Below are 72,089 nucleotides of genomic sequence, written 5' to 3' on the forward strand. Positions count from 1 at the left end.
TTTAAAATTTGCTGAATGGGGGAGGGGTATCAAGAGAGACACTATGTTTTTAAAAAAAATTCTAGTTTCTAGAAAAATAAAAATAATATATTTTTTAAAAAATATACAGAAGGGGGGCCAAGATGGTGGCATAGATGGGAAATTCCAGTAATTCTGAAACAACTTTTAATGAAACCTCTGAATAGATCTTAAAGCAACAGAACCCATAAAAAACCAAGTTCTCAACTTAAGATATCGTGGAGGAGATTCAGAAAAAAATCATCTCATGTGGTTAAAAAGAGGATATCGCAGCATAGTCAATAGAGCTGGGAAGCAAGCAGGAAGGTCTTAGCCACAGTGCAGCTCAGAACCTGCCTCAGGAGGATGACTGGTAGAACAGGCCAGAAGTGAGGATTCCAACCCCACCTCCGAGGGCAAAGCTCATGCTCAGAAATGCTAGTGAAGCAGATGGGACAGGGTTAGGCAACCCTAATGCAAAGAACAAACCCTGAATACCTGAGATGCCATAATGGAAAGCCTGGGACCAGACACTGTGTCCCAGGATCAGAGCTCAATGTTCAAAATGAGCAAAGAAATACAAAGATCACTAACCATAGATTTTATGTTTTTTCATTCATTTCATGGTTTGTCTCCACTTTGTTCTAATTCCTTTTCACAGAATGACTAATATGGAAATAAGTTAAACTTGATTGTACATGTGCAACTTTTCCAGATTGTTCACTCCCATGGGGAAGGAAGAGGGAAGGTGGTAGAAAAATAAGAAACTCATAAACTGGCAAATGGATGAATGCTGAAAGTTTTCTATGTAACTGGGAAAAAATGAAGTAAGTTACAGTGCTAAAAAGAAAAAGAAAAATGTATGAGCAGACAGAATGCTTTAGGGAATTTAAGCTTTAAAAGAAGTAAAGATTATTTGTCAAACAAAGGTTTTACCCAATGATTCCCTCTTATTTTAGAATCAGTTGCAAAGTTCTCTAATTTCTAAAGCCCTTTATAATCTGTCCCCAGGCCACCTTTCTAGGTTTATTGCATGGACTCTTTCATTCACTTGCCATTCCAATCAAACTGACCTCACCTATTCTCTTTATTTGCCATCCCATTCCCCAGCTATGAACAAGTCACTTATTCCTGTTCTCTACTCCTTCACAGCCCTCTCAGAGAATCCCTCTTTTTCTTCAACATCACCTTCTACATGAAGTCATTCCAGATTCCCCCCAACTTCTGGTGCCCTCCAACTCAGTTACTTTGTATTTAATGACTTTGGTTTTATTTGAAATTATCCTCTTTAAATCTACTCTAAAAATATTAATATATGCACTTGTCTCTCATATTAGGATGTAAATTTTTGAAAGAAGGAACTAATTCATCTTTTTTCTGTTTTCCTGTCCCTAACACCTTGTCTGGCACATAGTAGGTGCTTAATAAAATTCATTGATTAATTCTAATTATTGAATGTTAAATTCAAAGTGTACCAAGTAGGGGCAACTAGGTGGCACAGTGGATAGAGCACTGGATCTGGAATCAGTAGGATCTAAGTTCAAATTTGGTCTCAGACACGTAATAACTGCTTGGTTGTGAGACTTTGGGTAAGTCACTTAACCTCATTGCCTTGCAAAAACAAAAAAAACTAAAAACTAAGTCTATCAAGCTGATGCTATATACTAAACATTATAACAGGATGGAGAAGAGAGATCCAAAATTATAAACTTTAGTCCCTGCCCTAAAGGGAATTCCATATAACTTCACATATGTTGAAAGAACCGCTCTGCTTGATTTCTTGTAAATTTAAATAATAGGCAATAAAACCCATTTAAAAACTCTAAAATAAAGGTTTTTCCTCATAAGCACATAGAATATCAGTTTTTTAGAGAAACATTCAAGGTCAAAGTCTCACCTATTCCTTGGGAAAGGGAGTAAGAGAGAAGAACATTTATCATTGTTAAAAATAGACAAATATAGCTGAAATTTGAGGTTGTTGCCATCAACATAAACTAGACACGCCCCTTTTGTTTAATTAGTAATTTTGAAAAGTCCCACTGGACTGAACCATTCACTCTAAGAACAGAGGGGTTGTTTCTCCTTACCTACTTTAAAAAGGGATTTTGTGGGACATCTACTTACCTTATTATATGACAAGACTTTTTACACATATGTTCATAAATTAACACATAGTACCAAATGAGCAATAAATCATTTTAGAGCCCAGGAAGCAAAGTTTCTTATAATATACCCTTGCACTCCCTCGAAGTAAGAGGAGCCTGCCTCCCTTTAAAAGGCATGTCAGGATGCTCAACCTTATCACCCATTTCATCATTTCAGTTCCAGCATCTATTTCTGCAAAGCAGCCACTACCAAAATCATGTTTGGAGGCTTAAGTGAGGCTAAACCTGCAACTCCAGAAATCCAGAAGATTGTTGATGAGGTGAGATGGTGCATTCTATGAAAGGAAATAATGAAAAGAAAGAAAATAATGGGTTCTGATAGTTTGATTCTCAATCTTTCTCTCTCTCTCTTTCTCTGTCAATTATGTTAGTCTTTTCAAAGTTTTTTTCAAGCTTTTAAGTTTGTCTCTCATCTCTATGATGTTCTCATCATCATTTATCCACCACAGGATTTTCTGTGGAATCAAGGAACTGGAAACAAAGTCAGATGGTCATTGATTTGGGGAATAGCTAAACAAATATAATTCATAAATGAAATAGAACATTCATATGCCATAAGAAATAATGAGTATGAAGAATTTAGAGAAGCATAGAAAGATTCATAGGAGATGGCAAAGTAAGCAGAAACTGGAAAAAGAGCATACAGGTTGGTTATAAAATTGTGAATCTGGTACAATGATAAGAGCACTGAATTAGAAGTCAGAGAAAGTGGGTTCAAATCCTACTATCTGAATCTTACTATCAACTTGGGAGGGCAGCTAGGTGGCATAGTGAATAGAGCACTGGCCTTGGAGTCAGGAGGATGGGAGTTTGAATCCAACCTCAGACACTTGCCACTTATTAGCAGTGTGATCTTGGACAAGTCACCTAACCCTGATTGCCTTGCATCCAGGGACATCTCCAGTCATCCTGATTCATATCTGTCCATTGGACCTAGATGGCTCTGGAGGAGAATATAAGGCTGATGACTTATCCCAGCCCCTGTCACTCAAATCATGTGCTTGTCATGACATCACCTCCCTGATGTCTTGCTCTTCTTTGAAAATGAAGGACAAAACATCAGTTTGATTTTTTTACTCACTTAATCCCCTTGGATCTCAGTTTTCCTTAAATATAAAATAAGGGGATTGTAGGAGGTGGTCTCTGATACATTTTCCAACTCTAAATTTATGATTCAATAAGTTGAAAAGGAAAGGACAAAAAAACTGAATACTGTGTAATTATTATAACCAAGCCTGGTCTCAGTAAAGAGTAGAGAAGATACTTCCTTCTCTTCTTTGCAGAGTTGATGGACTATAGGTGTAGAATGTATCCTAGACTGTCAAATATGATGGTTGATTTTTGTTGAGCTGCTTTCCCCCCTCTACTTTTTTAAGAAAAAATCTCTTGCACAGAATGCCTCACTGGGGGGAAGAGAGAGAAAAGATGATCTGGGTGAAAAAAATGTAAAACCAAAAGACATCAATTTAAAAGATAAAATATGTGTTTCTCTGGGTATTTAAGGCAACCTGCAGAATGGATATATCTAGCAATCACAAATTTTAGAAAATATGGAAAATTCCACCTATCAGCAGAGAATTAATTTATATAGTGTTCTGTATTTTATGAAATAAATAGAAACAGATAATTTGGTTTAGTTCATGGATAAAAAGCTGACTGGCAAAATGAGAGTTTGTTCTATTTTAAATCATTAATAATCCTTTTGGTTGTCAATTAATTTAAACCACTTAAAAGATTTAAGTATACATATGATACCCCTAAGAAGTCACTGATTTGTCAGACTAAAAATATACAAAGAAAAAAAGGAAAAAATGGTTTTATGATATGGGAAATATAAATGCTATAGAATGAAACAAGTCATTACTTCTACTCAGATCTTTTTAATCATGTGATGTTTAATATTTTAGAACCAGCATCTAATCCCAGTTCTGTTGTTGAATCTATAAAATGGAGAGGTTAGATAGAATAGGAATCTCTAAGGGCCCTTCTAGTTCTTTGGGTCTTTTATTATTACCTAAGTTTCTGAGGACATTTTTCTAATTTTATTTGGTAAAATCAATGCATAAATAAATTGTAGAATTATTAACAATTTGATTAATATCATTTTGAAATCACTAGAATAACCTTATTTGTTTTTTTTAAGGTCAAAATGATATACCAAAAAAAGCCAAGTTGCAAAAGAGATTAATGATCTCTGACTAAAAAGTCAACATATAAAGACTTTCCAAGCAATAAAATAGATTCTGGTATTGATAATTTTAACCTTTCTGACAAGATGATAAACAGTTTGTATTTCTAAGTTGTCACCTACAGATAGAAGTTTACTATAAATACAGGCAGAAGGAAATAATATAGGAAGGGAATGTTTCATTTCATTAGTTATGACTAAATAACCAGGCAGGGGGTAGGCCTATGTAATTTTTCTGTCTTTGTGACCTCACAGCAAAACTCTTAAGCCCACTGGGCCTCAATTTTCTACACTTTAAAAATAAAAAGGTTGAGGGTGGCCAGGTGGCACAGCAGTGGATTAGCCATGGAGTCAGGAATACCTGAGTTCAAATCTGGCCTCAGACACTTAATAATTGCTTAGCTGGGTGACCTTGGGGTAGTGACTTAACCCCATTGCCTTGCAAAACAAAAAACAAAAAAAAAAATGAGAAGGTTGAACTAGGTGACCTCTCAGGTCCTTTCTTCATTTGGATGCTGACTTTGACTGAAGTGATGTTAAGGGAGTTCCTGGACTAACACCTTGGGTGAATGTGGACTCATTGATTTTCAATCACATCTATGTCATTTCCAATCAAATGTATAATTGGACTTAATATGCTAAAGGGGAAAGAGCACTAAACTGAGAATCCAGAGATATGGGTTTTAGACTCAACTGGGCCATCTACTATCTTTGACCTCGAGTTTGAACTCAATTAGTCCTCAGTATCCTCATACGTCTACATGGGATGTCTAGATGCAACTTCTGAATTGTCATGGATACATAGGATCTGAGGCCTTTTGTGAAAAAAGGCTGTGCCTACTTTTCTCTGGAAAATCTCTAAGGTGGGGAGCTCTTATCTCCTCAAGAGATACTAGAATAGAATTAGACCCAGCTACTTACTTTCCTTAAATATCTCTGGTTTATATGTAGAAATCTGAGTTCAGAAAGAATGGGGAGAGGCTAGGTGGTGCAGTGGATAAAGCACCGGCCCTGGAGTCAAGAGTACTTGGGTTCAAATCCGATCTAAGACACTTAATAATTACCTAACTGTGTGGCCTTGGGCAAGCCACTTAACTCCATTTGCCTTGCAAAAACCTTAAAAAAAAAAAAAGAAGAAGAATGTCACTTCCCTGGTCACACTTAAGGGCAAAGCTTAAGACCCTTAGCTTAAACTCTCCAACTTAGTGCTGGCCCACTACATATTGGTTACACAAAAGATTATCATATTAGTAAATAGCAAGTAAATCCATTTATCTAAGGAAGACATCAAATGAAATTTTGAAAAGTTTTATAGATCAGAATATACCAAAAATACACATATGAATGAACTTCATCTGACAGCAAAGATATCTCAGCTCAAATATATGAGATTGAGAGAGAGAGAGAGAGAGAGAGCATGAAAATGATTTCATTCAAGCAGGAAGTCTTCTTCCCCATATCTCTAGGACATTACAAACTGCCCCAAAGTTAAATGGAAGCCACCTTTCAGGAAAATGAGAAATATAATACATATGCTATGAATTTCAAGGTCCTTGTGAGAATAAAATGAGATAATACCTAGTAAGCCTTTTATGACCATAAATTGTGGATCAAACATAAGCTATTATTACTATCCTCACATTTTATTGAGTACAGTGAATGAAATTCTCCAGGGAACATGCAACAAAACAATTAGTGCAGAGACCCTACAAACAGACAGCTTACTTCAAATTATGATCCAGTTTCATGCTGGAAGCATGTTTGTAGAGAGAGAGCCTGGAGTCTGAGGCAGGATTTGAATGCAGTCTTCCTGAGTTCAAGTCCTGAGTGCTATCCACCATGGCAAGTTGCTTTTCAAGTGCTTTGAAAGGGGATGTTGACAGTATTTTCAATATTTTAAGTTGTAATTATGAAATTCGAGTGGAAATATCCTTTGCTGCCAGAGTCAGAGATGAATTCCCAGTCTAGTGGGTCTGTAAGTCCAGCTAAGTGTACCCATGGTTATAGTACAACAACAGCAACAGTGTACGTGGAGCAGATCTGAATGTTTCTAAGATTGTTCAATCAGTCTCACCCTGAACAATTGCAGATTCGTGATAGCCAGAGATTGTTTCATTTGCTCAGCATTAAGAGTCTTCTTTATATATGCAAAGCACTGTGCTAGTTATGGAGAAACATTAAGTACTTGCCCTCCCAAAAGGTAAAGAGACCATTTTAGATGAGAAATTAACCTGAAAATATTTTTAAAGTCTAATTTTTCATTTAAGCAAAAGAAGTACTTGGCCAAATGTCCCTGTGGAGGCTCCTAAATTTGCCTTTATGAGTTCAGGGAACAGAAATAAATTATGAGACATTCATTGAAAGACCTTGCACATTTTATATTCTGTAATGTGACTTACATAATAATAATAATGATAATAAACTTTAATGTTGACTTGAGTTAACAGCTGCCAATACAATATGCCATTATCATGAAAGATGTTCAGTTAGAAATGGGATTATCTAAAGATGGTAAGACCTTCCAGGTACTCCTGTTGCAATGCAGATTGCATCAAACCCTGGAATATTTGCAGTCTTAGAAATCCATAATCACAAGAAAAAACACAAGCAAATGAAGATTGTCCAATGAATAGACTATAATAGATAGTTAAATGGATAGGTGGACTATAGAGTTGGTCTATCAGTATATCCATCTCTAACAGGCATTGGAGATGGATGATGAACCAGGTCCAGAATAGAAGAGGGGGAGAAAAAAGAGAGTAGGCTTGAATTTTGGAAATTACACAATATTTAAATAAGCCCAATTAGTTTCCTGAATTAGTGATCATTCTCTTAACACTTCTATTCTAATGATACACATAACTATGCATTATAGAATATATAATGCACATAATTCAAAATAATTAAACCTAAAGGTCACTAAGGAAGAATAGAAAAGTATTTCGTGGGAGTGGGTAGGCATTCACCATTTGGTACATTACCAATGAAAAATTACAGAGAAGGGATACGAAGGGTATGTTTGACAAAAGAAATAGTTGATCATGAGAAGGAAGTGGGCCAATGTGGTCCAAAAAGACTCTTTGGGGGGGCCACAAAAGTTACATGGTGCAGAAAGGCTGCCTCTGCTCTAGACATACCCTCATCCTCCTTCCTCGCACCTCTGTCCTATTTCTTTTCTGGATATTCTATATGAGAAAGGATATGTTAGAATCTTTCATGCTGAGAATATGCACACCACATTTTTGCGAGTGGAAGACGGGAAAACATTCCTTGATTTTATCTCAGCATCTCCTTAATCTCTAACACTTAGGATGCATTTTCTGTTGTAAATTCGGCATCCATCCCCTTCCATTGCCCTTCAGTCATTTTAAATGATTAATTTATTCTGTAGTAAGTATTTCTGGTTCAGAAGTCAGAACTGGGAGATCCCTATACCTTGGGAAAATGGCAGCTGATTGTAGTATGAATGTGCCAGTTTCAGAAAGCAGCCTTTCTCAGAATTCTCAACTCCTTCCTTACTGTCATAGCCTGATGGTCATCATTCTAGGTCCAGCGACCCTACTCTGGACAATCAGTCCTGGTTGTATCTTTGAACCTCCAGGGACTTAGACAATGATATATTCTCTCCTCTGTAACCATCTACTCTTGATTCCCTCTCCTCTCCTCATGTCACCTGGTTATCTCAAGTCTACTTCAAGTCTTACTTTGTTTGAGGTAGGTATCAAAATACTTGTAATATAAAAATCAACCACTTTAAGCATTCTTGTTCAATATTTCCTCTTCTAGGAGAGCCTCTAATTCCCAAAATAGACTACAACAGTCACTCTTGTAGGAAAAGTGAAGGGTAACTGATGGATGGTCTGCATGTTTAGTTGTTTTTTAAACCATGCAGAAATCAAGAATGAGTACTTCATCTGTGAATATGGATAGACAGGAATGGACAAAGATGAATGTTTGGTTTTGATCTGCACTTTTGGAGAGAATGCCCACAGAGATTCATAAATTATCAAAACAAAATTGAATCTTAAACAGTTTCAATCTTAAGATGTTAAAGACCATTCATATATTTCTTTGTCTAAGGAACTTAGTAATCTCTTGTCTTCTATTCATCTAGGTCCTCTGTTGGGAATTTTATATCTTTAGGTACTCACACTAATTGCAGATGAATTTAAATATTGGCACGCACTGAATTTTTACATAGCATCTAAAATTTATATATAGGAACTTAGAATCCCGCAAAAGAAATAAGACATATGCAGAAGTAACTGGAAAATGAGAGACTGATGATGATGATGATGATGATGATGATGATGATGATGATGATGATGACAATATATTGAATTAAATTTCCTTTTGGGGGAAAAGGAAGCCTGTTTTGTATTCCCAGAACTTAACACAGGGTCATGCATATAGCAAGTGTAAAATAGACACTTATTGCCTGAACTGTAGGCAAATCATTTATACTCTCTGGACCTCAATTTCCTAACCTGTAAAAAGAGAATGTTAGACTAGATGACTTGCAAGATGAAATTCTATGATTCTAAGAAATCCATAAACAGCAATGGAAAAAAAACAAAGAAAAAGAAAAAAGATAGGAAAGAATAAAGCAAGTTTGATTGCTTTGCTTCCTCTTCTCCAATGAGAACAGACAGTCACATGGCTCATCAGGGAGGCTGCCCTCACTAATTGCCCTGACTAAAGAGCACTTAAATGTGGTGAAGCAAATATCCATTTGACTTTCAACATGATCAAGGCCAGTGTAGTTCCGGTCTAATCCTGTAAATTTAGTCTAGATCAGACTAGTGTGGGGACATATGTTCTTTCAGTGGTAGCCTTGAGGTGTTTGACTCAATGATAAGCCAGTGGGTACTGAATACTCTTGCAAGACTGTAACTTGGATAGTCAATCCTCTGAAACAGATTGCAACCTCTCTAACCATACAGTTTTTGTTTAAAAAAAAATCACCTGTCACAACCTTTGCCAGTATAATGACTATAGGTACACTGGTCCTTAATTAGGACCTTCTCTGGAGGTACTATTTCCCCCTATATAGGATTCTAGATTCAGAGCTTAAAAACACCTGAGAATCACTTAATCCAAACTTTTCATATTAGGAAACTGAGCGCCAAAAAGGTGAAATCACTTGCTCAGAGTCGCACAGGTTATAATTGTCCAAGTCATGTTTCAAAGCTAGTTTGTGCAAGGTTTGCTGAATTCTAAATCCAACCCTCCCCTTACAGTGTTGCAGTTCCTCTGCATTCACAAGTAATCTTAGAAGATTGGTGCCAAACTTTATACCCAGATTCACCCCAGTATTAAGAAGGGACTAGAATCCTTTCTGTCTTCTTGGGACCCTCAGAAACAAAGATAATCTATGTCCAACTTCTCTATCCACCCACCAGTGATGTAGATATAATAACATTCTTAAGTTAACATAAACATGTGACTAAAGATGTATCCCCATGATACCCAAACAAAAATAGTGAAAAACCTGATTAGAAAATATTCCTGAATGGAAAAAAAATGGATGTTCAATGAATGGCCAGACTTTAAAAATTTTGTTGCAAAAGGACCCGAATTTAGGGTATTTGACATATAAGATCCAAGAAAAATACAAGGTAAACATCAAAGACTAATTGCAATGATAAATAATTACAATAAGGACAAGTTGTTACCTTCTTATATAGTTGAAAAGTAAACCATATATATATATATATATATATATATGTATATATATATATACATATATATATATATATATATATGGAAAAAAGAGTAATTATCTCATACAAATGAGATAAGAAAACAGATACAGAGGAATTAGATGGGGAAGAGGACTGGTAGTTCTGGAATCTGTTAAAGAGGGTACTACATATATGCATATATACTTATATATAGTATACTGCATAAAGTATATTAAGTCTTCTAAATTCAGAAAGAATTAAGAGGGTAATTAAGAGCATAAGGAGATAGAGAGTGGGGAGAAGATGAAAGTGGGATTCTTGAAAGAGGATAGGTTAATGAATAGGAGGACAAGGTAAGGGGTAGAAGTGAAGCAGAGGAATCAGGAGGGATAGGAATAGCGTAAAGGCAATTAAAAAAACAGGAAGGAGAAAATAAACAACTGATTATAATTTAGAATGTGAAATAGCTGGTTTCACCCATAAAATGGAAATAATAGATTAAAATTCTGAACTCAATAATATGTAGCTTTTTGGAAATGTATAAAAATGAGAGATACATACAATGATAAAATAAAGATCAGGAGTAGAATGTATTATGTAAAGAATTAGGAGTAGTAATCATGATCTCAGACAAAGTTAAAACTAAAATGGATTTAACCAAAAAAGAAAAATATGGAAATTACGTCCTTCTGTCAGGAATATTAAAAATATTGTTTTGGACTACTAAAAGTACTTAAACAATATAAGGTTGGAATATTGCTGTAGTAGAGGAAATGATAAGCTAGGGAATTTAGAAGAATATGAAGTCTTGGGTTTAGGAAGGAAGATGCATCTTTAGAGAAGCAAAGGGTAAGTAGAAATAAAAATATTAAGGCAATAATTGTTTTTTCTTTAACCACAGCAACGTTTAAAACAGAAATGCAATGTGAAAGACATTTCAGAAACTAAGTACAAGTCAGCCCATGTCTGTCAGGTTTACCTGAGAAATATCACACATTTTGGTTTTGTTCAACTAATGAACCTCAGCACACCAGACCTCTCTATCCTCCACTATCTCTTGAACTATGTCCAAGCTCATGTGCATTGCTGCTATGATATCATTCATCTCATCCTCTGTCCTTTTCTTCTCCTTTTACTTTAATTCTTTCCCAACATCTGGTTCTTTTCCAATGAGTCCCATTATGTAGCCAGAGTACTTCAGTTTCAGTTTCAGGATTCTACTGAATGTCGATATGCTGTGTAAAATCAATAATAATGAGAGTTCCTATTTTATTAATAATAACGTTCATTAAATATGAATTGCCTAAAAAGACTGCCACCTGATGAGCCATTAGGAAGCTGTGAGAATTAACTAAAGATTACAGCACAGGTTGGACCTACAGTTGGGTAATCCCCTAGTTCGATTACTAAAGTGTAGCAGTTGTTCCTAGTACCCTGTGATTCTCTCATGATCATCTATGGTCTCTTTCATGAAGTCAAGTCTACAGAGCACTGAGTGAAGCAGATAGTAGATAGTTGGTTGACAGATGAATATGACCAAGACAAAGAACCAATATGGGTCAGTTTCAACTAAACAAGCTCTTCATTTTTTAATAGCAAAGGTCTGAGTGCTAAATTATTCAATATATTTCACAGTTTACACTTGACCCCTGAATAACATATGGCAGTACATGAGAAAGCATGGCAATTCTGGAGTTGGGAGATGTGGTTCAAATCCTACCTCTGACACTAGCTACCTATGTCTTTAGTCAAAGTCTTTAACTCCCTCTGCTTAAAATTCCCATTTATATAAAAGAAGAGGTTAGAATGCTTGACCTCTCTCTGAGGTTTCTTCCAGCTCTAGACATATGACCCTACCAGCAAAGCATGTGTACCTACTTCAACATCATGCAAATAACTGGCACAGCCTAGCAGGACCCACCCTGGACTTCCTCATCCCTGGATATTGATCCACCCTTCAGATCTCAAAGAAGATCCTTCCCCTTTTGGATTTCAGCTTCTTTCCCTGTCACCTCATCCATTCTTCCATACCTGCTGAACCTGCTTTTCACCCACAATAGGACCTCCAAGCACTCAACCTCTCCCATTTCATTAATTCATTATTGCCCTACCCACTCCAGACTCTGTGATCAGTCACGTTTAATACTGACTTCACTATTCTAGGCTACCAAGACTTTTTGCCATTCTAATCTTCAAGTCAGGATTGGTCCTCCTTCTCTTTAACCTCTATACATTATTAGACAAATAATCACCCCTCTTTTAAAATCTGGTGTGTTTTGTCATTTCCATCAAATTTATTTCCCTTTTACTCCTTTCCTCTATAAAAAAGAATAAAAAAGAAAAAATCTAATCAATACATCAAGTCCATGCAGATCTTCACCACGTGGCAACCATAAATTCACACCTCTTAAAAAAAATAGAGTGGGATCATTTCCTCTCAAGCAAAATTCTCTCTACTTGGCTCTGTTGCACTACATTCTCTGGTTCTCCTATCTGATCCTCTTTGTTTTTCTTCCCTCTTTTTTCTGAACCTTAATTTTACAGTATTCTCCAAGCCTCAGACTTCAACTATTTTCTCTTTACTTCCAGATCAACTCATTCTCTGTATTTTACCTATTGAACATTGATCTCATCCTGGAGCAATCTCTTATCATAAGGCCCACCCTACTGAATAGTGATTCCCTAGTCTGGACCACCATTTTGTGAGGTCCCAGCCATCCTCTCCTGGCTCCATCCATTCCCTATACTTCTCTTCCACTCTCCGTCCATCTTGCAGCCAATTGAATGATCTTTCTCCCTCCCTCTACTTCCACTTTTCAGCATTTATGCATTGTCTTTTCTGTCTTATTTGCTCATATTTGTACCCCCAGCACTTACCACAGTTTCTGATTTATGGGAAATGCTTTATTTGTATATCTAATATTCTCTTCCTCTACCATGCTTCCAATTATTACCTCTATGCTGATTGACTTCCAAATTCTGAGTCTAGTTCTTTCTCCCCAATAAAAATCGAATTCCTCAGTTTTAGCTACCTAAGAATCATTTCCAATCAGACATGATACTGTCAAATCAGACTCACCAAGGAAAAAAGTGAACTCATAAGCCTTCCGTAAATTAACTCTCCTTTTCCAGTGGATCCCTGTCAGAGGCATCAATAATACTCTCACCTGGAACTAACACCTGACTCTTATCTTTATTCATCCTCTTTTCTCATCTATATCCAACTCATAAAGGGGGACAGGAAATGTTTCCATCAATATGTCTCCCTCCATTCCTCCCTAGTTACCTTCTTCTTCCCTCTAGGCCCTTAACGTCCCTCTCTTGAATCACTCCACTAGTTGGCCTGTGTGACTCAAGGCTCTCTTCTATTAAATCTATACTCAATGGAAACTTTCCTTAAATATTTCTGTAAAACAATTCATCATTCGACTGCTCACGTCTTTGCCTCACTGTTCTACCCTAACCCCTCTCCACCACAGCCCCCATGATCCTGCCCCTGTCTCATTTCCTCCCTCAACCCAGTGAAATCCTGACCCATTCTTAAAAGACCCACAAAGAGCAGTATTTGAACTAAAGATTGCTGCAGAGATTAGAGAGAGATTATGATGGCAGGTAGGATTGGTTAAAGGGAGAAGAAAGAGCCTCTTCAAGGAGAAAAGAGCCCTAGCAGCAAATCAGCCAGAGCTTGATCCAGGTGTCTGCTAAGAAAGTACCCAGAATTTTGACAGGGCCCTAGGTTTCAGACAAGTTGGTTTCACATTCCACAAGAATCTTCCCCCCCAAAAAAAACAGTTCCAGGAAGCTAGGTGGCTCAGTGGATAGAGCACCAAGGTGAAGTGAGGAGGACATGAGTTCAAACACAGTCTCAGACACTTAATTGTCTAGCTGGGTGATCTTGGATAAATCACTTAACCCCTTTGCCATAAATAAAAACAAATAGAAATTTTAAAAAACAGTAATGCAATGACATATGTTGTAGTGTAGGAAATGTTATCTTCTTCAGAATGTCCAAACTGGTATCCTCAAATTCATTATCTATTTCCCAAAGTCCTTTTCCAAACTTGCCCATTTCTAGTGAAGGTACCACTGCTCTACCAGTCTCTCAGGTTTGAAACCTCAGCATTACCCCCATCTTTTCACCCTTCCTCAGGCCATTTATTGAATCATTCACTAAATCTTGCTATTTTTAACTCTATAACAATCCTTATAGCCTACTCCTTCTTACTACTCATAGAACTACCACCAAGGTTGAGGTTCACATCATCTTTTTCCCAGATTATTACAACAGTCTCCTAATTGGTCTTCCTCTCTCTCTGCTCTCACCATTCTAGTCTGTCCTTCATACTGTTGCCAAAGCAATTTTCCAATTAAGATCCTGAATGCCACTCCTCAATTGGCTTTAGCGGCTCCTTATTACTTCAAGGATAAAATTTTAAGTCTATTTAAAGCTTTAAAACCCTATTACCCATCTTTCCAGTTTTATTCCCTATTACTCATCATTCTACATTCTGCAATCCAATGAGCCTGGCCTTCTTTCTATTACTCATATAACACTCCATCTTCAATCTTTGACTTCGCTCTACCCAATGCCTGGAATGCTTTCACTCCTCATGGAATCACTCTCTTCTGTTAACTCAAGCAATACCTTCCATAGTTATTCCTGCCACATCATAGGGGTTAGGAGAACAATACTCCCATAGTTCAGAAAATCCATGTAAAATTCTTTGACCATGTCTTCATACCAGAGAAGTAGTCTGATTTTTTTTCCTTTTCTTTTATAGGGTTAAGTATTTGGTCATAGTCTCTGTGTTATCTGACAGCCATCATGTGTCATTTGTAGACTTCCACAAAACTCCTCAAAACTTCCTATTTGATTTCTTATACTGACTCACAAGATATCAAAACTTGATGTGGATGAGGAAACCTTCAGAATTCTCCAATTACCAATACTCTCCTCTTCTCAAACTACCTCATATCTAATATAGCTATACTTAAATATGTATTAGTATACTTCATTAGAATATATGTTCCTTGTGTATAAGGATTGTTTCATTCACATTATTTGCACCTCTAACACTTCATAAGGTGCCTAGATATTATAGAGTCTTAGTACATATTCACGGAGTGAAAGATTGTAAATCCACATTCATACACACACATTTGTATATAAATGAATATCTATATGATTTTTTAAAAATCTGGACTGTGGTTTCATTAGTGTGAGAAAATAATGAAAACTCCTTCCATCCATACAGGTCAGCAACTCATGCATAATATTTTAGAAATTTATGGGGCACTGAAAGATACAGTGATTTGGCCATGGTAGCTACAATATACCAGAGGCAAGATTTAAACTCAGATCTTCTTGACTCCCAAGCAGTCTTCTTTACACTGGTTCACACTGCTTCTCATGTCTGTATATCTGTTTGTGCATATGGGTGCTAATGTGTCTGTAAGTGTATCTTCAAAGGCAGCAGGGGGCCTATTATAATTGCATCCATACTTCCATTCAATCTAATCTATTAGTTGCCATGTACATGTTTATTATTCTTTTATTAGTCAAGAGCAAAGACTGAGGTGAATATGGATGTGTTATTTCTCTGAGCATCAATTTCCTTGTGAAAAAACATAGGAGCTAGATTTAATGATTTCCAAGCCTGCTTCTAGTTCTAACACTTTAAGAGTCCATTATTAGCTCTACTCAGAGAATGTTAAAGGACTTTCAGGTTATCTAGTCCAAATACCTGGAAACTGAGGCCCAAAGGAGTGAAGCAAGCAGGCAAGCATTCATTGTCAATATTTTAACAAGGAAACTGACAATTACAGATATAGTATATACAAGCAAATATACTAAAAAAAAAAAGTTAACATCAGATAGAAAAGCACTAACAACTGTGAGCACTAGAAACAGAACTCATGCAAAAGATAACATTTATGTTAAGTATTGAAGGAAACTAGGGAGTCCAAAAGACAGAGGCCATGGAAAGTATTTCAGGATATGCAATGACTTAACTCAGGGTCATACAGTAACTATTGCTCAGAAAGTATTTATTAAGATCTGGGAACATAAAGACAAAAAATGAAATTCTCTGCCCCCAAGGAGCTTACATTCTTTTAGGAAAGAAAAGCTGCATATGAATGAATTTATACAAAGTAAGTACACTGTCAATTGAAGTGAAAGTACTCTAAGCAGTTGGCAAGACTTCACATAGAAGCTGCTACTTAAATACATGTGTGAATACATTTATATGTGTGTTATATATTTTATATTTTTATGGTAATATTTCTAGTGGCAAAAAGACCTGTGGGCTGATAGACTCAGCAGCTTTCCTTATTTGGAAGAGTGACAGGCAGTCAGATGATAAGTAATATTGACAGGCAGTCAAGTGATAAGAGGAAGAATGTGTTAACTCTAGTTTGGAAATTGTTATCCTTACTGTCTGAGTTGCCAAATGTCAGATTTGTTCTGGTGGAAATAGTTTCTCTGTAGTTAATCCCAACAGAATATTCTGGTGAGCATTAAGATGGTGGAGATTTTTTTCTAGATAGGCTCATCCTGATACTGAATAAAATACAAACTGAGGATCTTTTTTCACAACCCTGAAGCTCCATTTCTTTGACCTCTAAGGATACTAGATAGGTTGATGGATATATATGTGTATGTAAATATATAGACATATATGTTTGGGAGTATATATGTATATAAAAACTTCTTCAAAATACATGTGTGTATCTTCTTCCATCCTACACATTGCTAGCCACTTGGCAAATGCCCATCATTGTTGTTAGCCATTTCAGATATATCTGATTCTTCAATTGTGGCTTTCTTGGCAAAGATACTGGAGTGGTTTGCCATTTCCTTCTCCAGTTTATTTTACAGATGAGGAAACTGAGATAAACATGGTTAAGTGACTTAACTAGGGTCATAAATCTAGCAACTGTCTGAGACAGAAACTGAGTCTTCCTGATTCCAAGCTTTATCCACTGTGTCATACAAGTGTCCAGTTACTTATCAGTTGATGCTAATTAATTTTTTAAAATATTTTCCAGCCATGCCTCTTGATTTATTGAATTCTGAGTTGAAGACAATGTCAAATGAATTAATATAAATAAAGAGCTTTGCAAATTTAGAGCAGTTAAATAGGTGACTCAGTAGGAAGAGCACTGGATCTGGAGTAAGGAAAACTCATTTTTTTGAGTTCAAATCTGGCCTCAGAAACTAGCCATGTGACCTTCGGCAAGTCACTGATCTGTTTGCCTCAGTTTCATCATCTGTAAAATGAGCTGGAGAAGGAAATGGCAAACCACTTCAGTATATTTGGCAAAAACAAAACAAAAACTCTGAATGGTGTCATGAAGAGTTAATCACCACTGAAATGACTGAATAAAAAGAAAAGGATGACAATGATCAGGTAACTTGCACCTGAAATTTGGGTGCTAAAATGAATCTTTTTCTTCTGCAGGTTAAACAGGGATTATTTCATGTTTTTGTCTTTGCACCCCCAGTACCTAGCACAGGTGTTCAATAAATGCTGACTGGTTGATTAGCATCGAGAAGAGAAGACTCACTAGAACCATAAAAGATGTCTTCAGGTACTTTAAAGGATAGAGAGGGATGTGATTTGATCTGTTTGACCCCAGAAGACAGAACCAATAGCAATGGGTAAAGTTGAAAAAAATGGCAAATTTAAGCTTGAAATAAACTATCTAGAAGTAGAATGAAAAGGTCATAGTATCATATATCTGGAGTTGGAAAAGATCTCAGAGATCATTTAGTCCAACATCCTCATTTTACATATAAGGAAACTGAGGTCTTGGGTGAGTAGTAAAAGATCACACATAGTAAGGATCAGAGGGAGGATAGGAATCACTCTAAAGGTAATATTCTTTACCCTGCCACTGTCCCTCCTTATTGGAATTCTTTAAACAAAAAGCTAGAGAAACATGGGATCATAAATTTTAAAGCTGGAAGAGAACTTAGCAGTCTAATCAAACTCCCTTATTTTATGGAAAAGAAAACTAAGGTTCAAAGAAATAAAGCAATTTGTCCAAGGTCACAGAGGTAGTGACGACAGAGCCAAGATTTGAATCTAGGTTCAATGGCTACAAATCCAGCACTCTATCTACTGTACCACACTTCCCTTCAACTCATTAGATATGTCATATACTGGGGGTTGTTTTTCTGTCATGGGCAGGAGTAAGTATAGCTTAATCCCTAAGGTATTTTCCAGATAAGATTCTGAAATTCTATGTTAGGATTCTTAGCAACTCAGAGATTTATAGAATCCTGACCAGAAAATGTGCATTGCAGCCCGTAAGGAAACATTAACCACCCATCATGTGGTCAATTCATCTATCAATCAATCATTTATTCCAAGTTTAGAAGAAATAATTTCTGTTGCAACCGATTCCTTCCTTTTGAAATTTTTTTATGTATTTGCTAATTTGGACAAATACTGTGTTGCTCCCAATGGAATATAAATTCTTTGAGATTAGAGGCTGGTTGTGGGTTTTTGGGTTATTGTTTTGTTTTTTAATTTTTTTTATTCTCAGCACCAAGAACAATGAATTAGACACATTGAGCAAAAATTTATTTTTTTAATCATTTATTAATTGTTTAATGAATTGGGGTGAAAAGAGGGATTTGACTAAAGGTTCCATTGTTGCTAGTATTGCATTGACCACTGAGTAGATCAAAATAATATTACTTTCAGATAACCACTAAATTCCTTACTTTCCTTTCATTTCCTAAGGTAAAACCAAAGTTTGAGGAAAAGATCAATGGAAAATGTGAGATGTTTAAAGCTGTAAGTTTCAAAAGTCAAGTGGTTGCCGGGTTCATGTATTATGTAAAGGTCAGTATTCAACATGTCATTTAACTCTAAAATACACTACTCAATTGTTGTTGGACTTTTTTTTCTATTTGAATATATGTGTATATATATATATATATATATACACACACACACACACACACACACACACACACACACACACACACATATATATGTGTGTATATATAAATATATATATGTATATATATATGTATATATATATATATATATATTTATATATATATATATAAAGTTTTGGGATAGTTTTTCCCCTGCCCATTTGAAAAATTGGAGGAAATGGTGTCTGTCTCAGGGGAAATATAATGATGTCATGGAAACCAAGATAAAGGGAAGAAGACAGAAAGGAGGAAGAGTCTTGGGAAGAGATTCATATCAACATGGGGAGAAAAGGAGAATTAACCTGATAGGTATTGTACTTATATTGAACCGGAGATGTGGTAACCAAAGAATGAATAGTGAATTGAGGAGGAATGAGAGAGGAAGAAAATAAGAGAATGATAAAGACTCTCACTAGCCCATCACTTTGAATAGCCAGGCAACAGGAGAGAAATATAGCCAAGACAAGATTCACAGAAATGAGTTTCCATCAGGGAAAGCCCTCATGTTTAAGACTGTGACTCTGAGAATTTGCATAAATACTTAATATACTCATAATTATTCCTTTGGGGAATTCCATTTGAGTTTACAATTCCTCTAATAAAATGTTAGCCCATAAGATTGTGATTTGCATGCTTGCAGGTAGAGAGTAAGTCTTGGGTATCAATACTTTGTCCCAGGTTTTCCTGTATTGAAACGATAAGATAAAAGTGAGAAAATTCCCAAGGTACTGAGTCTTTCATGACACGAAAGTCTCCAAAATAAGGTTGCTAAGGTTATGTCCTGAATCCAACAACTAGATTATATGTTTTTGGAGAGTAAGCATTCTGCTTATATCAGAGCCTCAAAAATGTGAGAATCAGGTCACCATGAACCGTAAGCAATTTCATTGGCACCCAGAATTTCAAATATCACCTTATCAAAGATCACTGATGTATATTTTTCTTTTTCCAAATCCTATACATATTTGGGGAATTTTATCTGAATTCATGATGGATTTTTATTATAGTAGTATATTCTGGGTCTATGAACCCTCTCTACTAGCACAAATCTAAACTCATCTATTGATTTTGTTGAGTACTCAGAGGAGTTGCTTGGAGCCTCAGCTGGTTAAGTGACTTACCTTGGATCATACAACTGGTAAATTTAAGAGGTTATGAACCCTCTCCAGATACAAACTCAGCACTCTCTATACTACAGCATAATTTAAAGAGAAATTTATGACCATAGAGACTCTCAATAGAGTCAGCAGTGGACAGACGCACAACTGGGAACAACTTGGTCATTTTGAGGATTGTGGTTAGAGATACCTATAAAATATAAATAAGATGGATCCAAGTATTTCTATATTTAAGGTACAGCAGTAGACCTATGTCAGTTGAGTTAAAGAGGCTGTATTAAGGTGCTATAAAGGACATGTCAGCCAGGTAGGAGCATCTGCTGCAGCATAGGAAGAAAGGAAGAATTAAAAGGACAACTATGTGCTGCTAAGAGCTTCATAAATATTCTCTCATTTTGATCCTTACAACTGAGATAAGAGACATTTCCTACTTGAGAGATTAAGTGATTTTACCAACACAGACTGGAACCCAATTATTGATTTTGTTGTTGGTCTTAGGGAGTTACTTGGGGACTACAGTGGTTATGTGATTTACCAATCCAAACCACTACCTAGCCTTAGCCTTTATGTTGGTTTCATTTACTCTCTTTTGCTAAAGGTTAGATTTGTGTGGAAAGGATGGGAAATAAAATACAACAATAAAATACAACATATCAATAGAGTAAGAAAATAGGGCTATCTATCCCTCAAGGAACTCAACTTTGGAAGGAAGCCATAACATATGCAAGGGCCACAATGCTTGGGTTAAAATAAAGAAGGGGGAATATATATTTTTGTATGGCACATGATCTTTTTTTCTGCACATTTCAGAAAATAAAATCCTTAAAAATAAATCAAACTTTAGGACAGAGACAAAATTCAAATTCAAAACAGTACTTGACTCTGTTATTAAAAGTTGTTTAGATATTCAAAAATCCAGGTCCTTAACAACTGGAGTCAGCTGTGGTCTAATGAAAACAACCCTGGATTTGGGATGTAACAAACAAGTATCGATTAAAAGAATTACTCTTTGCCAGGCACCAGGTTAAATTCTTTGTAAATGTTATGTTATTTAATCCTGACAACTATCCTTGGGGATTAAAGAAATCAGGAGAGGAAACTGAGGCAGACAGGAAATGTCCTATCTCCAAGCCCATCATTCTATCTATTGCATCTTATAAGTAGTTTATAAATACTGGATAAGTGACTAACCCACTGAACCTTACCACAAAATCAATAGATTGGACTAAAGGCTCTTCCAGCTTTATATATAAGATCTTACAAACTAAATTGTACTGGTGCCTGTCTGAATATTACTGTAGTTCTTTAGACTTTTGTGAATCCCAAGTCCCTTAGCTTTAAAAATAAAACTAAGTGATCTCTCTGTTACTTCCTGCTAGAATATTTTTTCAGAGCATGAATAGACTCAATAGGTTAGAATAAAAATAAAAAATTCACATCAGAGGTCATCTAGTCAAAACTCATACCTAAAACAGAAATGGTATACAATGACTCTTGAGAAGTTAAGAGGTGGTGGGAATCCATGTGATTAATTCCCTACTTCTCTTTATTTGCAGGTATTTATGGGAAATGATCAATATGCACACTTGAAAATAGTAGAACCAATCCCTCAAAAAAACGAGCCAATAAAGCTGTTGGACTTCCAGACTGGCAAAACTAAGGATGATGAAGTGACTTACTTTTAGAAGCATAATCCAGAATGCTTTTGATGCTTTCTTGAATATCCTGTATCAATAAGCCCAATTAAAATTAAATATGAATCTTCTAAAAGTTGATTTTTTGACTTGGATGATTTATTGATTAGTTTAATCTTCCCTCTTTTACTTCTTATTATTTATTATTATAAGGTAAGGCTCACTGGATAGAGAAAAGGGGAAAGAAAATGTTCAGAAATAGAGTGATATAAAAACAAAAGATATCAATTAAAAATTTTTAATCGATTCTGAAATTATTTGCTTTAAATCATTTTACATCTCAGCTCATCCTATAGCAGATACTGGTTTTCAAATAGTCAAGGAACATTAGGTTACCCTAAAGAATTGCCAAGCAAAAAATTGTAAGTAAATTCATATGGAGAAATAAAAAGTCAAGAATTTCCAGGAATTTAATAAAAAAAAGTGCAAAAGAAGGGGGCTAAGCCCTACCTGATCTAAAATTATATTATAAAGCATCAGTCATCAAAACTGTTTGGTATTGGCTAAGAAATAGAGTGTTGGACCAGTGGAATAGACTAGGTGCAAAAGCAGGAGATGATTATAGTAATCTGCTGTTTGATAAACCCAAAGAGTCCAGCCATTGGGATAAAAACTCCCTCTTTAATAAAAACTGCTGGGAAATTGGAAGTTAGTATGGAAGAAACTTAGATAAGACCAACACCTAACACCCTTTACCAAGATAAGATCCAAATGGTTGCAGGATTTAGATATAAAAAACAATACTATAAGCAAATTAGAAGATCAAGGACTAGTTTACCTGTCAGATCTATGGAAAGGGGAGCAGTTTATGACTAAGGAAGAGTTGGAGAACATCACCAAAAACCAACTAGATGATTTCAATTACATTAAATTAAAAAGCTTTTGCAGATATAAAACCACTGTAACCAAGATGAAAAGAAATGTAGTAAATTGGGAAACAATCTTTACAAATAATGAATCTGTCAAAGCACTCATTTCTAAAATATACAGAGAACTGAGTCATAGTTTTAAAAAAAAAGTCATTCCTGTGACAGCTAGGTGGTCTAGTGGTTAAAGCACCAGCCTTGGTGTCAGGAGTACCTGGGTTCAAATCCGGTCTCAGACACTTAATAATTATCTAGCTGTGTGGCCATTCCCCAATTGACAAATGGTCAAAGGATATGCAAAGGCAATTTACAGATGAGGAGGTCCAAGCATTCCATAGCCAAATGAGAAATTGCTCTAAATCATTAATTATTAGAGAAATGCAAATTAAAGCTTCTCTGAGGTACCACCTCACACCTCTCAGACTAGCCAATATGACCAAAAAGGATAATGATCATTGTTGGACAGGTTGTGGAAATCTGGGACATTATTACACTGTTGGCGGAGCTGTGAACTCATTCAAACTTTCTGGAGAGCTATTTGGAACTAAGCCCAAAGGGCAACAAAAATCAGCATTCCCTTTCACCCAGCAATACCACTACTGGGTCTATACCCTGAAGAGATTATGAAAAAGGGTAAAAACATCACTTGTACAAAATATTTATAGCATCCCTGTTTGTGGTGGCAAAGAATTGGAAATCAAGTAAATTCCCTTTAATTTAGGAAAAAAAACAGATAATTTATTGTCAGATCTTGTTTTTTCTTAGACTTTTTGGCTCTTCCTTAAGGATATGATTTCTCTCTCATCACACTCAGTTTGGATCAAGGTACAACATGGAAACAAGGTAAAGACTGACAGATTGCTTTCTTTTTTTAAATTTATTTTTATTAAAGATGTTATTTGAGTTTTATAATTTCCTTCCAATCTTACTTCCCTCTCCCCCAAGGAAAGAAATCTGTCAGTCTTTACTTTGTTTCCATGTTGTACCTTAATCCAAACTGAGTGTGATGAGAGAGAAATCATATCCTTAAGGAAGAGACAAAAAGGGGTGGCTAGGCCGTGCAGTAGATGAAGCACCGGCCCTGGAGTCAGGAGTGCCTGGGTTCAGATCCAGTCTCAGACACTTAATAATTGTCTGGCTGTGTGGCCTTTGACAAGCCACTTAACCCCATTTGCCTTGCAAAAAAAAAAAAAACCTAAAAAAAAAAAGAAGAGACAAGAAGTCTAAGAGGTAACAAGATCATACAATAAGATATCTGGGTTTTTTCCTAAATTAAAGGGAATAGTCCTTGCACTTTGTTCAAACTCTACAACTCCTTATCTGGATACAGATGGTACTCTCCTTTGCAGACAGCCCAAAATTGTTCCTGATTATTTCACTGATGGAATGAGCGAGTCCTTCAAGGTTGATCATCATTCCCATGTTGCTGTTAGGGTATACAGTGTTTTTCTGGTTCTGCTCATCTCATTCAGCATCAGTTCATGCAAATCCCTCCAGGCTTCCCTGAAATCCTGTCCCTCCTGGTTTCTAATAGAACAATAGTGTTCCATGACATACATATACCACAGTTTGCTAAGGCATTCCCCAATTGAAGGACATTTACTTGATTTCCAATTCTTTGCCACCACAAACAGAGCTGCTATAAATATTTTTGTACAAGTGATGTTGTTACCCTTTTTCATCATCTCTTCAGGATATATACCCAGTAGTGGTATTGCTGGGTCAAAGGGTATGCACATTTTTGTTGCCCTTTGGGCATAGTTCCAAATTGCTTTTCAGAAAGATTGGATGAGTTCACAGCTCCACCAATAGTGTAATAGTGTCCCAGATTTCCCACAACCCTTCCAACAATGATCATTATCCTTTCTAGTCATGTTGGCCAATCTGAGAGGTGTGAGGTAGTACCTCAGAGAAGCTTTAATTTGCATTTCTCTAATAATTAATGATTTAGAGCAATTTTTCATATGGCTATGGATTGCTTTGATCTCCTCATCTGTTAATTGCCTTTGCATATCCTTTGACCATTTGTCAAATGGGGAATGGCTTTTTGTTTTAAAAATATGACTCAGTTCTCTGTATATTTTAGAAATGAGTGCTTTGACAGAATCATTATTTGTAAAGATTGTTTCCCAATTCACTACATTTCTTTTGATCTTGGTTTACAGTGGTTTTATATCTCCAAAAGCTTTTTAATTTAATGTAATTGAAATCATCTAATTGGTTTTTCGTGATGTTCTCCAACTCTTCCTTAGTCATAAACTGCTCCCCTTTCCATAGATCTGACAGGTAAACTAGTCCTTGATCTTCTAATTTGCTTATAGTATTGTTTTTTTTATGTCTAAGTCCTGTAACCATGTGGATCTTATCTTGGGAAAGGATGTTAGGTGTTGGTCTAATCCAACTTTCTTCCATACTAACTTCCAATTATCCCAGCAGTTTTTTTTTTTATCAAAGAGGGAGTTTTTATCCCAATGGCTGGACTCTTTGGATTTATCAAACAGCACCTTACTATAATCATCTCCTGCTTTTACACCTGGTCTATTCCACTAGTCCACCACTCTATTTCTTAGCCAATACCAAACAGTTTTGATGACTGATGCTTTATAATATAATTTTAGATCAGGTAGGGGTAAGCCACCGTCTTTTGCACTTTTTTTCATTAAGCTCCTGGCAATTCTTGACTTTTTATTTCTCCATATGAATTTATTTACAATTTTTTCTAACTCATTAGAGTAATTTTTTGGAATTTTGATTCGTAGGGCACTAAACAGATAGTTTAGTTTTGGTAGAATTGTCATTTTTATTATATTAGCTCTACTTATCCATGAGCAGTTGATATTGGCCCAGTTATTTAAATCTGATTTAAATTGTGTGAAAAGTGTTTTATAATTGTTTTCAATAAGATTCTGAGTCTAGGGGCAGCTAGGTGGCATAGTGGATGAAGCACCAGCCTTGGAGTCAGGAGTACCTGGGTTCAAATCCGATCTCAGACACTTATTAATTACCTAGCTGTGTGGCCTTGGGCAAGCCACTTAACCCCATTTGCCCTGCAAAAAAAAAAAAACCTAAAAAAAAAAAAGATGCTGAGTCTGTCTTGGCAAACAGACTCCCAAGTATTTTATATTGTCTGAAGTAACTTTGAATGGGATTTCTCTTTCTAGCTCCTCCTGCTGTATCTTGCTAGACATTTATAGAAAAGTTGAGGATTTATGAAGGTTTATTTTATAACCTGCAACTTTGCTAAAATTGCTAATTGTTTCCAGTAGTTTTTCTGGATGATTTCTTGGGATTCTCTAAGTAGACAATTGTGTCATCTGCAGAGACTGAGAGTTTTGTCTCTTCCTTCCAAATTCTAATTCCTTCAGTTTCTTTTTCTTCTCTAATTGCTAAAGCTAATATTTCTAATACAATAATGAATAGTAGTGGTGATAACTGGTACCCTTGTTTCACCCCGATCTTATTGGGAATGCCTCTACCCTCTCCCCATTGAATATAATGCTTGTTGATGGTTTCAGATAGATACTGCTAATTATTCTAAGGAACAGTCCATTTATTCCTACACTCTCTAGTGTTTTTAGTAGGAATGGATGCTGTATTTTGTCAAAAGCTTTTTTCAGCATCTATTGATATGATCATATGATTTCTGATAGGTTTGTTGTTGATATAACTGAGTATACTAACAGTTTTCCTAATATTGAAGAACCCTGCATTGCTGGAATAAATCCTACTTGATGATAATGTATTATCCTAGTGATAACTTGTTGTAATCATTTTGCTAAGACTTTGTTTAAGATTTTTGCATCTATATTCATCAGGGAGATAGGTCTATAATTTTCTTTCTCTGTTTTAACACTTCCTGGTTTAGGTAACAGCACCATATTGGTTTCATAGAAAGAGTTAGACAGAGTTCCATCTTTCCCTATTTTTCCAAAGAGTTTATATAGAATTGGAACCAATTGTTCCTTAAATGTTTGGTAGAATTCACTTGTGAATCCATCAGGCCCTGGAGATTTTTTCTTAGGGAGTTAAATGATGGCTTGTTGAATTTCTTTTTTCTGAGATAGGGTTGCTTAGGTATTTAATCTCCTCTTTATTTAACCTGGGCAATTTATATTTATGTAAATATTCATTCATTTCACTTATATTATCAAATTTATTGGCATAGAGTAGGGCAAAATAATTTCAAATTATTACTTTAATTTCCTCCTCATTGGTGGTGAGTTCAGCTTTCTCTTTTCTTTTTTCTTTTTTTTATACAGTCAATGATAGAATTTTATTTATTTGTTCTTTTTTTAATTTACATTTATTTTTTTATTCTCATTTTGTACAAATGTTTTTTTACATTAATAAAATATTCTTGTTTACAAGTAAACAAAATACCCCTCCCCCCATGAATATAGATAGACTTGTTTGGGCGAAAAAGGTAAAGGGGAGAGAAAAAAAATTAAAATTAAAAAAAAATAATAATAATTTTAGGTATGGCCAGGTGGCACAATGGACAAAGCACCAGCACTGGAGCCATGAGCACCCGAGCCCATATCCAGCCCCGTAGACCCAACAATCACCCAGCCATGTGACATGCAAGCCACCCGATCCCCACTGCCCTGCAAAAACCAAAAAGAAGAAAAAAAAAGACCCAAAATAAAATAAAATAGTAATAATAGTAGGGGTGGCTGGGTGGCAGACAGAGCATTGGCCCTTGAGCCAGGAGCACCTGGGTCCAAATCTGCCCCAGACACCCAAAGATCACCCGGCTTTGTGGCCCCAGGCAGGCCACCCAGCCCCACTTGCCCTGCACCCTCCCCCAAATAATAATAACAAAAAATGTGCTTTAGTCTTTGTTCCAACACCAACAACTCTGTCGTGGGTGGATCACATTCTTTGTGGTAAGTCCATCACAAAAGTTACTTCCATATTTTTCCAACATTGCCATTGCTGATTGCAACTCCCTCCTTTCTTATTTCTCCACTACCATGTACTATATTTTCTCTCTCCTTTCACTATGACTCTGCTGTAGGGTTGCTGAGTGGCGCAGCAGACAGATCCCTTGGTCCTGGGACCAAGAAGCCCTGAGCCCCCATACCACCCCTTAGGCCCAGAATCCACCTGGCCCTATTGTCCTGGGCAGGCCTTCCAATCCCAGCCCCTTGCAAGAAGTAAAAAAGAAAATGTGTTATATCTGATCACTCTCCCCCCCATGGTCCATCCTCTCCTCCTTTATTCACATCCCCACCCCTTCCCCCTGCTCCCCCCTCCTTCTTACTCTAGATGTCTATACCCCATTGAGTATATTTGCTGTTTCCTCTCCTAGCCATCAAAGGTTCCCTCATTCCCCTTTGCCTCCTCCCTTCCATATCATTGCAATAACTCATTGTAATAAAAAAATCTTATTATGTGAAATATCTTGGACTATTCCCCCTTTCCTTTTTCTTTCTCCCATTCCATTTCCCTTTTTTCTATTGACTCCATTTTTACACCATATTTTTTCTTCAAATTCAGCTTTCTACTGTGCTTCAACTATAAAAGCTCCCTCTACCTGCTCTATTAACTGAGAAGGTTCATATGAATATTATCAGTATCATTTTTCTCAGTTCATCCTCATTAAGTCCCTCATATATTTTCCTCTCCTCCAATCTCTATGCTTCACCTGAGTCCTGTATCTGAAGATCAAACCTTCTGTTCAGCTCTGGCCATTCCAAAAGGAACCTTTGAAATTCCCCTGGTTCATTGAAAGTCCATCTTTTTCCCTGGAAGAAGACATTCAGACTTGCTGGGTAGTTCATTCTTGGCTGCATTCTAAGCTCTTTTGCCTTCCAGTATATTGTATTCCAAGCCCTATGATCTTCCAATGTAGTTGCTGCTAAGTTCTGTGTTATCCTGACTAGCAGCTCCACAATATTTGAACTGCGTCCTTCTGGCTGCTTGTAATATTTTCTCTTTGACTTGGGAGTTCTGGAACTTGGCTATAATATACCTAGGGGTTGGTTTTTTGGGGTCTTTTTCTTGGGCAGATCGGTGGATTCTCTCCATTTCAATTTTGCCCTCTGCTTCTAGAATATCAGGGCAATTTTCCTGTAGTAATTCCTTGAAAATGATGTCAAGGCTCTTTTCCTGATCATGACTTTCAGGTATTCCAATAATTTTCAAATTATCTTTCCTAAGTCTGTTTTCCATATCAGTTGTTTTTTTCAATGAGATATTTCACATTTTCTTCTAATTTTTCATTTTTTTGGTTTTGAAGTATTGATTCCTGATTTCTGGTAAATTCATCAATCTCCCTGAATTCTATTCTTTGTCTGAAGGATTTGTTCTCCTCAGAGAGTTTTCTTATCTCTTTTTCCATCTGGCCAATTTTGCTTTTTAAAGCATTCTTCTCCTCAATAACTTTTTGAACTGTTTTATCCATTTGACCTAAGCTGGTTTTTAGCATGCTATTTTCTTTAGCATTTTTTTGGATTTCCTTGACTAAGCTGCTGACTTCATTTTCATGTTTTTCCTGCATCTCTCTCCTTTCTTTTCCCAGTTTTTCTTCCAACTCCCTCATTTGATTTTCAAAGTCTTTTTTTGAGCTCTGTCATAGCCTGAGCCCAATTTCTGTTTTTCTTGGAGTCTTTAGATGCAGGAGCTTGTGCTTCCTCATCTTCAGACTGAGTATTTTGATCCTTCTTGGGCTCATTTGCAAAATATTTCTCAATAGTCTTCCTCTTATTTCTCTGCTTGCTCATTTTCCCAGCCTGGGCCTGGTTTTGGGGTGCTTCCTGAGCTTTTGGGATACTCCCACAAGGGTCTCAGTGTGTGAGGCTCTGTCCTCCCTCCTGGTCTGTGAATGACCATAAGCGCACCCCCTCTGCCACGGGGCCAAGGTGGGGGGGGCCTGTTGTTCTACTGGGGGGCCTAGACTGGGATCAGGATCTGAATGTGGTCAGAGCCCCAGAGTCCTGTTCCAGGGGCAAACGACAGAGCTCGGCAGTCTCTCTCTCTTCACTCCCCTCCCTCAGCTCAATGGGCTCATGCCCTGGGGGCTCCTGCTTACAGGCTCCGACTGCTTCTGTTTCCAGGTCTGGGCTGCCAAAAGACCAAGCTGCTCGCTGTGTGCCCTGAGGGCTGGGCTCCACGTGCTTGCTTTGGCAGAGGTCCCCTGATGTTCCCCCACTTTGTGCCCAGTGCTCCCCGGGGTGCAACTCAGGAGACTCCCCTGCTGCTGTGAGCTGCGGCTCCCAGCACCCTGGGGCTGCCTCTGGGAGGCTGAAGTTATTTTGCTCTGGCAGGCCATCCCTCCGACCCCAGGGAGCAGAGCTTTTCTGCTTTTTTCCAGGTTACCTTGAGTAGGAGAACTGCCTCACTGGGTCCCTTTGGGTGTTCTGTCTCTCAAAAGTTTAGTTAGAGTCCTTAGCTTATGAGTTTTATCAGAGAGCTCCTAAGACTCGATTCCTTCTTGTAGTCTGAGTTCACCTTTTTCATTTATGATACTAGCAATTTGGTCTTCTTTCTTTTTTTTTATCAATTTGACCAGAGGTTTATCAATTTTATTTTTTTTATAACACCAACTTTTGATTTTTGTTTATTAATTCAATAGTTTTTTTGGTTTCAATTTTGTTAATTTCTCCTTTAATTTTTAGAATTTCTAATTTGGTATTTAATTGGGGGTTTTCGAATTGTTCTTTCTCTAATTTTTTTAGTTGCACATTTAATTCATTGATTTCCTCTTTCTCCAATTTATTCATGTAAGCATTTAAAGCTAAAATATATCCCCTGAGAGTCACTTTGAATGAATCCCATATATTTTGGTATGTTGTTTCATTATTATCGTTATCTAGGATAAAATGGTAAATTCTTTCTATAATTTGTTTTTTGGTCGACTCATTTTTTAAAATGAGGTTATTAAGTTTCCAATTTGTTCCAGCTTTAGATCTCCTTGGCCCAATATTGCATATGACTTTTATTGCATTGTGATATGAGTAAGATTTATTTCTATTTCTACTTCTATTTCTGCCTTTCTGCAGTTGATCATTAGGTTTTTATGTCCTAGTACATGGCCAATTTTTGTATAAGTTCCATGTACTGCAGAGAAAAAGGTATATTCTTTCCTATCCCCATTCAGTTTCCTCCATAAGTCTACCATATCTAGTTTTTCTAACAATCTATTTAACACCTTAACTTCTTTCTTGTTTATTTTGTGATTCGATTTATCTAGATCTGAGAGAGGGAGGTTGAGGTCTCCCACTAGTAGAGTTTTGTTGTCTATGTCTTCCTGCAGTTCTTTCAGCTTCTCCTCTAAGAATTTGGATGCTATCCCACTGGGTGCATATATATATATATATATATATATGTGTGTGTGTGTGTGTGTGTGTGTGTGTGTGTGTCTGTGTGTGTGTGTATTCAGTATTGAAATAACTTTATTGTCTGTGGTACCTTTTAGGAGGATAAAGTTTCCTTCCTTATCTCTTTTAATGCTATCTATTTTTGCTGCTGCTTTGTCTGAGATAAGGATTGCTACCCCTGCTTTTTGTACTTCAGCTGAAGCAAAATATATTTTGATCCAACCTTTTACCTTTACTCTATATGTATCTTTCTGCTTCAAATTAGTTTCTTGTAAGCAGCATATTGTAGGATTCTGGTTTTTAATCCACTCTGCTATTTGCTTATATTTTAAGGAAGAGTTCATCCCATTCACATTCAAACTTATGATTACTAATTCTTTATTGCCCTCCGTGTTATCTTCCCTCTGTTTGTATTTTCCCCCTTTCCCCCTTTTATCCATATTCCCCAGTATTTAGTTTCTGAATACCACCCCCTCCAGTGTGTTTGCCCTCCTGTATCACCCCTCCCCTTTCTTTCCCTTTTCCCTTTTCCCTTCCCTTCCTTTTGTTGGTTCCCCTTTTCCCCCCCACTCCCCTTCCCTTTCTCCATCCCCCCTCCCCTTTTCCCCTTTTAATACTTGAAAGGTTAGATGTTTTATAAGTTAACTGAGTATGTGTAGGTTGATTTTAAGCCAAGTCTGATGAGAAGAAGATTCAAATGTTTCTCATCTGCTCCCTTCTTCCCCTCTATTACCATAGGTATTTTGTACCTCTTAGTGTAATGAGATTTACCCCATTCAATCCCCTCCCTCCTCCCGACTCTTTCCTGTCCTCCTTTTTAAGGAGGAAGTGTTTTTTTAGATCATTCTGAGTCATAGAAAATTCTGAGTATCTGTCACTTCTAGTTAAGTATATTCTATCTAATAGAGTTAAAATTCTTGAGAGTTATTAGAGTCTTTCTCCCAAGTGGGGTTAAAGCCAGTTACATCCCATTAGATTGCAGTCTCATGGATATATCATGAATGTCCTTCATTTCTGGCTGGGTATACTCTCTCTGTTAGAGTTACAGTTCTCAAGATTTATGAGAATCTTTTTCCCCATGCTGGGGATATAGCCCATTTCAACTTACTGGTTAGCAGTTTTTTTCCTTTTACTGCCCCCGCCTTTTTTTTTTACCTTTTTATGTGTCTCTTGAACCTCCTGTTTGATGTCCAAATTTTCTATTTAGCTATGGTCTTTTCATCAGGAATTTTTGGAATTCTTCCATTTCATTAAATGTCCATCTTTTTTCCCTGGAAGAGAAGGCTAAGCTTTGCAGGATAGTAGATTCTTGGCTGCATTCCAAGCTCCCTTGCTCTTCAAAATATCTCATTCCAGGCCCTTCAATCCCTTAATGTTAATGCAGCCAGGTCCTGAATGATCCTTACTGTGGCTCCTTGATATTTAAATTGTTTCTTTCTGGCTGCTTGTAGGATTTTTTCTTTTATCTGATAGCTCTGGAATTTGGCCACAACATTCCTTGGTGTTTTCATTTTAGGGTCTTTTTCTGGAGGGGATCGATGTATCCTTTCAATAACTACTTTGCCCTCCGGTTTCATGATATCAGGGCAGTTTTCCATCACTAGATCCTGTAATATTAAGTCCAGGCTTTTTTTTTTCTCTTCAATGTTTTCAGGAAGTCCCTATAATTCTCAGATTGCCCCTACTTGATCTATTCTCAAAATCAGTGGTTTTGTTGATGAGGTATTTTACATTTTCTTCTATTTTTTCTATTTTTTTGATTTTGTTTAACTGGCTCTTGCTGTCTCATGGAGTCATTAGTTTCTGCAGACTCCATTTTTTTTAGGGAGGAGTTTTCTTCATTCACCTTTTGCAACTCCTTTTCCAATGGGTCAATTCTACTTTTGAAAGAGCTTTCCATTTGACCCATTGAGGTTTTGAGAGAATTATTTTCTTTTTGCATTTTCCCAATTGAGGATCTGAGAGAATTATTCTCATTTTGTATTTGTCCAATTGACGATCTGAGAGATTTATTCTCCTTTTGTATTTGTGCAATTGTATTTTATAAGGATTTGTTTTCTTGTTGCAAGGTATTAATTGTCTCTCCCAAATTTTGCAGTTGATTTTTAAGCTCCTTCCTTATTTCTTCAAGGAATTCTTTCTGTGCTGAAGACCAGATCGTATTCTCCTCAGAGATTCTAGGTCTTTCTGAGTTAGGGTCTTTCTCTTCTAAGTATTTTTCTATGGATCCACCTTTCAGCTGACCCTTCTTCATTTTGCTAAGACCTTGAGTTGGGGAGGGGCTGGTTCACAGGGGCTTGAGATCGCTAAAGGCTTTACTCACTGAATGCAATTTCTCTGACTGGCCAGTAGGAGGTGCTGGTTGCTTTCTCTGGAGTGTCTGTGACCTTGATTGAGGCCTTCTCCCTTTGCTTGAAGGGAGGAGTTGAGCTATTGAATTCTTTTGCCTTCAGTCAATGGTGTGCTTTATTCTAGCCTGAGGTCATTCACTCTTGATTGTCCGCTGGGCTGATTCTTCTGCTCACATACCTGGGCCTGAGGCAGAAGTGGTCTGCAATTGTTTGTTCTGGGAAGAGGCCTCAGCTGTAATGGAGGTGTGGACTCAGACTTCCTCAGACCAGAGGAGCCCAGGGATGGTGTCCGCAGCTTTCCTGCACTGGAACTCTCCTCCCCACCCCTGTCCCTGTCAGCAAGCTCCAGAGAGACAGCACCAACACCAGTGTCTCTGCTCCCTAGTTGACTCAAGCCCCTGCCGTCTAGCCCCACCACTGATCTAGCAGCTCTCGGGCCCTCAGACTCCTGGCTACACTTCAGCTGCTAATCTGGCTGATCCGGGGCTGAACCACCCTCTGAGCCCAGACTCACCCGCCTAAATCCGGCCAACGCTGCTGCTGGAGACAAATCCGGAGATAGATGTTCTTTCTCCTGGCTTTTCTTTCTGAGTTTTGTGGGTCAGATTTCTGTTAAGAGGTTTTTTTTTCATATGATAGATGGGGAAAGATCAGGAGACTTTAGAACTGTGCCTGTCTTCTCTCCACCATCTTGGTGGCAAGTCTCCGATAGATTGCTTTCAGTGGGGGGGGGGAGGGAAAGTAAGATGGGGGGGAAATTGTAAAACTCAAATAATATCTTTAATAAAAATAAATTAAAAAAAAAAAGAATTGCCAAGCAAATTTGTGTAGCACCCTTTCTGAAATCCTTTCCAAACTTGCAGTATGGTTTGGGTTCCCAGATTTTAAAGGCTGCTGTCCCAGGTTTTGGAGCAACCCTATGGAACTGCATCCCTAACATTATATCTCCAGTCCCCATTAACCATCATTCAGCAGAAACAATTAGAAGACATTTACTCAGATGGCATAGCAAGAATATTAGTTGCCAAATATTTCCCCTTTCCCCCCAACGCATATCCTGCCATAAATAATCTGGGTTTTGCTCTCCCACAAATATAGTGATAATGGGAAAAGTGAACTCAAAATTAGCGTAGTAGATTTTTCTCATCATAAAAAGTTGCATATCCCTGCCTTTTCAGGAACTGTTTTAAATGGCTTGTGACTACTTAGTCCAGAATGATTAAAATGTTTTTTTTTATTAATACAAAGGCACACCTCTCTCAGAGGGAGAGAGGCCCCCAAAACCCAAAATGCAAGATGTTATATGCACTTTCAAAGGCTTTGTTCCTGTCCCTTTGAGCTAATCATCGTGTGGTGTCACAAACCTAATAAATTCGCCTGCATACTTTTTCCCCACCCTGCTCATTATACTAATGAGCAAGAACAGCTACCTTCTCCTGGGTAAAGGACAATAGCACAGACTCCCAATCAACTTATGCAAAGTTATGTAACCTTTTCCTTTTGTCTTAACTCTCTCCTTCCAGAAAACAGTTTGGCATTTCTTGAGTTGTCACAAAGACCAGACATTCTGGTTTTTGTAATATATCTTCACAGACATCTGTGAGATTCTGCTAATACCCTTTCTCACACTTGTGAAAGTAAAGAATCTCTTTTGAAGTTGTTCCTTATTGAAACATTGTCTTTCCCCCAGTACTTGCCACAGTTATTTCTCTGTATAGTTGGTGCATAAAGATTAGTAATAGAAGCAACTTCCTCACCTCAGTTTGTAAACACCTAACTGAGAGAGAACTAAAAGGTTTTTTTTTGTCTTCTAGCTCCTAAGTTAATGAATCAAGGGAAAATGGAAAAGATGGTGTTTTTTTTTTTCTTATCTTCTTTTCACTGAGAGAAATTTTGAACTCTTAAAATGTCTTTTATAGCACCACTACCTACTCAGTGTCCTCCCTGTATCCACACAACTGCAAATGACACTTTAATATCCTGGAACTACTTTGAACTAGCTGGTGTTCCCAGCTTCTGTTCCAGGCTCCTCTTCTTCCTGTCGTTTCCTTAGACACTTTTCCCCAGGATGAGCTACAAAGATTACGAAACTTTCTCGTACTATGGGAACAATTCCTTTCTATACTCATTCTGATTTGCCTCCTGCAAAGTTTTAGTTGCCTTTGTAGGATATTCAGGAAATCAACTTTTGAAGAGTTGCCCAAGGCTTCATTAAAATTTAAGCTACTCCTGTGGATCCACATTATTAAAACTATACTTCATGAATCCCCATCAATGTTTTTACCTTTAACAATCATTCATTTGACAGTATTAATTCAAAGAAAAGGCATTTGAAATGGTATTGTAGGAATCATAGCTATAAAATGTTCCTCCTATAAACCAGAAGCATACTCTCCCACAAAAACTCACATCACTGATGTTCTTCTCTTGATGTCTTCACAACGGATGCAATATTTTTTGCTGGGCAAGTCTCATTTCCTCTCAGAATCTGCTTTCTATTTGTGAGAAGTACTCTGCTAGGCAAGTAGTTACACTGCCACACATCATGATTGATAGGGGAGAGAGAAGAGAGAAAAAAACATCTCCCTTTTATCCTCAAAAGAATAAGGAATTTTTTCTCTCAAGAATTGAGTGGTTGTTCCATAGCTCCTCCAGAGAACAAACTCCTCAGAGACATCTCCTGCATTGACTTTAGCCTGGAGAATGTCTTGCCTTTTCAAAGGCCATCACAGGTATGGAGAGCTTTCCCTTAGTCAATGATTCAATAATGCCATCATGCTTGACTAAAGAATTTCTTCACATCTGATAGTGGAAACAAAAAAAGTCATTTCTTTGCCCTTTGTTTTAAACCCTTATTACTTTATCATCTCTTAACTGTCCCTTGATCTCTTATGATTTCAATTAGACTCCATTCTCATATTACCTTGTATATATGCTGCATTCTTCCAGTAGAATATAATCTTCTTAAGAACAGGGATTAATTTCTTGTCTTTATTATATACTTAGTCTATTAATAAGCATTTGTTAACTAAATTTATCAGTTGTTTTCCCCTTGTATTTCAAGATCTAACATCAGGGAATCAATTTCCTCATGTGTCCTTTCTTAAGTACTATCTATTATATTGGCCATATAAATTGCACTCCAAATTTATTTTACTATATGCTTTGATGATCTCTATTAATGGTCACTGGATGTTAGCATTTTGGAAGGGGAGAAAATCCCCTACAAATGTTTTGGAGATGTCTCAGCAAAATTCACAATGCTTTGTGGCAGTCTTAGCATAATTGATAAGACACAGAGATCCTAGATTTTGGAGGAGCCATTACTCCTGAAAAGTTGTCCAAGATTTATCTCCTAGGGGGTGCATCTGATATTCAGCTCCATCCAAGCTGAGGGTTGCTTCCTTGATGGATAAAGCCAGAAGTAGCTTTTAGATCCCACCTTGATGTGAAATTGTACAAAAGTCTCTTTTCAAAGCTCCATTTTTGGGAATCTGGTCATATAATGACCCTCCCCCCAATATGCCTGTGTAATCAGAGAACTTAGAGAGATATTGAGTAGAATATTCCCAATAAAACCATTTCAGTTAAGTCCTAGTGAAGTCCTCTCAGGGTTAAGAAATAATAAAGAATGAACTATTGTTCATAAACTATTTCTAAAAAAAAGCCTCTTGTATTCCAAACAGGTGGTTCACTCTCCTACCTTTTGCTAAGACCACTTTTACTATTAGAAGGATAGTAAACTTTTTCCCATGAGAAAAACCTTGTATTCCAAAGATGCTCATAAGTCTCATTTGATAAGACTATTTTTACTGACTAGGATAGAAGACCTTGCATACTTAGACATTATTTCATTTAGATAGACATAGAAGGTCACTAAAGTCTTTGATGTTCTCATCATCTGGATGGTGAGGTAATATTTTATGAAAGCGTTTCATTCTTTTCTTTGTTGCTGGGGTAGATTTTCATGAGTGAAATATAACTCTGAAGACTAACCAATGAGTTGACAGAGAGGGAAGGAAGATAAGGAGGAGGAGGGGATTGTGTTAGGCTTATTTGATTGTCAATTGTCAATTCAGGGCAGCTCCTTGATCTTCGCTACCTTTGGGAGTTTTGGAGCGTGCCCTTTCCTCAAGAAAAGCCAAAATAATTTTTTTTTCTTTTTTGCTCAGAGGAGTTTCTCAATATTTTAAGTATTTTATTCACACAATATTAATAAACATGTATGCTAACCTAATTCTATTTTGCTCTTTCTTGAGGCCAAACCTTGGAAGTTGACATTTGTCTTTAATTAGAACTCTGAAAATTAACACATTTAATTATTATTTTTAAGGTTAAACTCAGAGGTATTCACCTTAAACACCCTGAAAATATTAGAAGCAAAGTAGAAGCATTTTCACATTTTTCTAAAAAGTTGAGATCATGTGGAGAGATCTAGATTATCAGGAATGTAAGAAGTATAATCTAGTACAGCATTTCTCAAACTTTTTGGTCATAGGATCCTTTTATATTCTTAAAAATTGAAAACCTCAAAGAGCTTTAAATTCTTAAAACCCCAGGCGGCTAGGTGGCGCAGTGGATAAAGCACTGGCCCTGGAGTCAGAAGTACCTGGGTTCAAATTCTGTCTCAGACACTTAATAATTACCTAGCTGTGTGGCCTTGGGCAAGCCATTTAACCCCATTTGCCTTGCAATGCAAAAAAAAAAATTCCTAAAACCTCAAAGAGTTTTTGTTTATTTGGGTTATTTGTATCAATATTATGACTCCAGATTTATTAGAATATTATATTATAAATGAACTGTTCTCAAAAGAAAAAATGTAAGTAATCAGCAACCATATATGGAAAAATGCTCCAAATTATACTATTCATAATCATAAGTCATACAAATCAATGTCACTCTCAGGTTCCACTTCTTACCCATTAGCTTGGCAAAGATGGCAAAAATGAACATAACAATTATTAGAGAGACAAGACCTCTACATCTCTTTTTATAATGGGGAGAACTATGAAAGAGAGAAAATAGATTTTTTTATTAATTGAAAATTAGTAATTTAATTTTCAAAAAGATATGGAATGATTTAAAATTATCAAGGAACTTGTAGGTCCTTCTAATTCCTAATTTTTTAAAATTGATCCAGGGCAATTTATTGAACTATCTACCAATCAACTTAATTTTTTTTAACATTTTTATTTTATTTTGCCCCAGTTACCTGCAAAAAGTTTTAACATTATTTCTTTAAACTCTGAATCCTAAATTCTCTCTCCTTTTCAACCCACTTCCCCTCACTGAGAAAGCAAGTTGATTTAGATTAAAAATGTGTAGTCATGAAAAACATTACCATAATAATCATGTTGTAAAAGTAAACATAATTACTCCCCCCCCAAAGAGAAATAAAATTTAAAATTTAAAAAAGAAAAATAAAATTTAAAAAAGTGTGCTTCAATGTTAGGCGCCATCAGCTCTGTCTTTGAGGATAGATGGTATTTTTTTTATCATAAATCCATCAAAGTTGTCTTGGGTCACAGCATTGCTGAGAAAAAGTAAGATCTATAGTCCAAAAGAGTTGAAAAAGAAGGAAAGGTCCTCGATGTATAAGGATATTTACAGCAGCTCTTTTCTGGTCGCAAGGAATTGGAAATTGAGGGGATGCCTATCATTTGGGAAATGACAAAACAAATTGTGTTATGTGGTTATGATGAAAGAAGTGATGAACAGGATGCTCTCAGTAAAATCTGGAAAGACTTACATGAGCAGATGCAATGGGAAATGTACTCTACATAAAATAACAGCAATATTGCAGGATCTGTTGTGAATGATTTAATTCCTGTTGATTTTTAAAGAAACTTTATCCACAAAAAAAAAAATACAGGCAATCACATAGACAGAAAAAAGGGACAAAAGAGCACTGTAGAAATCCATGAGAACTTCCCTATTGACAGGGATATGAAAGTTGAGAGAATCTGAGGATGGCAGTAATCATGAGACCTGAACTGAATCTTAGATCCTAAACAGAGATCAGACCTGAGTCAAAGGAATAAAAAAACAGAGCAAGGAGAGATGGGAATTATGCTTGTAGGATATTCAGTTCAGTCCACAGCCCTCTTAGCACTCTCTTTGCCCCATTCTGTGAACTCAACCTGGGAAATACAATTATTCATTCTGTTTACTTATATTTATCCCATCCACTCAACCTCCCTCCCCTATGCTAAGAGCAATAACCTATCCAACTGAGACTAGGCTAAATTTCTTTGAAGGGTATTGATATTAGCCTTAAATTTAATTGCACTAGGCCTTAATAGAACTGATGGCCTGAATTAAAAAATCTAATGCAAGTTAACAGCTCCCTCAGGCTTCTAGCCAGTGGACAAATATGACCAGAATAGACAAGGAATATCTCTCCCTCACAATAGCTAAGTAAGTCTGCTACAAAGACTATCAGTATCCCATTTTATTTCATTTCTGAACCTGAAGCATCAGACTGGCTCTAGTGTTGGATATTTCATGTAGTTGGCAGGATTGAATTAGAAAGGCTTCAGAGAAGCTGAGGTCAAAGGACAGTGAGTACCAAGTGACCTCTCTACTTCTGGCATTGCTAGTCACTTAATCATGAGGCGGCAGCAGGAGATTGTTGAGTCTGTGGGTACTTAGCAACTAAACAAATGTGAAATGTATTTTGTCTTTACATGCTATTCTCTAGTCTGCCAAGATGGGTATCTGACAGGATACAGACTACTCAGCTCCCATAAACCTACTCCATCAAAACATGATTTCTTTCACTCTAGAACTGAACAAAAAGTTAGCGAGTAGCTGGGGTCCATTCTGGAGGGGTTTGTTCTAGGGTTTCTGAGAAGGAAAAGAAGCAAGTGACGGGAAAATTTCTGAATGCGAAGAGAATTTATTTCTATAATCAGAGTAAGCAAAAGCATACACACACACACACACACACACACACACACACACACACACACACACAAACATGAAAGAAGGGGTGAGTGAGGAATTTAGCATCATTAAGACCCTGACTCTTGGGGTGGCTAGGTGGCGTAGTGGATAGAGCACTGGCCCTGGAGTCAGGAGTACCTGGGTTCAAATCCGGTCTCAGACACTTAATAATTACCTAGCTGTGTGGCCTTGGGCAAGCCACTTAACCCCATTCGCCTTACAAAAACCTAAAAAAACAAAAGACCCTGACTCTTCCCTATACCAAAATAAGGTCAAAATGAGTACAGGATTCAGACATAAAGGGTGATACAATAGACCAATTAAAAGAACAAGAAATACTCTATTTGTCAGATCTATGGAGAGGAGAGAATTTTATGATTAAACGAGAAAATATTATAAATTGCAAAGTGGATGATTTTGACTATAGTGAATTTAAAAAGTTTTACACAAATAAATCCAATTCAGTCAAGAGTAGAAAGAATGCAGAAAGCTGGGAAACAATTTTCTGAGTTGGTGTTTCTGATAAAGGACTCATTTTTTTTTGCAAGGCAAGGGGGTTAAGTGGCTTGCCCAAGGCCACACAGCTAGGTAATTATTAAGTGTCTGAGGCCGGATTTGAACTCAAGTACTCCTGACTCTAGGACCAGTGCTCTATCCACTACGCCACCTAGCCGCCCCTAAAGGACTCATTTCTAAAATATATGGAGAAAGGAATCAAATTTATAAGAATACAAGTCAATCTCCAATTGATAAATCCAAAGGATATGAATGTGCAGTTTCCAGGAGAAATTAAAGCTAATTATAGTAATATGAAAAAGTGCTCCAAATCATTATTGATTAGAGAAATGCAAATTAAAACAACTCTTAGGTACAACTTCATACCTATCAGATTGACTAAGGTGACAAAAAAGGAAAATGATTTGGAGAGGATATAAGAAAATTTGGATACTACTGCACTGTTGGTGGAGTTGGGAAATGATCCAACCATTCTAGAGAATAATGTGGAACTATGACCAAAGGGCAAAAAAATTGTGCATACCCTTTGATACAGCAATACCACCACTAAAGCAAAATCCCAAAGAGATCATAAAAAATGGGAAAAGTCTCACATGTACAAAAGTATAATAGTTCTTTTTGTAGTTCCATTTTGGAAATTGAGGGGATGCCAATTAATTGGGGTATAGCTGAACAATTTATGGTATATGAATGTTATGGAATGCTATTGTTCTGTAAGAAATCATGAGCAGTTGGACTTTAGAAAAGCCTAGAAAGACTTGTATAAACTGATGCTAAATGAAGTGAACAGAATCAAGAGAACATTATACACATCAATAATACTGTGAGATGATCAACTATGAAGAATGCAGTTGTTCTCAGCACAATCACTATCAAGGACAACCCTGAGACATCTGTTATGGAAAATGCTATTCACATCCAGAGAAAAAACTATGGAATCTGAATGCAGAGCTGAGCATATTATGTTCACTTTTTAAAATTTTTATGATTTTTCTTTCTCACTTTTTCCTTAGTTCTAATTCTTTTTTATAATATGACTAATATGGAAATATGTTAAACAGAATAGTACAAGTAGAACTTTTAACAAATTGTTTGCCCCTAAGGGGAAAGGAAAGAGGAAAAAGTGGTACTCACAAATTTGCAAATGAATGAATGTGAAAACTACTTTGCTAGTAATTAGAAAAATAAATTAAAATAATAAAGGGGAAAAAAGGAACTTTAATTGAAATAAACATAGGGTTCTTTTCCTTAAAAAAATAGAGGATGAGGAAATAAATCCAAAAAGAGGATTTATCTTATCTTTATCTGAAATAAACAAAGGAGAGTGAAATACATGCAAAATTTGGCTTAGAAATACATCAAAATAACAGGAAAACCAGTGGAGATAGAGAAAAGTAGTGCTGAGACAGATAATACTGGAGAGGGACTAACTGTAAGCAAAACAAACTTCCTAATCCTGAAAAAAGGTAATTTAAAGGGAGGGGAAAAGGAGAACTAGAATCTAAGAGGGTGTCAGATTTCCTTTTAGACAACTGGGAGATAGCTAAGCAAATTTAAAAACAAATATTTCAGAGAAAGCTGGATAACATTATCTACCAGAGTAAAATAAGCAGGATCAGAACAATTTATATATGCATAGCATCACTGTAAAAAAAACAACCCCAAAATAAGAAAACAAAAAAATTTCGAAAAACTTAAGAATTCTTGATAGATTCAATTAACAACCTTGTCTCTAGGAGACCTAGGATGAAGCACTTTTTTTGGTTTTTGTTTTGGTTCCCCCTTTACTTCTCTTGCTTTTAAATCATGAATGAAATTATCCTCTAAACTAACTCAATCAAAGTCAGTTATACCACACAATCATGTATCTACTTGGACCTCTAGAATTTTTCCCAAATCTTTTTCCTGGTTCCTTTTTCTTCTTCCCATCCATTATCGGTATTCAGCAGAATTGTCTTTGGACTTCCACTGTCCTACCTGGAAATATAATGAAGTATTGATACTACATCAATGTTTTCTTCTTAAACTCTAAACTAATTCATTTCCTACATGAATGTAATAGCAAACTTAGCAACTATGTATGATAGGATGTTGAGGATATTAACTTTTGGAAGGTTCTCATTTGTTGGCTCCAATTGAACATGTTTTCTTGCTGAAAAAAGTTATTTTTTGTTTTTTCTTTTACACACATCTTCTATGTGACCCTTCTTAAGAAAAAGACCAGTTGCTGTCTGAGGCAGTGTAATAGGCTGTCCAATTGGCATCTGCCTCAAATTTCCCAAGGTCACTCCTGAAGGCATCCCAGGAAGACCTACTGGTTGAGAGAACTTGCTCAGAAGTGAAGATGTTGGTGTGATATGATTAACAACCAGAACACTAAATAAATCAATAGCCAGGGTAATTTGGAGCCATTCTTCCTCTGCTCTCAAGCTCCAAGTGATGCACAGTTCTGATATTCACTTATATCTAATGTTGTCAAATCTTGTCAAGTATACTTCCACATATCTCCAATTCTTCCTACTCCCCCTCCCACACTGCAACCAGGTCATGTTCTACCAAGACTATTTAATAATCTGGTCTTCCTACTTCCAGGTCTTCCCACAATAAACAATTTCCCCACTCATCTAAAAAAAAAACCTCCAAAATTACAAGATACACCCCTGCTTGAAAACCTTCGGTAGCTCCTCATTCTCCTAGAGAGTATCAGTTAAGAAACTCTAGCCTATCGATAATGACTCCCCAGGCAGATTCAACCTATCTTTCTGGGGACCTTGACTCCCATTATTCTCCTTTAGCCAAAGGAATATTAGCTATTGTTAAGTCCTAGCATACCATTTTCTACAAATCTACACCAGGTTGCTATCATGCCTATAATGGGCTCCATATTTATCTTCTTTACTAAAAATCTTTGTCTTCCAAGTTGCCAACTCCTTCACAGTATTCCTGTCAATATTAGTGGCTCTCTCCTCCAGATTACTTTGTTTACCTGTATTATTCTTGCATAACAAGTCCTAAGGTCAGTGATCCATTTGCTTTTAACTTTGTTTCACTGGCACTTGGCAGATAGGAGGTACTTAAATAAAAAAAAAATTATTGAACTGGTATATTAGTAGCCATTGTGTCATGAGAGCATATTCCAGAGTTGGGATTTCAGAGACCATCCCAATCTTTCATTTAACAAATAACAAAACTGAGGCCAAGGGAAGTTAAGGGAATCGCTTAAAAATCAGAGTGTTAAGGGTCAAAAATAGAATTTGAACTCTGGTCCTGATACCCAAGACAAAGAACTTTTCACTATATATTTGTCTGTCCTTGGCTTTTGATACCTTATACCAGTGATTCATAAGATCACAGTTTTATAACTGAAGGGGCCTCAGAGTCTTGAGTCCAATTCCTTCATTTATAAATGAGAAAACAGGTAGAAAAAGGTTATTTACCCAGTATAGCTAACAGTTATTTGTGGCAGCATTTGAATTTAGGTCTTTATGACCTGAAGCTGAGGGCTTGACCCATGGCACCACAAGAGACCTTTCATGCTCTCTTGTAAGCATTGCTCATCTTCAGTCACATAAACTTCCCATACCACCATCATTTTAGTATTAACCCAGAAATTCAAAGTAATAATTAAAACAGATCAATCTCCAAATCTTTTAGAAAAGATAGCATCACATTAGAAACCTCAGAGCAAAAAGTATCAAATTCAGCTAGAACTAGTTCTTGTTTTAAAAAATAAAAATATAATTCAAGAGAGATAATGTTAGTTTGTGGTTTTCTAAGTTAATAATGCAGTTGGCAAAAATATGTTCTTATCCGAGTAGAATAGAGAGAATCTGGATATGAAAACAATGTTTCATGGAAGTCACTTATAGCCTCTCAAAGCCTCAATTTCCTTACCTGTAAAATAGAACTGATCCCTATAAAATAAGTTAAAATAATAGCAGCTGACTTGTATATAGCATGATGAAGTGAAGAAATGGACAGAGAATTTAAATAACCTTACCAAAGATCAAAGTAAATTAGTAGCAGGGGCACTCCAACTGGATTTGATGATCTTCAAGGACCTGTCAGCTTGAACATTTTGTAATTTGAGTTTTATAAGACTTAAAAAAAATATTGCTCTATTTAATAACTAGCAAATTCTTGTAAAAATAAAAGGATAAGTTCATATATCAGGTAAAGAAAAATTCTTAAAATCCTGAAGATGTTCAACATTCCATTCCTACTAATCATTTCCTCCATAAAAGAGGCATAACACAAAAGTTACTGAATTTAAGCAACTAAAATTGTGACCATGCTTCTTTAAAGGGAATTCTTTACTTCAAAATGGGAAAGGAATAAAAAATATGTACACTCAATCTGAAAATTATTTTAATAGTTACAAAACATTTTTTTCACAGATTCAGTATAAAATAGCAGTTGATTTCTCCATAATTATTAGAATCATTTATACTTGAAGTCTTGGCAAAACGGGCCTGAAATCAACAAAAAGGTCTTGGTCTGTTGGCTCAGAAATCATCCTTCTAAGCATCCTGCCCTTCCTGTGTCTGTCTTGAACAGCTCTTAGGATATGACTGTTTTCTTTAGAAATATCCTTTTTTCTTCATTCTTTCTTTGGAGGCTTGAAGTGAACTCTGCAACGTTCATTAAATACCTAGTTAGTTGAAACAAAAACAAAAGTCATTAAGTTGTCTTACGTAAAAAATAGGTTCTCAAAATCAAAAGAAATGTTAAGTAAATATAAGTAAAATATTTTGGTCCTGCTCCAATTTCACATTCTTGGAAAACAATACTAAAAAGTTTCCTAATTAATTTCAACTGGTTAATGAAGTACTGCATTTTTAAAAAAAATATATTGAGGTTGGAATGAGGGGCAGACAAAAAGGAGTAAATAATACTCATTTTTCAGACAAGTGAAATATTGTAATGAATGCCAAAGATTTCAAGGAAAAATAAAACTAGATAGACAATTTATTCAGTAACATAATAAAAATATAGTCTAAAGAGTTCATACAATGAAGTAGAATATTAGTGTAAATTAAAATTAATATAAAGAATTTTTGATACTAGGAGGTTTCATTTTTCTCATGTAACTATTTTCTTCGAGGATGGTATCTGTTGATAAGCACTAACTTGGTTATCATAGTTCCTATCATTTCAGATTAAGTGAAAGGCCAGTTTTTTACTTTCAGAAAGAATACAAGTGGATTGAATGGTACTACATGGTATAATTTGATACTAGTGTACTTCTAGGTCCTGAGTAATGCTCTATATTTGTAGTATTTGGCTGATAAAGCTACAATTAATCTTTATAAACATGAAATCCTTTAAAGTATATTTTTTCAGTTAATTATTTAGCAGTCAACTCAGAAAAGACATTATTTATATATAACTACATGAGTACTTGTACAATCTTAAATTTTTAAAAAGAAAAAGGGATTTTTTTAGCCTATCATGTTAACAATAAAGAAATTTTATTATTACAATTTTTTTATGCATTTCCTAACTTTAGACAATATGCCAATGGGGTAATAATGATTATTTATAAATGAAAATTTCGGGAGGTATTTTTGATGACAAAGATAATCAAGGGACACTAGTTCTGGAGTACAGCATAAGCTAATGGGGCAAGAAATGTCAGGAGTATGGAATGTAAAGAGAAGGATTCAACAGTAAAAGGAGAGGGACAGGAAAGCACAAGAAAAACAGCTAGTGCATGACCTACATCCTTGACAAGTGCGCTCCCTAGAGCACAAATAACCATGTCACTTCCCTACACAAAAAGGTCCAATACTCCCTATCACTTCCAAGATCAAATATAAGATCCTCTATCTGGTGATAAAAGCCCTTCCTCACCTGGTCTCCTCTTACCTTTCTAGTCTCCTTACCCTGAGATGCAGCAGCACTGCCTTCTCAGACAAGGTCCTCCATTTTCTAATTTTGAACATTTTCTCTGGCTGTCCCATGCCTGGGATTTTTCTCTTTCATCTCTGCCTCCTGGTCTCCTTGGCTTCCCTTCAAGTACCAGCTAAAAATTCTACCTTCTACAAAAAAACCTTTTACGATTCTCCTACCCCCTATCCCCCCGCCCCCCCCCTTCCCCCACTTCCAGGACCCTCTCTCAAGTGATTTTCTGTAACGTGTCCTATATAAACTTATCTGTACATAATTATTTGCACATTATTGCCCCATCAGTCTGTGAGTACCTAGAGAAGGGAATGGTTTTTGCCTTTCATTGTATCCTAGTACTTAGCATAGAACAGTTCCTTAAAAAATGTTCATGTACTGAGTAAAGCATTGGGCACACTGAAGGGAAGAAGTGGAACAATAAAAATGGAAATGTAAACAGGAGGTAGGGATTATAGTACTCTTAATTTCCTTCTTATCCATAACATACAAGAATTATGATGTGATATTGTAGTTTAAGAAAAATATATTTTTCCCAATCTTTAGCTATTTAATCATAGACTATTAGAAATATAAATCAGAGATCATTTATTCTAGTATTTATTATTGAGGGTTTGTCTGTCAACTTGTTTTTTAAACATTACAACAACAACTATTTCAGTGCCCATAATATCATTCATTTCCTTGGTAATACTATTTATTTTATTTTATGTATTGAAAAAGATTATTCAGGGGCGGCTAGGTGGCATAGTGGATAAAGCACCGGCCTTGGAGTCAGGAGTACCTGGGTTCAAGTCTGGTCTCAGACACTTAATAATTACCTAGCTGTGTGGCCTTGGGCAAGCCACTTAACCCCATTTGCCTTGCAAAAAAAAAAAAAACAACAAACCCTTAAAAAAAAGATTATTCTGAGAAAGGTCTATGAAACTTGAGATAGAAAAAGGTTAAATGATTCATTCAAGGTTCACACAGCTAATAAGAAAAGAGACAGGACTAAAATCAGGTCTTCTCACTCCCAAGTCCACTGCTCTAGCCCCTTTCTGATAATGTTGGTAAAAATTAGTTGTTATGGGGCAGCTAGGTGGCATAGTGGATAAAGCACCAGCCCTGGAGTCAGGAGTACCTGAGTTCAAATCTGACCTTAGACACTTAATAATTACCTAGCTGTGTGGCCTTGGTCAAGCCACTTAACCCCATTGCCTTGCAAAAAAAAAATTAGTTGCTCTAATACTGGAGAAAGTTTTGACTGAGAAATTAACAAAAACCATTTCAGAACTTTAGTAAGAAGTGGTTTAAACTGGTATTACTCTGAACCTAGAAAATTTCTGACAAAAAGTTTTGTAATTAAATATACTGGAATTTAAGAAGACATGAAAAGGTGACTCCATAGTTAAATAAATATTAACTAAAATTTATATTTGTGTAAAGAATTTCAGAAATGCAAGGGTGGAGGTATACCCTGATGTGGGGCTAGAAGCTGGTGTACTGGGATCTGGAAGTTCTGAGCTGCAAAGGTAGCTAATGTCCATCATGTACACATCAGGTCAGAATGAATATGGGGAAACCCCAGAAGCTGCCTAAGGAAGAAACTCAGATATGAAATAGTGTGGGTCAAACTTCAATGCTTATCAGCTATTCAGTTAGAATCAGGGATGGTTGCTGTCCTAATCTAGGTAAGATAGAAGAACCTATCCCATGTCTCCTCCCTCGCCAAAAAAATTACCACACAAGCAACACCTCCCCAGTCCAAGAGAGATAATGAATCTAGAATATAACTTTATATCTTTGATACATAACCACTGCTATAAAATAAGTTTTAGGACTTGTTCACATTCAAATCCTAAATGATACTGACTCTATTAAGATGTTGACAAAGATGGAAAATTAGCAAAGAAACTAATTTTCCTCCAAATGACAGATTTTTGTTCAAATTCTCAGAGCAACAAGGCTCTTATTCTTCAATGTCTCTCTCTCTCTCTGGTTTTGCTGTTTCAGAGTGGTTAGTTCATTTCCCCTGTCTTGGGATCATGCCAGGTTAAATAGAGAACATCTGTCAACAAACAAAAACAAACAAAACTGAGTAAGCAGAGCAAAGACTCTATAGTGTGGTACCTTCCAGCTTCGGTCATTTACTACTTCTTCAACATTCAGTTCTGACTGCATCCATTTCAACTGTAGGAAAGAAAAGCAAGGTTATATGAAGTCATAAAAGCTAAAATTCAAACACCCAAATCAAGTGTTCATATTATCTAGTTAACTTTATCATATTTACTAATACAATTTCCTCCCTTTTAGCAGACATTTTATGACCAAAATGGACAGGAGAAATCATACAAGTAATGATCATGATGCTATGGCCATGATGAAGTTGGTATACTGTAAGATTAATGCAATGAATACAAGGTCAAGGTTTTGGAATCAAATGTACCTCACCTGATAAATGCAGCAATTAAAATAAAACCAAGTGGGCAGCTTTGTTTGCAATATCCACTAAGTAACATGACAAGGTGCCATGTTAGCAAGTTTGGATTAATTATGAATTACTATACAGGTCAAATGTAATCATTTAATTAAGTTCATGAAGCTATTTTCTGATTATATGGTGTAAAGATCAATACAAATTAATTTTAAATGACAGACATGCAAACATACAAAGTATATCCCTCAAACTAATAAGTAAAACTCCCTAAAAATAGGGTCAATGACTGATAGTATATCACATTCCATTTTTGTAGGTTACTATTTAATGGAGAAGATGAGTGCTTTACCTATCATAATTTGGTTTTAGTGTTCTTCACAGCATTAGTTTTGAAGTTTGTTGCCATTTAGTGTTGCCTTCACTTAAAGTGTTATTTTGCCTCTGCTTTCTTCATTCCATGTTACCCAAGTGTCTTCTCAAAGTTCTCTGAATAATTCATATTTATCACATTGTGTCATATGATATTCTATTATATCTGTATATCACAATTTTAGTAATTCTCCAATTTAGAGGTACATTATTTTGTTTCAAAGGTTTTTGTTTGCTTTTGCTATTACAAATAAAGATGGAATGGGATACTCTCTGCACCACTAGAGGGAGCATTCATATTGAGATCAAAGGTTCATATATAGAAGTCTAATGTTGCTATTGAATGTGATCTCTTTTAGTTGCCAGTAGTTTTCTGATAGCAAAAACCCATTAGTGAGAGCAATGGATCAAAGGGTATGAATAATTTAGTAACTTTTTAACCCATGTTACAAAACTTTCCCAGAATGGTTGGATCAACACTGACATCTCATTATATAGCCCATTACTGATAAAGTTGGGAGGCCCTGATTTAGGGAAAGGTAATTGAATATTTGTTAATAGTGCCTTAAACCTTTTCCCTTTAACTATCAACAAAAAAAGTTCCTTTTGACCCTCTCCCTCTTTCCTACAATAGTTTTGATGGAAGCAGTTGCTGTTTCTGGTGTTGGAGTAGGGGAAGTGTTGGTAAAAAGAGACCAGGAGAAAAAAAAATTAAAAATAAACATTTCTTCCTTAAAATTGAAGGTAGAAAATTACTTAGGGGTGAGGGAGACATAAGTCAACACAATCCTTTGTTTAAATCTTTTAACTGGTTTGAGCTATGGACAAGATCAATAACATTTTAAAGGAACACATTACTCTGTTCAATTAATCATTGACCAGAAGGTAATGTGTAAAAGTGGGTAATGTGTAACTTGTAATATGTCACCTACTCATCACATACAATGAAGTTCCCAGTGAATAGAGGTCTAGGTCAAAAGGAATTTGAACAGTGGCCCAATGGGGCAGTCTTGAACACAAAGAAACTCTAAGTTTTGTTTAGGTTAAACCTAGAGGCATTAAACTGAACGGATTGTTTAAAAAAGTTTTTAAATAACATCTTCTGCACATTTCTACAATCAGTATCCTTTGCTCACCAATCCAAGCTCCCTCTTGTCTATTCACTTACTTTTTTCAAATATTCACAAAGCTAGAGCTGGACAGGACTGTAGAAAATATACAGTGTAGCTATCATTTTAATGATGAGGAAACAGAGATCCAAATGTGAAATCATTTGCCTCCACACAAATACTTGGTAGAAGGAATAAAAACTAGGTTCGGGGGCAGCTACATGGCACAGTGGATAAAGCACTGAACCTGGAGTCAGGAGAACCTGAGTTCAAATCCGACCTCAGACACTTAATAATTACCTAGCTGTGTGGCCTTGGGCAAGCCACTTAACCTCATTGCCTTGCAAAAAGTAAAAATAAAAACTAGGTTCCTGGACTTCCAGACTAGTGATTTCCCTCCCCCCCCCCCCCACTACAGCATGCTGCCTCCCACTTGGAAATTTTCATATTAAAAGCTTCTTTGCATTTGATGTTTTAAAGCTGACAAAAAGTTTTTTCACAATGAGTCTATAAGGTAGATTGTGTAAGTATCCTCATTATCAAATATGGAAACCAGATCAGAAATGAACTGACTTGTCTATGGTTGCATGTCAATAAATTTTAAGATTTATGACTCAAATCCATACCTTCTGCCTTGTGTCTGGTACTCTTCCTATCACTATATGATTTAATCATGTACACATAAATATGTTTGCACAAAAGTACCCCTAAGCTAGATGATCCCAGGGGACAGTCCACAATCTGAAATAAACAAGGACCAGGCAGGTGGACACCAGGAAAATTTTCCACAAGAAAACCCATTGTAAGGAGAGTGCCATCTGTATCCAGATAAAGAGCCATGGAGTTTGAACAAAGTTCAAGGACTATTCCCTTTAATTTAGGGGAAAAAAAAACAGATATCTTATTGTCTGATCTTGTTATCTCTTAAGACTTTTTGTCTCTTCCTTAAGGATACCATTACTATCTCATCACATTCAATTTGGATCAATGTACAACATGGAAACAAAGTAAAGACTGACAGATTGCTTTCCGTGGAGTGGGGGTGGGGTGGGGGAAGTAAGATTGGGGGAAAATTGTAAAACTCAAATAATATCTTTAATAAAAAACAAAAAAGAAAATCCACTGTAGGAAAATTATACTTCTAGCAGAAATGCAAGGATGATAATGATGATGACCAAAAAAAGTATCTTTTAAAAACCTTCTTGAACTAATTTCAGCAGAAGAAAGGGCCCATGTTAAAATAAGTCTCTCAGAATCTTTCATCCTTATTTCTTTCTTCTGGAAATTATCAAAGTTTAAGGGTGTCACATGTCTTCACACATTATTGATAGGAGTAGCAATTGTCTCTGGCACCTATCTTTGGGTATGAAATCTTTATGAGGGAATGCCCATAACTGATGTCTAAGATTTTGTAACCTCATGTGTACCTAACTACTGATCCCATTGAATTCTATTCCTCTCCTATCCTGAAAACATTTCTGGTTCTTATCTCTAGTCAATCACAGCTCTTCAAAACAATCCAATCAATGTACAACCGAGGGTCTACTATATGGCAGGTCCTCATGTGATAAACTAGAGACATATTTCATAAAAAGACAGCCTTTGTCCTCACAGAGCTTACAATGTAAATGAAGAGATGACCCATAAAAGAAAGAAGGAAAGTGGAGGCAGGGATGCCAGGTGGTACCTGGGGGGGGGGGGGGAAAGAAAGGAGAAATCTTTGTGGAATTGATTTAAACCAGGCAGAGCAATAAATATCTGATCAAAGGAATATGAATAGGCAGCTTTCAGAATCAGAAATCACAATTAACTTTAGTCATATGAAAAAATGCTCTAAATCACTATTGGTTAGAAATGCAAATTCAAACAACTCTGAGTTACTGGAGAACAATGTACATAGTAACAGCACTACTATACTATGACTAACTGTGAATGACCTAATGATTCTAAGCAACACAATGTTCAAGAAAATTCCAAAATGAAAAATTTCAAAATTCCAAAATGAAAAATTCTCCAAAGGGAAAGAATGAAATCTGAATACAGATAGAAGTATACTTTATTAATTTTACTTTTCTTTGTCCTTTCTTTTGTAACACAACATGGTTGAGAAAAAAAAAAAAGAAAACCATCCTGCATACAAGTTGGTGGAATAGCTGGTATCCTACTAGATGTTTGACTGTTATATTCCATTACCCTGAGATCCTTAAATATCTCAAACAGTGGCCAACAACCAGTAAACTGACTGAAATATTACTGGAGGAACTAGATCACATGTACATCACCACAAAGTAAGAAGAGTTCTAAAGGAAAGCCACTACAGCCCTGTCTGCACAAGGCAAAGTCAAAGCAAAGACCTACCATACAGATGAAAAGCTGTAAACATCCAGAACTTGGTAAGTTTCTTTAATTTAAAAGGGCAAATATCACTTAAATGATAATATAATTTCAACATATTAAGGAAAAAACTGACTCAAGATTTTGAAATTTCCATGATCAAACCATTAGGAAGAAATCTAACTGGGGCAACTCCTAGGAAGCCTCTTTGTACTATACCACTATACCTGGGTAAAATTCTTATATAGCAATTACTGAATCTATTCATCATCAGAATATCTCTAGAATGACACTGTGTCTCTGAAGAAAAATGGAATGGTAGACAATTGCACATTAAAAACTAGAAAACTGTTGAGAACTTCAGAAGAGGCAGGATGGTATAATGGAGAGAGAGCCAGCCTGGGGAAAAGAATAACTGGGTTCAAGTCCTTCCTCTGACACATACTGGCTCCGGATTCATAGGCAGGTCATTTAATCTCTCAGTGCCCAGGCAACCCTATAAGTTTTAGTTGCAAAGGAATTATTAATCTGTAATGGTCAAAGAATTTTCTCACCATAAACTAATAAAATTTTAGTTCCTTAAAGGAAAGCAAAGCAAAATTACAAAATAAATTAAGACATTGCAAAAGTATTTTGTTCTAGTAATAGATCAGATTTCATACATCACTGAAATAAAGCTAGCTGCTCCCAATTAACAAATAGCATGCTTAGTTGTTTCAGCATGATTAGGTTATCTGACATTCTCTATCACTAAGGGGATGAAGCAAGCCTATGTGATATCAGTATTTTTTTTTTTAGGTTTTTTGCAAGGCAAACGGGGTTAAGTGGCTTGCTCAAGGCCACACAGCTAGGCAATTATTAAGTGTTTGAGACCAGATTTGAACCCAGGTACACCTGATTCCAGGGCCAGTGCTTTATCCACTGCGCCACCTAGCCACCCCGTGATATAAGTATTTAAAAAAATGCTGGCATGCTTGAGGTTGCAATAGGGACCCTAACTATCTTAATATATTTCCAGATATCTGGGAAACTCTTCAAATCAATAACATTACAAGAAACTAGCTGATCTTCCATTCTAGGTAGGCCTGAGCTAAACCAAAAAAGAGATTAAGAATCCTAGATAAAGAGCTGTGACCAAAAATCAAGAATTAGGCAAAATGCCTAGGGAATAGACATGGTACCTTTCAGCTTTAGGATTCTATAAAATATTAAAAACTTTTCAATTTTAAGAAACATTTCTGCATTAGAAATTGACTTTTGAAAAAAATTTCTTTAAAAAAAAAACAACAGAAAAACTGGGGCAGCTAGATGTTGTAGTGGATTGAACACCAGCCCTGGAGTTCAAATCCAGCCTCAGACAATTCGCTAGCTGTATGACCCTGGGCAAATCACTTAACCTCACTGTCTTATAAATAATAATAATGATAATGACAATGATAATGATAATAATAATAATAATTCAAAAATTTTGCATACATAGCCAGCATCATTGTGTGACATTCAATTGTGATGGACTTGCTCTTCTCAGCAGTACAACGATCAAAGACAATTCTAAGGGACTTGTGATGGGAGGATGCCATTCATGTCCAGAAGGGGAACTGTGAGGTCTGAATGAGGTCCAAGGGCATACTAATTTCAATTTTTAAAATTTGATTAATTGTTTTTCCCTCTCCTGGCTTTCTTTTTCCCTTATGTTCTGATTGTTCTTTCACAGAATGATTAATATTAAGGTGTGCTTGACATAGTTATACATGTATAGACTATGTTAGACTGCTCAGTGTCAGGGAGAGGAGGAAGGGAAGAGGATAAATGTGGAACTCAAGATTTTGCAAAAGGGTGAGTGTTAAAGATTATCTTTCTATGTAGTTGGAAAAAATAATATATTATTAACAAAATAATATTTATTTTAAAAATTACTAAATCTAAGTGCATCAATAACTGGAAAAATGTAAATATAAAACTCTTACGATATTAAGCCTTATATTCACCAAATTGGCAAAGAGAGTAAAAGAGAAAATTCAGTGCTGATGTTTGTGCAAAAATCTGCCTGCTGATATAATGCTATGAACAATATCAGTTTTTTTCAGAAATATGGAATTGTACCACAAATTACAAAAATGTTTCTACTCTGACTGCCCAACCCCATTACTAATTTTAATCTCTTAAAGATATAATACATAGGGGGAAAAGATAAATCTGTATAAAGATGGTTCTGTCAGGTCTATTTTTTTAATTATAAAGATTTTATTTGAGTTTTATATTTTTCCCCTAATCTTAACTTCCTCCCCCACCCCTACCCCCCCCAGAAGGAAATTTGCCAGTCTTTACATTGTTTCCATGATATACATTGATCCCAATTGAATGTGATGAGAGAGAAATCATATCCTTAAGGAAGAAACATGAAGTATAAGAGATAGCAGATCAGACAATAAGATGTCAGCTTTTTTTCCTAAATTAAAGGGAATAGTCCTTGGTCTTTGTTCAAACTCCACAGTTCTTTGTCTGGATACAGATGATATTCTCCATTGCAGACAGCCCCAAATTGTCCCTGATTGTTGCACTAATAAAATGAGCAAGTTCATCAAGGTTGATCATCACCCCCATGTTGCTGTTAGGGTGTACAATGTTTTCCTGATCCTGCTCATTTCACTCAGCATCAGTTCATGCAAATCCCTCCAGGCTTCCCTGAATTCCCATCCCTCCTGGTTTCTAATAGAACAATAGTGTTCCATGACATACATATACCACAGTCTGCTAAGCCATTCCCCAATTGAAGGACATTTAATTGATTTCTAATTCTTTGTCACCACAAACAGGGCTGCTATGAATATTTTTGTACAAGTGATGTTTCTACCCTTTTTCAGACCCAGTAGTGATATTGCTGGATCAAAGGGTATGCACATTTTTGTTGCCCTTTGGGTGTAGTTCCAAATTTCTCTCCAGAAAGGTTGGATGAGTTCACAGTTCCACTAACAATGTAATAGTGTCCCAGATTTCCCACAACCCTTCCAACAATGATCATCATCCTTTCTGGTCATATTGGCCAGTCTATCAGGTCTATTTTTGAAGGCAAAAAAATTGAAAACAAATTATGCACCCATAATTAGGGGAAAAGTTGAACAAATTATAATATCTATGCAATTGCTCTAGAAATAATAAATATGAAAAACTTAATACAGTCAGACTGGTATAAAGCTATTCAAAGCAAAGAACCAAAAGAATATAATACATAGTGACAACCAACTATGTAGGCAACAGTAAATAACAATAAAATTCATGTTAAAAACACATAGCTACTTTGTTACCTACTTGTTAAAGTTAAAATACACAGTTTCCTATTTCTTGAGATAAGCAGTTCTGAAACTCTTGAGTCTCAAGACCCCTTTATACTCTTAAAAATTATTATAGACTTCCTCAAAAGTTTTTGTTTATGTGGGTAATAGCTATTGACATTTATCATTTAACAAATTAGAATTTCTCATTATTATCATGAAAATAGTTTTGACTTCATACATTTCTTAAAGCAAAGCTGGGAATGCAAGGGATCACCATACCACATTTTGAGAATCACTGCTTTACATGATATATGAATATCAGAAATATAACTTTACATACAGTTACTAATACTTACTTTTTATACTATTTAGTTGTTTTCAATGTTTGTGAGTTTAAAGACTTCTTTTTTCCCCATTTACCTGAATGCTGATAGCTGTTAATGGAAATTAAAATGTATTAACTCAAAAAAGAAAAAAATGAGTGAGCTTCTACTTACCTTTGTCTGCTCTTTTCTAATTTGTTTTAATAATGTTAAGTCATTCAAATCCTTCTCTCTCTGTTCTCGAAGGGTCTTTACTACTGCTGAAGTCTGAGCTATGCAATTTTTTATTACTTTCTCTCTGCTGGCATGAGCTTCCATCAACTAAAAGAAAAAAGCAAAAAAAAAAAGGAAACAAAAACATTTTTAAAAATATTCTTAGGTTTCAAGACCATAAGAAATCAAATTTTTAAACAAATTTAAACTTTATATAGTACAGAAGATTTTGCTGAGTCAATTATATTTATCATTAGAAGAAGAAAAAAGGCAAGAAAGTCAGTCTTAAAAATGCGGAATTTCTGGCGAACTATAATAATCAAAGGCTGGAGGAAGAAAAAGACCTATTTTGTTTCTATAGAATTTGCCTTTTTCATTCCTCTTTCCTTCCTCTAACTTCTTTTCCCCTCTTCCTCACCCTGCCTTTTATAGTTCATGTTTTTTCCTCTGAATACATGGCATTCATTCTTTCCCTTCTTTCTATCCTATTCTTTCGATATCATTTTCTCTTATTTTGAGCAGAGAAAGGTGGCTAAAGGAGGAGTAGGAGACATCTAAAGGGGGCCGTTAGGCATGCTTCCCAGTGTTATCCTTTCCCTCCTCTCATCTTTCTTTTTCTTCTCTTTGTGACACAGTGGTAGAACTAAATAATTAAGATGTGTTGTGGAGATCAGACCTTTGATCTATTTATTTATTATTATCACAGTTTACTCCAGATGATAATTTAATTGGTGTAGGAAATTCCTGGTAAGCAACCTCTACAAATACAGCTCTTCAACTGTTCTGCAATTTATACTCTTGGAGAGCTGCCTGGGGGCATTGGGAGGTTAATGTCTTTCACAGGGTCACACTCCCAGTATGTATCAGGTAGAACTTGAACTCAGGTCTTCTAGACTCCTCAGCACTGTTCTCTATCCACCACACAGCTCTGCTTCTCAATTCTGTCTACATTCATATAAAATCCAAACATGAATGATATATGCTTTACATTTTTCAAAACATCTGTGAGAGTACCTGGGGAGTCCCCAAACAGATGGGGACAAATAGATGAGGTAGGAAGAAATGTCCCCAGATCAAAAAGGCCAACAGGCTTGTCACAAGCAATTCAACCCCTTGGGAATTCTGTCATACTAAAATTGCCATTATAGAAGTAAAAGATAATTTAAAAAAGACGGACAACTAGATGTGAGGAAGTTTAAATGGGAAATTGAATCTTTTTTTTTTTAAGGTTCTTTTGCAAGGCAACGAGGGTTAAGTGGCTTACCCAAGGCTACACAGCTATGTAATTATTGTCTGAGGCTGGATTTGAACTCAGGTACTCCTGACTCCAGGGCCGGTGCTCTATCCACTGCGCCACCTACCTACCCCCAGGGAAATCTAATATTAATGGTTGGTAAATTGAAGTTCTGAACCCAGAGTTTTGTGTGAATACTTTTAAAATCAATGAAAATATTTTTGAGAAAAACAGCACTAGTGTTCAATAGCAGACAGAGGGAATTATTCCATATATTCTATCAAAGTTGAACTTGGGTCTTCACTCCACCTCCCATACCATTTTTCAACCTATTGCTTTTTTTAAAATTTAATGTAAATTTTTTATTTATTTAAAGCAATTTAAGGCAAGATTAAGTGACTGCCCATAGCTAGGCAGTTATTAAGTGTCTGAGGTCACATTTGAACTCAGGTCCTCCTGACTCCAGGGCTGGTACTCTATCCATTGTGCCAAGTAGCTGCCTCCACCTATTGCTTTTTAGTCACTGCCTTATAGCAGTATTTATTTCCCCTAAAATGGGAGAAAGTCAGTACTGAATTAGAACATCTTAACTTTTTGGATCAGTTGGATAAGCCTTCTCCAACAATCCAAATATTTACCATCTTGGAATCTTTGTTCAGTCAATCTTTAAAAAAACAACAACCAGTTAACATGTTTCTGTTGTGATATCTTCTGGGATTTAAAATCCATTTGAAATAATTTTTCAAAATAAGTAACAACAGGGGAGGCTAGGTGGCGTAGTGGATAAAGCACCGGCCCGCCGGAGTCAGGAGTACCTACCTGGGTTCAAATCCGGTCTCAGACACTCAATAATTACCTAGCTGTGTGGCCTTGGGCAAGCCACTTAACCCCATTTGCCTTGCAAAAAAAAACTAAAAAAAAAAATAAGTAACAACAAGGGAAGAAGCAATGCATATTTCAGAAGCAAAATTAGGAATATTTATTCTGGAAAATGTGCTGTTTTAAAGAAAAAAATGTACTGAGGAGTATTTCAATTCTGGGTGACAAGGATGCTCATGTCAATAGTAATTATTTTGCATTTTAAGGTGTTTCTAAAAGTTCATAGGCTAGTTCATGGCCATTTATGACTATTCTAGAGGAAAAGAATGTAAAACTTAAGAAGATCAATGTGTTTAGGGTAGTATAAGTAGATCCAAGTAATCAGTATCTCATTAAGATAATATTCATTTTAGGGGCAGCTAAGTGCTGTCCTGGTCTTGGAGTCAGGAGGACCTGAGTTCAAATGTGACTCCAGATACTTAAGACTAATTTAGCTGTGTGACCCTGGGCAAGTCCCTTAACTCCAAGTGTCTTAGGAAAAAAAACAAACAAAAAACAAAATCTACTCCAAGATAAAAATCATTCTCACTAAGCTAATATGAACATATTCCTGTCAATACTGATCTCAAAAATCAGAGCCTCAAACACATTCCCTCCTCCCAATAGTTTCCCAGAAAGAAATATACTACCAGGAACTACTTTTAAAAACTCCAATATAGTGAAAAACAGTGAAAAACTAAATTACATCTTCAAGGAGATTTGTCCTCAAAGATCAAGGTTTTAGCACTTCTAAGCAGAAAGGAAAGATTAAAGGAATAAGTCAGTTGGAGAACCAATAAGAGAATACATATCAGGCCAGAGAGAAACATAAAAACTCCTATATGTCTACATTCAGTCCCACAGATTTCCTCTCTAGTTCTCATCCATACTTGTGATAATGTGTTATTTATAGAAGGACATGGGATTGAAAGGCATTCTCAAATTCATATGCAAAGCTGTTCATCACATAAATTTATGCATATGTACACCTATGTAGATGAGTCTACAAATTTACAAGTAAACATATATACAATTTATATAAACCTTACCCAAATTCAAATAAGCATAACCATAACCAAACACATATATACATACATACATAGCTAGCTTACCTTAAGTTATATCCTTCATGTAGCCAGACATACATGGATTGACTAACCAGTAATTATCACATATTAAGATAGCTATTAATTTTCCCTCTAGTACAGGGTAGAGTTGGGCTTTTTTTTTTAACTTTTTTTTGGTATCACAGAACTCTCTGGTAGTCTGGTGAAAAAATCTATGGATTTCTCAGAATAATGCTTTTAAATGCATAAAATAAAATAAACAGGATTATAAGGGGGAACCAATTATACTGAAACAAAAATGATATTTTTCTCCCATCCAAGTTCCTAGACAATCTGATACCTTCCCACAGACTGCTGCTTTAACATTTGGCAGAGCTGCAGTTTCAGGTTCTCTGAGCATCCACCCCCTAGACCCCATGCCAATAATAGCAGAGGTCTTATACTTTAGGGCCTCTCTCCCAAGTCTGCTCATTGGAATTATGGGATAGCTGAGGGAGGTAACAGATAGTTTTACAGTTAACTTTTTCTAGAAACAACATCATTCTCAGACCCAGAGCTAGTGAAGAAGTATCAAGGACAATTCTGAGAACAAGGAACCAAAAGAACATTGGTGAAATTGTAGCTGCTACTGGTATCTGTTTCTTGCCCAAGTCAAGTTGAATACTCACATGGAAATACTGGCATAGGCAATTTGATTAGGAAGTCTTCTCTAACCCAAATCTACTAAGTACACAGGCAGGTTGTGTGATGGAAAGAACATCTCATAAGGGGTCAAAAGTCACGCTTTAGTGCTAGATATGTCACTGCCACTTTGTGACTTCAGACAAGTAACTTCACCTAACACTAAACTTAATACTTCTAGAAAACAAGGGGGTGGTTAAATGAATTCCAAGGAACTTCTCCAGCTCTTCAATCTATATTACAATCAATACATATTATTATGAAGGTAGCAGATATTCTAGGAATTTGCACACACAAAGATATACATCATACACAAAGACAGTTAAAGAGAAAAGATAAGTAGCAACTAAGAGGCTCCAGATTGGCCCAAGATAGCTAAATGAAAGAAGAAGGGAAGGGAAAGAAACTAAACTTATAGATAGATGATTCTTATAGATTAAGGTCCCAAGATAATAATGCAACAATTGTTCTTTCCTTTTTTGGTACGACCTCTGAATTTGTACATGGAAGGAGCTCCTCAAAGAGGAATTTCCTCTTCTGAGGCAGATCAACAATTGCTCTACAACTTTTAGTCCTAGAGAACTGTTTAGAGCACTGAGAGGTGAGTTGATCTGCCCAGATCACACAGCCAGGATGTGTCAGGGATGGGACTTAAATTTAAGCCTTCCTGACTGGGAGACTGACCATTTTGTTGAGTTACCTTGCAACAATATGCAATAATTGCAATGCAAAAAAAGAATAAATAATTAAATTCAAATTAAATTCAAAATTTAGATTGTTCTTAGTGCTTTAATAATTTTTTTAGGTCTTTTTTTTTTTGCAAGGCAAACGGGGTTAAGTGGCTTGCCCAAGGCCACACAGCTAGGTAATTATTAAGTGTTTGAGACTGGATTTGAACCCAGGTACTCCTGACTCCAGGGCCGGTGCTTTATCTACTATGCCACCTAGCCACCCCGTGCTTTTATAATTTTAAAAAAGACTTTGGTTTGTAAAAAAATGAAATCACCATAGTACTTCAAAGTCAAAGGAAAATTTGGCCTAAAATAAAGCAACTCATTTTGTTGAAACCAAATTTAGCATAAAGGATAATTTAAAAAATAAGTAATATTTTAAAATATCATTTGTCCTCTTGCTTCTAAAAAAAATAGAAAATCACTATCTAATTTTAATTTTGGTAGGGGCCCATTAAACATGAATGTTCTGATGTCCCAGAAGTAGGTTACTTTCCCTTTTGACTGTTTTGTAAATCCCAAACTCCTCTCTTAAAAGGGCTTGTCTGCTTTGCCCCAGTTGCTGCAATTTTTTTTTTTTTTGTGATGGATGCAAGAAGAAAATACAGGAAAAGGTGAGGAACTTCGATTTAACTTTTCTACCTACATAAATTCTCATTATTCTTTCAAATGCCTTGCAAAGCTAGTTAAGTATTACCATATTTAACATCAAATATATCGAACTAAATATTTCTATTATCATTGTCTTTTAAATCATGTATATGATTTGTCTATTTTGCAAGAATGTTAAGACCTTAGAGGAAAATCATGGAAAATTCCTTTCCCAATGCCAAAGAACACTACTAAACAAGTAGAGTCATGTTTAGGGATGGGTGTATAGGACATAGGACAAATACTGTTTCTCCAAATCATCACCACCATGGTTCTCATGTAGGAATTTATTTCTTCTTCACATCAAAAAAAGGTTTTTCTTTGATTCATAAAGGGTGGACCAGAATCTACTCTCAAATATGGACAAGAAAGTTTGGGGACAGTTAAGTAGCATCCCCCCTCCCAAAACTGAATTAAATAATTCATCTGTTTTTTATTTTATCTATACAGGAAAGTTAAGTGAAACTTGAAAGGGAGATCCAAAAGATACACTTACTGACTCATAAAGTTGTTTACAGGTTTTGCTGGCATCAATTTTTCCTGCAAAGGAAGCTGTTGGAACCGTAGTGTTTAATTCATGTACTATTCTGTCATCAATCGTCCTCATCACCTTGAGTAATTCCTATATGTATTTAAAAAATAAAAAGAATAATAGTCTGAATGAAAAGTTAGAGAGCAACTGAGAAGCAAAGCCAATAATAATGCATGGGGATATTTTTAGTCCCTTTATAAGAAGACTAGGAAAATTATGGCAAGCAGAGGAAATTATTGTTATTGCGAGTGCTGTTTAAAGTTAGTTAAGAATTGGGGTGCCTAGGTGGTGCAGTGGATAGAGCACCGGCCCTGGAGTCAGGAGTCCCTGAATTCAAATCTGGCCTCAGACTTAATAATTATCTAGCTGTGTGGCCTTGGGCAAGCCCCATTGCCTTGCCAAAAAAAAGAGTTATACTTGATGATCTTCCACTAAAATTCTGCTCAGTTGTAGCAGGGAGAGTTATGGCAACAGAGTATAAACTCTGGTAGGTCCTAGACCAACCTAGAATGGCTTTAAGCCCAAAACCAATGATGGATTATGGGTTTATAATACAAGGACCAAACACAACTACTTGATTTTGGAGAGGCTCTCCACCAGGTTGGCTTCCCTAGGGTGATGAATTTGTTGGGCCACAGCAACTCTTGAAAACTATTTACTGAATTAGAGAGGTAAAGCATATTTGAGATTAGAATATAATTACCCCTGAAAATATTTCAATCCCAAACTCCTCTCTTAAAAGGGCTTTTTTAAAAGACTTCTTTAAAAGACCATATTATGGTTATTTATTTGATAAAATACAATGTCCCCTGTTCTCAACTTTTCATTCATTCTTCAGCAACCATACATTGTATCTTGTCTGTTTTTTAAAATGATAGACAATAAGTTCATTTTTGTTTGTAGGAGGGAAAACCTTCCCCATCTGACTTAAGAAAATTTTTAAAGCAATCTCCAGATAAACTTAAGCCAAACACAAGTACAAATTACAAAGTTCAAAAAAATCAGAGATCTCTTTTATCTTTTATCAGAGATAGCAATTTGGTTGAGGATTATCTCAAATTCTTCAAATTTTGGGAGTGCCTTTTAGCCTTTTATTCAAATAGCTTTTACTCTTTGTCATCTGAGAGGAAGGGGAAGAAAACTGTTCTTTAAAGTTCTGCTGTTTTTCTCTAAGGCAGTAATATTCAAACTTTTCTCAGGTCTCTCTCTATAATAAATCTGAAACTCCTCCAACACCTAACTGAAATAAATATCAAACAGATGGTCTTGGAGAAGATAACAAAAGCTAACATTTGTATAACACTTTAAGGTTTGCAAAGCACTTTACGAATATTCTCTCATTTGATCCTCACAACAACCTTGAGAGGTAGGTGCCATTATATACTTCATTTTAAAGATGAAGAAGCTGAAACAAATGGAATTTAAATGATTTGCCTTGGGTCACACAGCAAGTGATTGCCTGAAGATGGATCTGAACTCATTTTTTTTTCGTGCCTCCAGGTCCAGAGCTCTAACCACCAAGTCAAGATGATGGGAGTAAAAGAAGACATAGTTCTTCACTTGCTACTCAACTATATTCCACCATGCCCCTTCCTTCTCCCCACCTCACTGTATAAACTAGGAATGATACGTAGAAACTTATTTGATAAACTATTACTTATCCAACTTAATATATTCAGATATTTCCCCTGAAATTAGCATCCAATTTGCATCTTTCCCTTTCTTCACTACCAATTTTCAGTGTCATTCATGTACTACTTGTCATACTACTAACATCTTCTATACTCTGGAATTTAGATTCCCTTCTTCAATACTTCATTAACACTTGCTAAGTCTAATGGCCTTTTCTCAGGCTTCATTATAGTCCTTGAAATAAACAGCCTTGAAAGGGCCTGCAAATCCAAATCGTTAAATAAAGATTAGCTTACAATGTCTAAAAACCAAACTCCTAAATGAAGTCTGCTTTGGCTTTAGAACATTGGCTTACTCAATGCACTCTGTTCATTTCTGCCTTTTTAGACTTTGCTCACAAAATTTTCTTGGCCTGGAATGACTTCCTCCAACCTTTGCCTAGCCAAATCCTATTTAACCTTCAACACTAAGCTTAAAACTCTCCTCTATGTAGACTGCCCTCATCAATTCAGCAGAGCATTAATATATACTTTTATTTTCACTAAATTCACCTATAGCCACATTACCTTGATTTCTTAACTTTAATGAACCTCTTTCACCCTTTTCTGAATATAGCATTATAGAACCATACTCTGTCTCCAGTCCATAGTGTTATGAAAATTTTTCCTTATAATACTTGAGTCAGGCAATTATTAATAAATTAGCAGCATCTCAAAATTGGGAAAGGGTAAAGTAAATTAGAAAGGGGGCTAAATTTACAGGCTTAAAAAGTTGTTTTCAGGTTTAACTGGCATTAATTTTCCTGCAAAGGAAGTAAACAGAACTGGAGTGTTTAATTTCTGTACTATTCTAGTCCTTGATTGTCCTCATCATCTTGATTAAATGATTCAGAAACCACTCTGTATACAGCTTGTGCAATCTGTGCGTGCATGCACGTATGTATGTGTCATACATGCATACACACATTCTATATATGGCTCTTCCTCTCCTCTAGAGTTTCACTGATGAAAAGAGGCCTTTATCTTTTTCTTTTTTTCGGTTTTTGCAAGGCAAATGGGATTAAGTGGCTTGCCCAAGGCCACACAGCTAGGTAATTATTAAGTGTCTGAGACCAGATTTGAACCCAGGTACTCTGGACTCCAGCAGGCCATTGCTTTATCCACTGCACCACCTAGCTGCCTCTAGGCCTTTATCTCTTAAAGCATTCCTTTCTACTTTTGAACAGATCTAACTTTAGTGAAGTATTTCCTCATATGTAAGTCAAAATCCCCTACTCCTAGCTCTATCCTCTGTGCCAAATGTCTCCATAAGACACAGCATGGTGTTCTATAGCATGGACAGCATGCTACTTCTGGAGTCAGGTCTAGGTTCAAATCTCAGTTCTGCTCTCTACTACCTGTAGGTCTCAGTCTTCCTATTTTTTACATGTAAAATAGTAACAATAATACCTGACATTTATATAGGACTTTAAAGTTTACAGTTTAAATATACCTCATTTGATCCTCACAACAACCCTGAGAAGATGGTACCATTATCATCCTTATTTCATAGATGAGGGAACTGAAAAAGGTTAAAGTTGACTTGCCCAGTACACAATGCTAGTAAGTGTCTGAGACAGGATTGGAACTCAGGTCTTCCTGACTCCAAACCCAGTCTTCTAAACACTAGTTCGCCTAACTTCCTATAAAATAGGATAGTTGAGCTAGATGGTCTTTAAGGTCTCTTCTAGTTGTAAATCTTATAAAATTCTTGAAAACAATTATTATCTCTTATTTTCCCACTTGAGCCCAGAGAGAATAAGTAACTTGCCCAAGGTAGTACAATTTTCATCACATCATTATAAACTAGCCAAGGGTATCTACCCTTCAAGATCCTTGCTCTGTGTTGTCTTCTTTCACAATCACCAGAAAAGGATAAAAATTCTCACTCTTCCCAACTATCACACCTCCTCTCCTAGGATATTTATCAAACTACTGTAAGAAAAGAAACTATTTCATAACAAATGGAGAAAGAAGATAGGAAAAGGGATATTTGGGTTATTCTGCTGCAAACTAACAAAGTGCTGCTGCTTATTGATCGGACATTAACATTAGAGAGGGGTTTCTGACAAGCTGACATGTGGAAAATCTCTTTAGGCCTGACCAAATCTGATGAGCATTACCAACTTATGGCAGTTCTGGAGAGAATAAGTAATTCTGAGAGAATGAAGGTAGAAAAGATTGCTATGGGGGGGCGGAGCCAAGATGGCTACAAGAAGGGATCAAGTCTTAAGAGCTCTCTGATAAAACTCATAAGCTAAGGATTCTAACTAAACTTTCCAGAGACAGAACCCACAAAGGGACCCAGTGAAGCAGTTCTCCTACCCAAGGTAACCTGGAAAAGAGCAGAAAGGCTCTGCTCCCCAGGGTCAGAGGGGTGGCCCACCAGAGGGGTGGCCCACCAGAGCGAAAGAACTTCAGCCTCCCGGAGGCAGCCCCAGGGCGCTGGGAGCCATGGCTAACAGCAGCGGGGGAGTCTCCTGAGTTGCACCCCAGGGGAGCACCGGGCACAAAGTGGGGGAACAACAGGGGACCTCAGCCAGAGCCAGCACCTGGAGCCCAGCCCTCAGGGCACACAGCCAGCAGCTTGGTCTTTGGGCAGTCCAGATATGGAAAGAGAAGCAGGAGGAGCCAGTAAGCAGGAGCCTCCAGGGCATGAGCCCATTGAGCTGAGGGAAGGGAGTGAAGAGAGACTGCAGAGTTCTTCTGTCCTCTGCCTCTGGAACAGGACTCCAGGGCTCTGACCACATTCAGATCCTGATCCCAGTCTAGGCCCTCCCCCGCCATAGAACAGCAGCGGCCCCCCCACCTCAGCCCCATGGCAGATGGGAGCACATATGGTTATTCACAGACCAGGAGGGAGGACAGAGCCTCACACACTGAGACCCTTGTGGGAGTGTCCCAAAAGCTCAGGAAGCACCCCAAAACCTGGCTCAGGCTGGAAAAATGAGCAAGCAGAGAAATAAGAGGAAGACTATTGAGAAATATTTTGCTCATGACCCCAAGAAGGATCAAAATACTCAGTCTGAAGATGAGGAAGCACAAGCTCCTGCATCTAAAGTCTCCAAGAAAAACAGAAATTGGGCTCAGGCTATGACAGAGCTCAAAAAAAAGACTTTGAAAATCAAATGAAGGAGTTGGAAGAAAAACTGGGAAAAGAAAGGAGAAAGATGCAGGAAAAACATGAAAATGAAGTCAGCAGCTTAGTCAAGGAAATCCAAAAAAAATGCTGAAGAAATAGCATGCTAAAAACCAGCTCAGGTCAAATGGATAAAACAGTTCAAAAAGTTACTGAGGAGAAGAATGCCTTAAAAAGCAAAATTGGCCAGATGGAAAAAGAGATAAGAAAACTCTCTGAGGAGAACAAATCCTTCAGACAAAGAATAGAATTCAGGGAGATTGATGAATTTACCAGAAATCAGGAATCAATACTTCAAAACCAAAAAAATGAAAAATTAGAAGAAAATGTGAAATATCTCATTGAAAAAACAACTGATATGGAAAACAGACTTAGGAAAGACAATTTAAAAATTATTGGAATACCTGAAAGTCATGATCAGGAAAAAAAAGCCTTGACATCATTTTCAAAGAATTACTACAGGGAAATTGCCCTGATATTCTAGAAGCAGAGGGCAAAATTGAAATGGAGAGAATCCACCGATCCCCCCCCCCAAGAAAGAGATCCCAAAAAACCAACCCCTAGGAATATTATACCCAAGTTCCAGAACTCCCAAGTCAAAGAGAAAATATTACAAACATCCAGAAGGACACAGCTCAAATATCATGGAGCTGCAGTCAGGATCACACAGGACTTAGCAGCAACTACATTGGAAGCTCGTAGGGCTTGGAATATAATATATCAGAAGGCAAAAGAGCTTAGAATGCAGCCAAGAATGAACTACCCAGCAAGGCTGAATGTCCTCTTCCAGGGGAAAAGATGGACTTTCAATGAACCAGGGGAATTTCAAATATTCCTTTTGGAATGGCCAGAGCTGAACGGAAGGTTTGATCTTCAGATACCGGACTCAGGTGAAGCATGGAGATTGGAGGAGAGGGGGAAAATATGAGCGACTTAATGAGGATGAACTGCATGTATTCCTGCATAGAAAAATGACACTGATAATACTCACATGAACCTCGTCAGTTAATAGAGCAGGTAGAGGGAGCTTTTATAGTTGAAGCACAGGAGAAAGCTGAATTCGAAGATAAAATATGGTGTAAAAATGGAGTCAATAGGAAAAAAAAAGGGAAATGTAATGGGAGAAAGAAAAAGGAGAGGGGGAATAGGCCAAGATATTTCATATAATAAGTTTTTTTTATTACTACAATGAGCTATTGCAATGATATGGAAGGAAGGAGGCAAGGGGGAATGAGGGAACCTTTGCTCTCATCAGAGATGGCTAGGAGAGGAAACAGCATATATACTCAATGGAGTATAGGCATCTGGAGTAAGAAGGGGGGGGGGAGCAGGGGGAAGGGGTGGGGATGTGAATAGAGGAGAGGATGGACCATGGGGGGAGAGTGGTCAGATATAACACATTTTCTTTTTTACTTCTTGCAAGGGGCTGGGATTGGAAGGCCTGTCCAGGACCATAGGGCCGGGTGGATTCTGGGCCTAAGGGGTGGTATGGGGGCTCAGGGCTTCTTGGCCCCAGGACCAAGGATCTGTCTGCTGCGCCACTCAGCGACCCTACAGCACAGTCAGAGTGAAAGGAGAGAGAAAATATAGTACATGGTAGTGGAGAAATAAGAAAGGAGAGGGAGTTGTGTTCAGCAATGGCAATGTTGGAAAAATATGGAAGTAACTTTTGTGATGGACTTACCATAAAGAATGTGATCCACCCATGACAGAGTTGTTGGTGTTAGAACAAAGACTGAAGCACATTTTTTATTATTATTATTTGGGGAGGGTGCAGGGCAAATGGGGCTGGGTGGCCTGCCTGGGGCCACATGGCAGGGTGATCTTTGGGTGCTCCTGACTCAAGGGCCAATGCTCTGTCTGCCACCCAGCCACCCCTACTATTATTACTATTTATTTTATTTTGGGTGGTTTTTTTTCTTCTTTTAGCTTTTTGCAGGGCAGTGGGGATCGGGTGGCTTGCATGTCACATAGCTGGGTGATTGTTGGGTCTACGGGGCTGGATGTGGGCTTGGGTGCTCCTGGCTCCAGGGCTGGTGCTTCGTCCATTGCACCACCTGGCCATACCTACAATTATTACTATTATTCTTTTTTTTTATTTTAATTTTTTTTCTCTCCCTTTACTTTATCGCCCAAGCAAGTCTATATTCAAGGGGGGAGGGGTATTTTGTTTACTCTTAAACAAGAATATTTTATTAATGTAAAAATAAACACATTTGTACAAAATGAGAATTAAAAGATAAAATTAAAAAAAAATAAAACTGGAAGAAAAAAAAGATTGCTATGAAGTCTCAACCTAATTGGGCTTTTATAGTTCATTTCACTGAACTCATCTGATGAGAAAGAATAAAGCAGAGACTTGAAGAATCAAATGCAAATTTTTTTTAGGTTTTTTTTTTTTTGCAAGGCAATGGGGTTAAGTGGCTTGCCCAAGGCCACACAACTAGGTAATTATTAAGTGTCTGAGGCTGGATTTGAACTCGGGTACTCCTGACTCCAGGGCCGGCGCTCTATCCACTGAGCTACCTAGCTGCCCCAAATGCAAATTTAATAGGTGATTTAGTAGATGATTTTTTTTCTTCTTTAGCTATATAGGGGAAAATATGATTAAAAGAAGGGATTGAACTAGGCAGACCAACTCTTATTTTCCTCTCATGTTTCCTGCCAGAAGTAATGGTCTTTCCCTGGAAGGAGAATAAATATGACTAATAGTTAATAAGTAAGGTAAAGGGGTGACTAGGTGGTGCAGTGGATAGAGCGCTGGCCCTGGAGTCAGGAGTACCCGAGTTCAAATCCAGCCTCAGACACTTAATAATTACCTAGTTGTGTGGCCTTGGGCAAGCCACTTAACCCTATTTGCCTTGCAAAAACCTAAAAAAAAAATAACCAAAGTAAAGAGATGGTCAGAGCACACCTTGCCATTCTTGATGAGCTCACATCACCTCTTCCAAAGGACATGTATCCTCACACATTGAGAGAACCACTGAACAGTTGGTAAGCTATCCATTTAGCATCTAGGTGATTCAGTGACACAGCCCTGGTCCTTGAGTCAGGAAGACCCAGGTTCAAATCCAGGCTCAGACACTTACTGTATGACCTTAAGGAAGTCATTTCACTTCTCTGTAAAATGGGGGCTCATCATGCGACTTAGCTTTTAGGGTTGTGGTAAGGGCCAAGATAATATTTGTGACTTGTGCTGAGCACAGTGCCCAGCACATCCGATAATATTTGTGACTTTTGCTGAGCACAGTGCCCAGCACATCCTAAGTGCTTATAAATACTTATGCTTTTGTCTCTGCCATCCCTCCAAGCTACAGTGGATAATGGTAGAGTTATCACAGGATTAGAGAAGAACAAATATCTGGGTTGTTAATAAAGGTAGAAAGCAGACCACAAAGTAGAATGAGCCTGAGCTTGATTTATAACCATAAGTGAATTGACAATATCCTTGTTTTATCAAACACCTCCTATAGCTCCTTATTTGCCTCCAGGATCAAATATAAAGTAACCCTTCACAATCTGGCCCCTTCCTACCTCTCATTCCTACCACTTACTCTACAGCCCAGACAAAATGGCCTATAAGTTACCCTTCCTACACCATGCCTAGAAGGCTTGGGCTTTTAACTCTATTTAGAATCCATGACTTCCCTTAATACTGAGTTGAAATGCCATCTTCTCCAGTTCTAAAAAACTTGTGATGGAAAATGTAAGTCTGAATGCAAAACAAAGCATATACTTTTTTCACTTTTATAAAAATTTGGTTTTCCCTTTTGTTCTGATTCTTTTTTTTACAACCTGACTAATATGGAAATATATTTAACAAGATTGTGCCATATAACCTATACCAGATTTTTCTTGGAGAGGAAGAAGAGAATGGAAGAAGGAAGAACATTTTACAAAAATGAATGCTATCTTTACCTGTAATTGAAAAAGAAAATACGGGGCAGCTAGATGGTTTAGTGGATAGAGCACTGGCCCTGGAGTCAGGAGGACCTGAGTTCAAATCTTGCCTCAAACACTTAATAATAACTTAGCTGTGTGACCTTTGGGCAAGTCACTTAACCTCATTGCCTTGTCTTGCCAAAAAAAATGTATTATTCAGATAAAAAAAATAAAATATTCTCCTTTCTAAGAAGCTACTCTAGTAATCTGTCCTAGTGAGGTTACCTTGTAGCTATTCTTGGATGTACCTAATTTACAGGTTCTCTCCTTTAATAAATTGTGAGCTCCTTGAGAAAAGAGACTGTTCTTGCTTTTCAATTTGTATCTTCCAAATTCAGTTCAATGTCTAAAAGAAGAACTCAATAAATTTTTTTTTGATTGATTCAGTTCTTAGAAAACTTTATAACAATTACTAAAGGGATTGTTGTTGTGAGTGCTGTTCAGTAGTTTAGAAGAGAGTACAACTGGACAGATCTGGAGCTGGATGTTTAGTTAAACCCAAAGGACAGTCTTTAACATTTCCATTTTAACCCAGCACCTCTCTAACAGAATTTTCCAGAGACCTGTGTTTGAGCTAGTCTAGTTTAATATTTAATTAAAAGAATATGTGGTATGCTTCATAAAACTGCAGAAGGCCCAAATGGGGTAGGGAAAGCTAAACCTCTGAATTAAAGACTCAATATCTTGAGAGGTTAGAATAGTGCGCTATACTGAGTAAGATCTATACATATACACACACATACACATATATATATATATATATATGTATGTATATGTATATATATAGTATGTAAGTATGTAGATAGGCATATGCTCCGTGTGTGTGTTCAACAGAGATAA

General features: G+C 36.6%; 2 protein-coding genes across 2 annotated transcripts in view; one reads left to right on the forward strand and one right to left on the reverse strand.

The window, feature by feature from the left end:
• Positions 1-2,292: 2,292 nt before the first annotated feature.
• LOC141507203 (cystatin-A5-like) lies at positions 2,293-21,878 on the forward strand. Its single transcript, XM_074214647.1, has 3 exons — positions 2,293-2,422; positions 18,788-18,889; positions 21,662-21,878. The coding sequence occupies exons 1-3, from the start codon at positions 2,360-2,362 to the stop codon at positions 21,788-21,790; spliced, it is 294 nt and encodes a 97-aa protein (XP_074070748.1). The 5' UTR covers positions 2,293-2,359; the 3' UTR covers positions 21,791-21,878.
• A 23,274-nt stretch (positions 21,879-45,152) lies between these two features.
• The window catches only part of MIX23 (mitochondrial matrix import factor 23), a 38,542-nt gene continuing 11,605 nt past the window's right edge, over positions 45,153-72,089 (reverse strand). The window contains exons 2-5 of the mRNA XM_074214648.1: positions 62,463-62,588; positions 56,706-56,852; positions 48,815-48,874; positions 45,153-45,449 (exon numbers count right to left, since the gene is read on the reverse strand). Coding sequence (XP_074070749.1) covers positions 45,399-45,449; positions 48,815-48,874; positions 56,706-56,852; positions 62,463-62,588 — 384 coding nt within the window. The 3' untranslated portion in view covers positions 45,153-45,398. The remainder of the gene's footprint in view (positions 45,450-48,814; positions 48,875-56,705; positions 56,853-62,462; positions 62,589-72,089) is intronic.

This window comes from Macrotis lagotis, chromosome 1, assembly GCF_037893015.1.
Source record: "Macrotis lagotis isolate mMagLag1 chromosome 1, bilby.v1.9.chrom.fasta, whole genome shotgun sequence".
In the NCBI taxonomy this organism is placed as follows: domain Eukaryota; kingdom Metazoa; phylum Chordata; class Mammalia; order Peramelemorphia; family Peramelidae; genus Macrotis; species Macrotis lagotis.

Excerpts from the sequence above, each read along its gene's own strand:
- LOC141507203 (XM_074214647.1), top strand. The coding sequence starts at position 2,360 with ATGTTTGGAGGCTTAAGTGAGGCTAAACCTGCAACTCCAGAAATCCAG. Across the intron at positions 2,423-18,787 it reads TCCAGAAGATTGTTGATGAG|GTAAAACCAAAGTTTGAGGA; the intron begins GTGAGATGGTGC and ends TCATTTCCTAAG. Across the intron at positions 18,890-21,661 it reads GGTTCATGTATTATGTAAAG|GTATTTATGGGAAATGATCA; the intron begins GTCAGTATTCAA and ends CTTTATTTGCAG.